The following is a 72,089-nucleotide window of genomic DNA, read 5'->3' as shown; positions in this document are numbered from 1 at the left end:
TATCCTAACTGTTGCAACATTAGGATAGGCGGGAAATAGTTAGTAATAATTATAGTAAATAGAATTATATCTTAGGGAAATATTGAGTATAAGATAATTATAGTAAATAGAGCTATATCTTAGGAAAATATTCAGTATAAGATAATTATAGTAAATAGAGCTATATTCTAGTGAAATAATTAGTATAAATAAAGGTAGATGCTACTGTTATGGTTATGCTTTTGATTATTAAGTTTGTTGACAGTCCTGTGAGGGAGGTTATGCTCCCAGTTATCTTTGTTTACTTTTGTTTATTCAAAGAGTTCTATCACCATTAATAAAAGAAATTCATTCGTTCATTGTTCTGTTGCATGTGTGGGTGTGTGAGAGGTTGTCTGAGTAGGTTTTGTACTCAGGTACGTAACATTGTACCTATGAGTATTTTTGCTGTGAGGATGAATTTGTCGATATTATGGTTCACAAATAATATTTCATGGTTAACTTCAAATTTTGTTATATTTAACCAATTTTTTCTCCGTATGGATTTTTGTGATTTTAGGAAACATTAGTTTGACGTTTGAGCAGTTTATGGTTTATTATGCAAATGTCTTCATGTGTGTTATGTAAAAGTTGAATTTTGATGCAATGCTAGTCAAATGTATTAATTTCCTTTCCTTCTTGTAGGACATTGAAAAAGAAGTCAGAAAAGAAGTCGACGAAGCCATTGCTAAAGCAAAGGTGAAAAACATAACTTTTTCTATTTTCTCTTGGCTGAAAATTTGTTTCGTTATCTTTCCACATTCTGTAATGTCCATATATCGTTTACAATCTGGGTTTTGTGTTCATTTCTATTTCCAGGAGAGTCCAATGCCAGACCCATCCGAATTATTTAGCCATGTCTACGTTAAAGGTTTAGGAGTTGAGGTATGGATTTCATTCAAACTATTACCGCTTAAGAATTTATAGAATGGATACATATAATTGAATAATTTGATTTAGCGTTTATACAGTTAAAATATGAATTTCAGGGAAATGACAGCCTCCTTGGTTTATAAGATTACATTTAAAAGATGCAACTGCACTCACGTTGAAACAATTAATTCATAGCATTAGTGAATAACATTATGATTGGTGGTGCTATGTATTGCAGGCATTCGGTGTTGATAGGAAAATAATGAGAGCTACTTTACCATAATTAAGAAGTTTGTCCTCTGAATATCTTACCACCATCTGGTAGCAGAGTCATGGAAATAATGAAGAATAAAAAGGTTCTACAGCAGGTCCTGTCTCCCCCTATTTGTTGAGTTTTTTACCCTCGTATATAGTGGATTTGTTATGCTTGGGTAGCAACTGGGCGGAATTATTATTTTTTTGCCATGTAATTTTTTTGGAGGAAACTAACAGCGAAAGCATCATTGTGATTGATGCAACTGGGGTGTTCTGAGGATTTCCGGAATGCACTGTGCATTATTTGCAAATATATAGTTCAGAATAATTTAGACACATCTCAATCATATTCCAAACTTCAAAATCAATTCTATATAGCTCTAGCCCAAACAGTTAACTTAATTTCCGTTCTATTCAACACTAACATGCAAAATGCAACATTTTTGCTATTTTGTCGCATACACTAGACATAAAGTTGTTATTCTTTTTTAATAAAAGATTTATGCTAGACATAATTATAAACATGACACCCCAGATTTCAGGCAATTTTTGTTATTTTTCACAATATTTCTTCACTCATTTACTTGTATGTTTTCAGTCAGTAGTCTACTTTGTCTTGTACTTCATTCTCATTTCATCTTTCATCTTAATCATAAATTAATATCGTAAAATTGTTGTGTGGGGATAGACTTTGTAGACTGTTGTGAATTATTCATTAGACGACTGATAAGAAAAAAAAGTGCTATGCATTAATCTATAATGCAAACATTTCTTTTTTAAAAAGTGTCAATTTGATTTGTCATTCGATTAGAGACCGTAAATGTGTTAAGTTCTTCAATAGTTTAAATTTATATTAAATAATTTTTTTTAATGTTTACCTTGATTATTCTAGTGTATAGTCCGTGTAACATCCCAAAATATAGTAATTACCATAGATTAGAATTAATTACAATTAACAGTTAAAATCACGCAGTTTTAAAACTAAGCACAAGATTCCAAAACTGAACGTTCACACGTACGAACGAAAATACCATACAGCAGTATTCCAGAGTCAAAAGTCGAATGGTTTATACAAACTTTAACCGAACGTCCAAAAGCTAACATAAAACTAAAGCTACAACTAACGAGCGCCCTAGGGCTCGGCTTTAACCTCTACTTCAACAAGGTTGGCGTCTTCTAAATTTTCCTCTTCCAGCATTGCTTCAAGTGGCGCCTCACCATCTGCTCACACCCACACGGATGATCATTGCATTGACAAGACGGACGTACATGGACGAACGACAACACAAGGAAACGACACAGGGTAAGCTTATTGAATTTAATTCACCAATAATTCATACACATAACATTCATAAAGATATCACAACACATAATATCAGTTCAAACTCTCATAAGACAGACCGTCCGGACTGTATGAATCCATGTAACCACAGGCGTTCGTGCACTCGGGTGGTGTGGTAACTGTATTACACTCGACAGCTACCACCCGAGGTTAACCCTATCAGTCCAAAGTACTCAATAGGACTAGAGTCTCCTGCCATTCCCACGCATGACCTACTCCCCTCTACATGAGGACGAGCACTCACGGAATATCAGGATGAACAGCAATCAGCGATTTTACCATGGTCATACTACACACTTCTCATATACAAATCATAGGGTCGTTCCTCCACGGAACGCTCGCCCAAATCCCACAACCATAGTTTCACCTCATATAATGTTCGACATTTATAATCTTTCACTTTTATTTTCATTTTTATCTTTCAATCCAAGTACATAAGATCACAAACGTTCAGCCCCCTTTATAATGAGGACAACCGTGGAGAACAAGACCGAAGAATTTACTCCGTTCCAAAAACAGAATAGAACCGATTTCCAAATAGATGGACGACATGTATTAATCAAGGTACTCGACACTGTCGGTCGACACAGATGAATGATCTGTAGTCACAAGGGTGATCGACACGATAGGTCGACACAGATGAATGATCTGTAGTCACAAGGGTGATCGACACGATAGGTCGACACAGATGGATGATTGGTAGTCACAAGGGTGATCGACACGATAGGTCGACACAGATGAATGATCTGTAGTCACAAGGGTGATCGACACGATAGGTCGACACAGATGGATGATTGGTAGTCACAAGGGTGATCGACACGATAGGTCGACACAGATGAATGATCTGTAGTCACAAGGGTGATCGACACGATAGGTCGACACAGATGGATGATTGGTAGTCACAAGGGTGATCGACACGATAGGTCGACACAGATGAATGATCTGTATTATCAAGGACTCTCGACACTGTTGGTCGACACAGATGAAGGATCTGTATTATCAAGGACTCTCGACACAGCTCATTATGAGCGCTAAGTAAAAGACCTACATAGCTCATGCACGACCAGAATCCTTCCCAAATGAAAGTATTCCAATTCAAAGAAGTTTACTGGAACATCAAACGATCGAGAACCGTTTAATGTCGGACACACGTTATCATAGGGGAGTTGATATTCAAGTTCCACTTATGTTCACTACTTCTAAGTATGCATATTTCATATTCACATGTATCACCCATATCATACATTTCAACCCAACATATATCATGTTCATGCAGTACAGCAACGTTCGATCATGCATACTCAACCAATATACACCTCATACTTATGATCATATACCAACAATCAGATACACAGTTCATACTTCATGCGACACACGTAATGTTCATACAGTACACGACAAACATACGAATTAAATTTAATAAGCTTCCCTTACCTGGATAGCAGTGTACGCCCTAAAAGTATGACTTTCACACGTTCGACTACAACTCTTTTCTATACTCAACAGCCACTTAAGTTTCTTCCACTAAATCTAGCCAAAGGAATGTAGAAAAATATCAACTTCTACCCTTGCATGCAACAGAATCTGGGTTCGCAGGAATATCCAGAAACGATACCTAAGTTGGAAGACTTACCGTTTTCAGAACTAGGATTGGTTCGGTCCAAAATGAAGATCACAGCAGGACGAACACTCCTACGGTGCTGCAAACGTGATCGGAGAAGAAGGTGATGAGTTACAGTAGAGAGAAGGTGAAGGTTTCTAGAGAGAAGGTGGAGAAAAATGGAGAGTTGAGTTCCGAGGAAGAAGAAGAAGAGTGCGTGCAGGTGAGAGAGTGTTTTCTAAAAATCCAGTTTTGGTTAAACTCACGTTCGTTTGAACGAACGTCTCTCAAGCCGACACCTGCACACCAAACTCTGAATTGGAAGTTTCCCCCGTGATACGTGGCGTGCGTGCATGCAAAGATTGGTGCGTTTTTAATGTTTCAGAGTAATGATGTGGCTCGTTTTTTTTTTGTGCACAGCAGAGGGATTTATCAGATTTGGGAGTGGGTTTTAATGGCTGAGAAATGATGTGGCGTGCATAAGTGGTGAGGTGTCAGGATTATCTTTGCTAATTATCCAGGGTCTCACAATCAGTAAAATTTAAAACAACAAATATGTTAATGATAAACGAGATTGAGAGAAATAGAACTAAAAGAGATTATTCTCATTATTATTAAAGATGATTTTGGAATAATCTATAATGCAAACATTTCTTTTTTTAAAAATAAGTTACAACTGTGATGTTTTAAGGCTATTTCTTTCTGCATCTCTATATATTTTTCCTTCACTCATATTTTTGAAAATCTAAAAAATTCCCGTTTCAAAGTTACACCGTATTATATTGTGATATTCCTTGTTGTGAGTTCATCTTGTAGAGGTGATGGTGGTGCCTCTTGTGATTATTGAACCAAATATGAACTAATTTCACGTTTAAGAAAACAAATCTGAACTAAAATACATTACTAGTTGTATAATCCGTTTGGATTAGAAACACATTACAGATTGTCAGATCTGTAACATAATTTAAGTTATTTAGCATACCAGATTTTACAATCTGGAATGAGATTTGGATCGAAAAGTATTCTCGTAGAATCCGGCATTTACAAATATATATTGGATTTTACAATTTGGAATTCTTATGGATTTGAAATCTTGTTGTGGACTGTAGAGTTCAATTTGTTATCTAAACTTACCAGTGTTACGTATTTTAAAATCCAGAATGAATTTTGAATCTGAAAATAAAAGTCTCATGACAGAAATCTTGTTGTGGACGATAGAGTTTCGACCAATGCAGATGCATGTCCTTGTAGCCTTCCGACAATGGATGTCTGCCTTTTGACAATGTTTGTATTTGTTGCTATGTAAATTAAAAAGACATAATAAACCATTTTACAAATATTTTATTAAAGTAAAAATATTTAATTTTTATTTTTAAAAGACAAACATACACAACACTTAGAAAAGGAACAATTTAGTTAGTTATTGGTAACACGTGGAGTGGTCCTCTTATAAGTACAACCATCTAAATTAAATGTGTGTACGTACAATATTATTTTTTTTAACCGAGGGTGAAAGTTAAATAAAAAATGAAAAAAATTGAAAATAAGATAGTTTGCATTGAGGAAACAAAAGTGAAAAATAAAAGACAATAAGTAAAAAATTTGTAGTTAATTTGATTAATGTGATAGAAAAAGAAAATAACATCAATTAAGTAATATTATGAATTATAAGAATACCTTTATTTTAATTTTAATAAAATTGAGTAAGAGTTAAAGTTAAAAGACGATTAATTGTGAAGTTAGTATTTTATAAAACTGAAAATAATATTTAAAATAATTAATTTTCAAACTTAAATATATTTAAATAATTAGTTGTGTACATTTTTTTATATATCAATTTTTAAAACAATTAAAATATAATAAAATCATTTCAAATGAAAAATAAAATAAAATACTGAATTATATTATGGATCCCGATATATTAACAACTCTTTTTTATCAACTTTTTTACAACGTCACGTGTCAGCACAAGATTGGTCCGTTTGAAGAAAAAAAATTAATGCAAAAATGTGACGTGGAGAGGGGTTTAGGGTTCTTGTTGATTCCAAAATTACCCCCAGGCCTTCATCATCTCTCTCCATTCTCTCATTCCCCATTTTTCGTTGTTTGTCTTCATTTTCGTTCTCCTTCTATTTTCGTCCTTTCTCCAAGCTTTGTTCAACCTCCTCAATTTCGTGGGACAGACCAAAAGCTCTCGTTTATGGTATTGTGCGCAATGACATCCTCCGATGACACTGGTGGTTCGAGAAAGGTAAATGGGTTTTTCCATTTTCTTAAATGCGTTATGGCTTTGACTTTAGATTTTCGTTTTGGGTTTTCGGTTTTGGTTTTGTGTTTTGTTTAATTGGGGTTTTATTTCTTGATTTTGGGGTTTTGTTTAATTGTGTTTTTATTACTTTGGAGGCAGAGTTGGCCGAAGAGAAGAATAAATAGAGGAATAAAGATGATGGTGAACACAGTACGACTCGTCAAGAATCCCACATGAACACTCCCTTTGTAAGCTTGGGAGGCATTTACACCAACCAACCCACTGCAGAGAGGTTTGTGAGGGTCGGATCACGAAAGCGATACAAGAGTAGAGCCCTTAGGACTCCGTACACTGGAAATAGGACGAAACATGAGTGATTTGTGTATTTAGTTATTATAGAAAGTAATAGGTCATTGTACATAGATGAAGAAAATAATGTATTGTAACATTTTTTTAACATTAATGAAAATGGATCTTGATTTGCATTCATTATTGTGAATGTTATTTGAAGTGTTATTCCTTTCCCTATTGGAATTTTCAAGTGAGTTATTGTTTCAAATGTTAAAAACAAAGTGTCCAATGTGATTGAGTATCATCCATTAATAATGAGGAATTGACAAAATTTTATTGGATTTCAAGCATTTGTAGGGTATTCTGTCACTTGTAATCGATTACAAGGACCCTGTAAACGATTACACGAAAAAAAATATGGTTTTGTACAAAAACTTGTACTATAGGAGCCAGTTGTGGGCACATAAGTAGCCAAAGACATTTTACGTAATTTTTTCATACTTCTTGAATGGATGAGACTTCTTTTTAGTGTTTAAGTGTGAGTAGAGTCTGAAAACTGAGGTTTTGGCAACCCATGGTGGAGGAAAGACCCAATGTTGGTGTGATGATCAAGTTAGCTAAGTCTTGAACCCAGTCATGAGAACGTCACTCCCCAAAGGCAATTTGAGTGAGATAACATGTTGTCAACTTTGATCTTTGATGACTATTTTAATCATAACTTTTTCCACAGACCTCCAAATGATGTGATTCTTTTTTTATTAGAAAATAAACTCAAAACTCTTTCCAATGACTACTAATTTGTGATTTTTGGACATCTAAGTAGGTGCAGTTAATTCCTTAAAGTTAACGTTTTATACATTCTTGCCACCGTTGACCTTTGCTCGTTGTTTTGCTCATAACTTTCTTCACCGAACTCCAAATGAGTTGATTCTTGTTTTGTTGGAAACTAGACTCAAAGACCTTTCAAATAATGCCTTGTTAATCAAGTTCATACCTTTTTGACCATTTTAATCGATTACAAAGACCCTGTACACGATTACACGAAAAAAAAATCTGGTTTTGTACAAAAACTTATGTTGCAGAAGCCAGCTGTGGGCACATAAGTAGCCAAAGACATTTTACATAATTTCTTCATATTTCTTGAATGGATGAGACTTCTTTTTAGTGTTTAAGTGTGAGTAGAGCCTAAAAACTGAGGTTTGGCCAACCCATTGTGGAGGAAAGACCCAATGTTGGTGTGATGATCATATTAGCTAAGTCCTGAACCCAACCGTGAGAACGTCACTCCCCAAAGGCAATTTGAGTGAGATAACATACTATCAACTTTGACCTTTGATGACTATTTTAATCATAACTTTTTCCACACACCTCCAAATGATGTCATTATTTTTTTATTAGAAAATAGACTCAAAACTCTTTCCAATGACTACTAATTTATGATTTTTGGACATCTGAGTAGGTGCAGTTAATTCCTTAAAGTTAATGTTTTATACATTCTTGCCACCTTTGCTTGTTGTTTTGCTCATAACTTTTTTGCACCGAACTCCAAATGAGTTAATTCTTGTTTTGTTGGAAACTAGACTCAAAGACCTCTCAAATTATGCCTTGGTAATCAAGTGTAGACCTTTTTTACCATTTTAATCGATTACAAAGACCCTGTAAACGATTACATGAAAAAGAATCTGGTTTTGTACAAAAATTTGTGCTGCAGGAGCCGGCTGTGGGCACATAAGTAGCCAAAGACGTTTTACATATTTTTTTTCATATTTCTTGAATGAATGAGACTTCTTTTTAGTGTTTAAGTGTCAGTAAAGCCTAAAAACTGAGGTTTGGGCAACCCATTGTGGAGGAAAGACCCAGTGTTGGTGTGATGATCATATTAGCTAGGTCCTGAACCCAACCGTTAGCACGTCACTCCCCAAAGGCAATTTGAGTGAGATAACATGCTATCAACTTTGACATTTGATGACTATTTTAATCATAACTTTTTCCACATACCTCCAAATGATGTAATTATTTTTTTTATTAGAAAATAGACTCAAAACTCTTTCCAATGACTACTAATTTGTGATTTTTGGACATCTGAGTAGGTGCAGTTAATTCCTTAAAGTTAACGTTTTATACATTCTTGCCACCTTTGCTCGTTCTTTTGCTCATAACTTTTTGCACCGAACTCCAAATGAGTTGATTCTTGTTTTGTTGGAAACTAGAATCAAAGACCTCTCAAATTATGCCTTGGTAATCAAGTTTAGACCTTTTTGACCATTGTAATCGATTACAAAGACCCTGTAAACGTTTACATGAAAAAAAATCTGGTTTTGTACAAAAATTTGTGTTGCAGGAGCCGGCTGTGGGCACATAAGTAGCCAAAGACATTTTACATAATTTTTTCATATTTCTTTAATGGATGAGACTTTTTTTTAGTGTTTAAGTGTGAGTAGAGCCTAAAAATTGAGGTTTGGGAAACCCATTGTGGAGGAAAGGCCCAATGTTGGTGTGATGATCATATTAGCTAAGTCCTGAACCCAACCGTGAGAACGTCACTCCCCAAAGGCAATTTGAGTGAGATAACATGCTATCAACTTTGACCTTTGATGACTATTTTAATCATAATTTTTTCCACAAACCTCCAAATGATGTAATTATTTTATTATTAGAAAATAGACTCAAAACTCTTTCCAATGACTACTAATTTGCGATTTGTGATGTAACCAACTTTCTTTTTTTTTAATCTATTTTGAAATACTACGATGGTTCCGTTGTTTTTTATATCATTTTGGTATTCAACAATCCAAAAGTTTCTTTTTTTTTTATATGTTATGTTTTCTTCTGATTCAAATAAAAATTATTACAAGCTTTCTGGTATGAAAAAAAAAAAAGTATGCGACACTAAAATGAAACTACGTTCCTTATAGATCAGATAAATTTGGAAATACCCTCTTTTTCATACTACTCTTTCTATATATAATTAAATGATTCAAAAAAATTGCATATGGAATTCAAAATACCATGCTATTATTACTTTGGTTTTTATGGCGAAGGTATAGTATATATAGATAGATAGATAGATACCTATTCTAGATATTCTAAAAAAAAAGAATCATTGGCGCCAAGCGTGAGGAAATGCAAGACGTTTGGTAATTGTGCCTCCTGCCAAAAGAAAGGATCCCATTGAAGCAGCTAATCCCAGACATACTGTTTGTACATCTGGTTGTACAAATTGCATAGTATCATAAATAGCTATTCCAGGTATTACCCACCCCCGGAGATTTTATAAATAGAGACAATTCTTTATTCTCTTTCTCTATGCTCAGATAGATCATAAGACTAATAAGTTGATTCGATATTTCACTATCAACATCTTGACCTAAAAAAAGTAATCTTTCTCGATAAAGTCGATTGATTAGGATTCCATTTTTTCCTTAAAAGCCGTACATGCACCTTTTGATGCATACAGTTCATCAAAAATTCTATAAGCAAAAATGGAATCAATGTGTCGATTTGAATCTTTCTCTTTTTCGAATGGATTTCTTCGAACTAAAAAAGAAGAAGAATATACTTAATTTAGTGAACTATCTTCTCATTGATGTATTGCTTTCATCGAGATCGAAGCCGAATCACAATGTAATTTTCTTGTTTCTGAATGGACTTTTTCAATTCTTTTAGGTTTCTTTTCTACTCTGAGTAAAGATCTGCCCGATTTAGATTTGCACATTAAAGTTAACGTTTTATACATTCTTGCTCCCTTTGCTCGTTGTTTTGCTCATAACTTTTTGCACCGAACTCCAAATGAGTTGATTCTTTTTTTGTTTGAAACTAGACTCAAAGACCTTTCATATTATGCCTTGGTAATCAAGTGCAGACCTTTTTTACCATTGTAATCGATTACAAAGACCCTGTAAACGATTGCATGAAAAAAAATCTGGTTTTGTACAACAATTTGTGTTGCAGGAGCCGGTTGTGGGTACATAAGTAGCCAAAGACATTTTACATATTTTTTCATATTTCTTGAATGGATAAGACTTCTTTTTAGTGTTTAAGTGTGAGTAGAGCCTAAAAACTGAGGTTTAGGCAACCCATTGTGGAGGAAAGACCCAATGTTGATGTGATGATCATATTAGTTAAGTCTTGAACCCAACCGTGAGAACGTCACTCTCCAAAGGCAATTTGAGTTAGATAACATGCTATCAACTTTGACCTTTGATGACTATTTTAATCATAACTTTTTCCACAGACCTCCAAATGATGTAAATGTTTTTTTTATTAGAAAATAGACTCAAAACTCTTTACAATGACTACTAATTTGTGATATTTGGACATCTGAGTAGGTGCAGTTAATTCCTTAAAGTTAATGTTTTATACATTCTTGCCACCTTTGCTCGTTGTTTTGCTCATAACTTTTTGCACCGAACTCCAAATGAGTTGATTCTTGTTTTGTTGGAAACTAGACTCAAAGACCTCTCAAATTATGCCTTGGTAATCAAGTGTAAGCCTTTTTTGTCATTGTAATCAATTACAAGGATCCTATGAACTATTACATGAAAAAAAAAATGGTTTTGTACAAAAACTTGTGCTGCAGGAGCCAACCGTAGGCACATAAGTAGCCAAAGACATTTTACGTAATTTTTTCATATTTCTTGAATGGATGACATTTTTTCTAGTGTTTAAGTGTGAGTAGAGCCTGAAAACTGAGGTTTGGGCAAACCATGGAGGAGGAAAGACCCAATGTTGGTGTGATGATCATGTTAGCTAAGTCCTAAACCCAATTATGAGAACGTCACTTCGCAAAGGCAATTTGAGTGAGATAACATGCTGTCAACTTTGACCTTTGATAACTATTTTAATCATAACTTTTTTCACAGACCTCTAAATGATGTGATTCTTTTTTTATTAGAAAATAGACTCAAAACTCTTTCCAATGACTACTAATTTGTGATTTTTGGACATCTGATTAGCTGCAGTTAATTCCTTAAAGTTAACGTTTTATACATTCCTACCACCTCTGACCTTTGTTGTTTTTTTTTCTCATAACTTTCTTCACCGAACTCCAAATGAGTTGATTCTTGTTTTGTTGGAATCTAGACTCAAAGACCTTTCAAATTATGCCTTGGTAATCAAGTGTAGACCTTTTTGGCCATTGTAATCAATTACAAGGACCCTATAAACGATTACACGAAAAAGAATCTAGTTTTCTACAGAAACTTGTACTGTAGGAGGCAGCTGTTGTAACCTGACTCACCATAGTTAATATTTTTAATTTTTTGACATTTATCCAATGGTTGACACTTGTTTTTAGTGTTTAAGTGTGAGTAAAGGCTTGGAAGTCATGTTTGGGCATTCCATGATGGAGGAAAGAAACAATGTTTGTGAGATTACCAACTTAGGTGAAGTCCTGAAACTTGTGCAGGCAAAAAACATACTAGTAATCGATTACAACTACCTCGTAAACGATTACGCGAATAAAAATTAGGTTTTGTACAGAAAGTTTGGCTGTAGGAGCCAGTTGGGGTAACCTTACTAACCATAGTCAATATTTTTAATTTTTATACATTTATCCAATAAACGAATTTGTACGTAACTTAGTCATCAAAACACAATCATCCACTTAACACAATCATCCACCAAAAAGGTTACGTTGCACGTAACTTAGTCATTAAAACACACACAATGTAAATGAAATCACATTGGACATTAATTAATCATAAAAGCTAACATTATATTGCAATAAGAATTTGTACATAAATATCATTGTTTCTTACAAAGACAAAAATTCATCCTTGTCTACACACAAAGAAAAACTCTACAAATGAAACCAATCCTATAACAATCCAAATTCCTGTAGTGCTTCCATTCTTCTAATGTTGTCGTTGTCGAGCCAGTCACATACATATTTCTTTACTCGGTCAATGTCAAAGCCACAACCTTCGAAACCTTTACTCGGTCATGAAGTGCGGGAAAGACTGTGTGGAAAGACAAAAAGCCCAAACTTTTAAAAAGCCTCAACCTTCGAAAAGCCCCAACCTTACAAAAGCATCAACCTTCGACGAGCAACAACGGTGGATGCCAAAGAGATGAACAAGAAAAGGGAAGATGAGAGAGACATAAAATAGAGTTCAAGGAAAAGCGCCAATGCAAAAGTTCAAGAAAAACCGCAAAAAACAATTGAGTTTTCTCTCTCTCCCTTCCCCTTCTAAAAATACCCCAAGGTTACATTCTCAACCCTAAATTTCAAATTGAAAAACACCAATAAACAATCGCCACGTGACGTTGTCAAATAAACGTTTTCCTTATATTATACGTGAACAACATAAAATACAATCGTTGGATCTTTCTTCGGTTGGCGAAGACTTGCTTTGAGCTTTTTAACTTTCGTGGTGGTTTGCATAAACATGTGCTGATGTACGCAAACCAAACATTTTCGTTAAGGCTAAGTTTGGATCAAGTGATTTACAGTTATTTACATATTTACATAAACAGACTTGAGGATCAGCTTCTGAAGAGAATAGGACAAAGTCCGAGAGCCTAATGGTAAAGCTTTTTAACAAATTACTGACATTTTAATTTATATTAACTTAAAACAACTACATTTTAATTTAAAATAATTTCACCCATTCAAATTACTACTTAAATATATTTTAAATAATCACCAATATTTTATTTTAATTTAATTTATATAAAACCCATTTTAATTTAATATAGTTTATCGACTTTAACTTTCTAACATTTTATATAATAATTCACATTTCATAATAATAATAATAATAACAATATTTTTATTTAAACTAATTATTCTCACTTATCATTTATTTTAACTTAATCTCTACCAATCTCATTTTATTTCAATATAATTTTATCATTTTACTTTTTATTTAAATAATAATACACATCTCATTTTAACATAATTTACATTTATTATATTTTTTTAATTTATTTTTATGTTCTAGGGTAAAATAATAATATTTTAATTTTAACAATTAAAACATCCTTTTCAATCTATCAAGCTTATCACCTCACAAACTTTATTAATTTTTTTTTCAAATTCCTTCATTTCTTACCATTTTCTCCTTAATTAAAAACATATGACAATACATACACAATCACACTAAGGAAAATCATTTAACAAAGATATAAGTCATCCCTTCATACAAGATAAAGGCCATAACTAAAATCACATTACTGCATCAAAGTCATTCAATTATACAAAGTCATTCAATTATACAATTCATATAAATCATACTCATTTCATAAATTTTCTATTATAACAACTTTTCTAACATTTGTTCTTACAAATCTCATAACACCAACAATAACAACCACAACTCAATTTATCTCTTCCAGCAATTTCACATACTCTTAAAAATTAAAAAGAACAAACTAAATTCTCTTCCTATTACAACCGCCTTAACTTTCTCGACACAAGAAAATCATCATGTAGATATCATACATTATAATTTCCTTTCTCTTAAAGAATTTCACAAGCTTTAGCAACATTCCTACACAATAATCAAATCTCTGTTTTATACTGTAACATCCCAAAATATAGTATAAACTATAACAGAGAGTCATCACATACATGATAAGGTAAAACAATCATCCATCTAAAATATAAAGTATTAACTTTACAGTTATCCAAAAACAACTATAAATTTAAAGCTTTATATACATACGATAGGATACTCAAAACTATATACAAGATTCTACTAAACTAACTACTCCACAACATCACCTCCATCCAATATCTGCTCCATCGACACCTCTTCTTCCGCTGCTCACACCCAAAAGATGATCATTGCAGAAGAAATAACACCAATACATACAAAACACAAGTACACAACAAGGTAAGCTAGTTTAAACAAAGACTAATCATAAATTCATTTACTAAGTTTCATACAATCATACTTATTTATTCACATCACATAAACTCTTCACACATGACACCACACTGACTTTGACTGTCCGGACTTAGAATGATTGCCGAGCTATGGCGGGTTGTGCACTCGTGTTGGTTTCTACTGCTTTGCAAAGTCATTGCCAATGGGTTTCACCCTACCACACTCACGAGGTTAGTTTGTACCATGCTTTGGAGCATACTGGAAGCCCCTAAGACTAAGACCTCCTACTACTCCTCACAACATGGATCAATCCTCTCTACTTAAGAATGAAAGACCATTGGAGTTTCAGGATAACCCCAATACTGAGCTCCTGCATTCATTCTAAACATACTTGAATCTTAACAAGAGAGTTCTCTTTGAATCACAATATAGGACACCACCATGTAACCTCTCCTTGAGGTTCATGGAATTACGTCCATCAACCATACTTTGAACTTACAACTTTGAAAACACCAACTTTCACTTTGAAACACAACTTACAACAATAACCAATGATATAACATCATACAAATCAAACATACTTCTTAAGACACTCAATAAATCATTTAAAACAACATAAGACCAAAAGAAAAGAGTGAACTAAAACTGAACCATTCGCACAGCGCACACATTCGCAGAGCAAAACCAGAGGCTTCTCGCACAACGACCCAACGTTATGCGAATCCTCAGACAGAGACTCACCCCTCAAAACCATTAGCATAACGGTTAAACTCACTATGCGAATAAACTCCGAATTGTATCAGACCCCAAACCCCTCGCATAACGTCCCATCTCGCTATGCGAAAGCCTCAGACAGTGGCTCAGACTCCCTAAACACTCGCAGAGCGCACCCATTCGCTATTCGAATAAAATTAACAATAGTCTCAGACCCCAACCAGTCACATAGCGACCTGATTCGCCATGCGGATCATCAAAGAGAAAGCAACCCTCTCAATCCATTCGCACAGGGCACCCATTCGCTGTGCAAATGCCTTGGCAAAGAGTATCTCGCCAAGGTGACTCGCTATGCGAATCCATTCTAATCATTTTTCCCAACTTCTAACACCCCTAGATTGTTGTATATACTTAATTATACTTGACTAAGTGATTCTAAACCTTCCTAACATCAATCTAAGTTGATTATGAACCAAATTCGATTTCAAAACTACAAATCTCTCAACCTAGAGACCCAAATCCAATTCTACCACTTTTCACAGTTTCTTGAACCACTTAGGAACTCAAATAGGTTCCAAATGATTTGTCTAAGCTATCCCAACTGACCAATACAACTTCCAACTCCTAATTCACAAATTCACTACTCCACTTCCTCAAAATTGACCTTCTACAAGCATAATTCATTTCAATTTCATATTAAACCTTCACATAATCAATTTTCACCATTTCACACATCGAATTACAGTTTAAAACATCAACCAAACAGATTCAATTACTCAGATTATCAAATTACACAGTACTACAATCATATTCACATAACATACGTCTAAAAATCAAAGCCAGTTTGCTAAACTAAATATTCTCAGCTCAATGATTACAATTCATCATGCATATAATACTTAATTCTAGTTCAAAGCAGATCTAGTTTCCCTTACCTTAGAGATAAACAGCCCAACTCATAGAGTTACTCCGACAATACCTTGCACCGCAAGGAAACTCGACAGAATCCTACAAACCACCAATTGGTGATAAAGAATAGCTCTTAGAACCTAATTTGAGCTGAGAATTGAAGGATAAAACTACAAGACACATGCAACCAGCAGAAATTGCATGACCCAGGTTTAAGAGCATGCGGAGAAAGAGGACAAACAACTTACCCGCTAGAATCACGAAACTGATGGGTCAGTTGTGTAGCCCTCTACGCCGTGGACGTCTGGGCACCTCCTGATCGTCAATCAAACAACTCAGTTGAGATAAATTCTAGAAAGATATCAGATAACTCTGAGGAATAGTGTTATAGAGAGATGAAGTGTTCTTAGAATAATGAGACGTATTTATAAAAATTCTATTTATATTATAAGATTAGTAAAATAATTGGTCTTATTATTTTAATACACCTATATGTTCTAATACTCTATTTTTTAGGTTCTTACACGTACTTCAACAATAAAATATTAAATTTGCAAAGAATTTAGCTTTCCTTATTTTAGAAAAGATTTACATCACTCTTATCGCCTCACATGATTTTATGACTACAGCTAGATGAAAGTTCATTTAGATAACAAAAAAACTACGATAGGGGAAAATTGCATTCCCTAGACAATTAAATTTACTGTTCTAAGAGAAGCAGATTTTGAAGTTATCAAAAGATGAAATTGGTCGGAATAACTCTTTTACAGCGTTGGGTCTTGAAGAAAACGAAAAAAAAATAAAAAAAAATAGATCAAAGTTTTGAGAGGAAAAAGAAGATTGAAAAAACTTAAATTTTTGGAAGTGAGAGGTTTTTGTAATTAGTTTCTTCCTTCATAAAACCCATATAAATTGTCTTATGAGAATAAGATACATATAAAAAAATATCATAATATTATAATATATATTTTTATATTCAAATATTGTAAAATCTATCTCCATATTCTCATAATAATAATAATAATAATAATAATTGTAATAATAATAATAATTATTATAATTATTATTTATATTATTATATTATATTATATTGATTAACTATTAATATATATATAGAAATTTGAGAATAGATTATTTATATGTATAAGGAAATCGATAATAGATCATTTATACATATATATAAAGAATTAGATAATCAATTATTTATATTAGAGAATCGATTTTCTCATCTCATATAATCGATTTCAAAGCTGTTTTTCTTTCCTTTGAATTTAGTGATGTTTCTCTTCGGCTGCTAACCCACAAACTGGCGCCTTCATTTCGATGCAAATTGTTGGATACAAACACGCTCCACACTTCCTTTTCTGTCTTCGTAAATCGTATTTCAATAGTTCCAAACATATACTAAATGATATAAGACTGTTCGTATACCCAAACGAATTTTTTTATTTATTCTGTGAGAATAGAATGATGAGTTCTATTAATTTTTAAGAATAATTTAGAAGGTGAAATTTTAGCCAATTTTTAATATTTTGATTTAATTAATTATTATTATTTTAATTCTAGAAAATAATTAAAGGGTGCTTTGATAGAGTTGGTATATGACTCTCGAACAATTTGTTACTTACTATCAAAACACATATAATTCATAAAATTCATTTTTAAAATACAAAGTATTAGATAATGATAATAATTACACAATGAAGCACTTTGTGGTTATTTAATTATAAATATTAAAAAGCGGATTCATTTGTTTGTGACTTAGCAAAATCACTTGAATAATTTGTCATTTCGTTTTAATAGTTGTTACTTAATTTTGAGAGCTGAATTTTTTATATGAAATAAATAATTCATTCACGAAGATAAACAATCTAGCTAGTTAATTTTAACTCAAATTATGTCGTGATTTTAATTTTATTGCACTATCATTTATTTGATTAAATAATCGAAGTATTTATTTACTTTAATGACATTACTATAATACTAAATTTAAGAGATGATTTAGTTATTAATTCCGGTGATTTATATTATCAAAGGAACAACAAATAGAATAATAAAACGACTAATCATCTTCTTAATAGACTTCAAGCTAAATCAAAGGTTAAAAATAACTATGGATTAATATATCCAATATATATATATATATATATATATATATATATATATATATATATATATATATATATATATATATATATATATATATATATATATAAGAAAAGTGCATTTATTCCTTAAAAAAATGATTTATTTTATTTTATTTTTTAAACGTACATTTACGTTAAATATTTCGAACACAAACGTTATTTTATATAACTATCTAATAAAAAACCATTTAAATAAAATTATATCTTAAACTCAACTTTATTACGGTATATAAAATTATATTTTGATATATTTAAAGAGTTGTTAGAAATAACAGTAGTGGTAACATTAAAAATGGGATTATTCTGACTCAGTAAGCTGAAATGATAATGAAAAAAAAATTACTTGATTAAATTATTGACCATGATCTCATTCCCCCATTTATTTAATGACTACAATTTAATAATAAATTCAGTAATTATCAATTAAAATTGTTACTCGTTACCAACACTTTGGAATAAAGTGAAGTACACAACTGCTCATGTTGTTTTCTCCTTTGATTTTTCCCTCCTTTTCTAGCCTTCATCACTTTTAAAGTATGAAACTCCATTGTTATACCATAGTTTCCACCCACTTCCATTACTCTAAGCAATGTACATTCTTTCCTTATTCACCAATTTTTAAAATTTAATCATTGCGTCACTTTTTGTGTTAGGTTATTTGAAGGGAATAAAAAATCGTAAATAAATTTATAAAACAGAAAATTGCTTTATGAAATTTCTAATAGTTTGAACATTTAAATGTTTAGAAACGATATATTAACATGAGACATATATTGAAAAAAATTTATACTTTTGATGTATAAATTTAGAGAAAAATATGTTTTTGTTTCTAAAATATTATATTAAATTAAAAATAGTCTCTAGTCGAAATTTTGACATTATTTAAGCTGTGTTCTATTAAAAATATTGGTTTTAGTTCTTACTTTTAACATCGTTAAAGTTTATAATACGTGATTAACGATGTTTTAGTTTATTTTTTTAAATCTTGACACATGTGCTAGCACATATGTGATATGTGTTTTTTTTAAATTAAAAATTTATTTGTTGAAACCATCACCCCACAAAATACTACATTTAAGTTATTGGATTTTTAAGGCTTTTTTACCTTTTTGAAAAACGTTGTGAAAGTGCAAAGACCAGGATGGTAAAAAAAATTCGTGTTAATACTCGTGGATATTTACTACTTGTGGATTATCGGATGTTTTAATATCCGCTTACAAACGAGTCGGATACGAGTATTATACTACTGACCCACGGATACTCATTATCCGCAAAAAATAAAAATAAAAATAATAATTTAATTTATATTTCATTTTATTTTATTTAAAATAAAATTAATTTATATTTTTTAAATTTAGTTTAATTAAAATTAAATTTTAGTTTATATTTTATTTCATTTATATTAAATTATATATTTTTTTTGTAATTTTATTTTAAAAATGTATAAAATATATTTTTTTAATATTTGCGGCTATATGCGGATACCCGCATATTTTAAAATATTCGGATTTCTTGAAACGGATATCTATATAGATAAGGAACGGATTACGAGTGGAGTTTTCATTTTCAGGTAGAGTTGAGGATAGACACTATTCGTATCCGACCCAACCCGTTGCCTTTGAGGTGACATCCATCTACACTTATGAAGGGTCTACATTAACGTGAGACATACATTGAAAAAAAAAATTATACTTTTGATGTATAAATTTATGAAAAAATAGGTTTTTGTCCTTAAAATATTATGTTAAATTGAAAACAGTGTCTAATAAAAATTTTGACATTATTTAATATGTGTTCTATTAAAAATATTGGTTTTAGTTCTTATTTTTTAACATCGTTAAAGTTTATCCTACGTTACTCACAATGTTTTAGTTTATTTTTCTAAATCTTGATACATGTGCTAGCATATATGTGACATGTGTTTTCTTGAATTAAAAATTTAATTTTTGAAACTATGAAATAGTAGAGAAGATTAGGAGAAATCTCCCTTATGTGTTTAGCATACACATAGGGTAGTTTATTTATAATGTAAGATAAGGGTTAAACCCTAAATACATAATAGGCTGAGCCCAATTAACATAAACACACAACTTAACATCTAATACTCCCCCTCAAGCTGGAGCATATAAATCATATGTTCCAAGTTTGTTACAAAGATAGTCAATTCTAGGTCCTCGTAAGGACTTGGTGAATATGTCTGCCAACTGGTTGCTTGAGTTAACGAACTCAGTCTTGATATCTCCGGATATGATTTTTTCTCTAATAAAATGACAATCAACTTCAATGTGCTTGGTTCTCTCATGGAAGACAAGGTTAGAGCTAATATGAAGAGCAGCTTGATTATCACATATAAGTGTCATGTGAGTGACATCTCCAAATTTCAATTCACTAAGTAATTGTTTAAGCCACACAAGCTCGCAAGTAGCAGATGCCATAGCTCTATATTCTGCTTCTACGCTGGACCTTGTGTCGCAACCGGAATCGCGACGGGACGACGATCCGAAAAAATAACGAAACGCGTTTTTGAAAAAGAGATTTTGGAGTCGCCACCATATTTTATTCTGGAAAACTACGGAAAAAACCATAAAATGATAAAGCATGGTCTGCGAAAATGAGATTCTCGGTTCGGGAGTCGGTTACGCGTAGGGAAGGTATTAGCACCCTACAACGCCTGCCTGAAGGCAGTACCTTTAATTAAACGTGCAAAGTCGATGTGGTTTTCAAAATGATTATTATTCCCCGAATATAAGATTACAAGACGATGCAAAGAAAAATATATTTTTTATTTTTTAGGAAGCCCGACAAGGATTGACCTTGCTCCTACATATTCTCATGTGAGAAATCAGGGGTACGTAGTTCTTTTAGAAACTGGAAAGCTTGTTTGAGAAATTGTTTAGAAAATTTGTTTGGAAAATGATTATGGATAAATTTTGATTTTTGGGAAAGTGAACCTGACAAGGACTAGCCTTGCTCCTACGTATCTCCACTTTTGATGGAGAATCAAGGATCACGTAGTTCTGACTAGGAAAATTGTTTGTTGTTTAAAAGTGTTGATGTTTTTGGTTTTTTGAAGATTTTATATTTTTTTTGGTATTTTTACAAAATAAACAGAAAATGTTTTCAGCACAAGGACGATACGTGCGATCACACATGTGCTTAATATTTTTGGTATTTTTATAAACAGAAGAGGTTTTTAGCACAAGGACGATGCGTGCGATCACATATGTGCTCTACCTTTAAAATATTTTTGGTATTTTTTTATAAAAAAAGAAAAGGTATTTAGCACAAGGACGATGCGAGCGATCACACGTGTGTCTAACCTTTAAAATATTTTTTTTGGTTTTTATTATTTTTTATGAAAGAAAGAAAAGGTTTCTAGCACAAGGACGATGCGTGCGATCACACATGTGCTTAACCCTTTAAAACATATTTTTGTAATTTTTAATTTTTTAATTTTGTATTTTTCTTTTTATCTTTAATTTTTATATTTTAGTTTTCTTTTTATTAAGAAGAGAGGTGAGTTGAAATATCTATGACATAAAATTGTGAAAAAAGCATAGGATAAAATTGTGGTAGAAAATAGGATAAATTTATAAACTAAAAAAAAAGGATCAAAATGCATATAGATAGAATGAAAAGAAAAGGTGTACCTTGTTGAAGATTTAAAAGATGAAGCAAAACTTTGCTTGTAATAAGTTGTAAGGAGAGATAGGTTGATGGTGAAGAAGATGAATTTATAGTAGAAATGTGGTATGGGATTTACTATGTATAGAGGGATTAGGAAATAGTAAAAATGTGAGAGAAAAATGAAGTAGAGTTTTGGGATGGAATGAAGAGGTTTTGAGAGAGAAGAGATGGATATTATGTAATTGTGTGTGTGTGTGAAGAAAATGTGGGTATTTATAGAGTTAAGGATGAAGAAAGTTGCTGAATAAAAATAATATAATAAGTTGGTGGAAAATTTAGATGAAATAAAATATAATTAAAAAAAGATGAATAGAAAAAGTTAATGTGGAAAATAAGTGAAAGAAATAATATAAAAAGTTGGTGGAGAAATTAGGTGAAATAAAATATAGTGAATAGTAAAAGTTAATGTGGAAAATAAGTGAAAGAAATAATATAAAAAGTTGATGGAAAATTTAGATGAAATAAAATATAATAAAAAAAGATTAATAGAAAAAGTTAATGTGGAAAATAAGTGAAAGAAATAATATAAAAAGTTTGTGAGAAATTAGGTGTGGAAATTAAGTGAAAGAAACAATATAAAAAGTTGGTGGAGAAATTAGGTGAAATAAAATATAGTGAATAGTAAAAGTTAATGTGGAAAATAAGTGAAAGAAATAATATAAAAAGTTGATGGAAAATTTAGATGAAATAAAATATAATAAAAAAAGATTAATAGAAAAAGTTAATGTGGAAAATAAGTGAAAGAAATAATATAAAAATTTTGTGAGAAATTAGGTGTGGAAATTAAGTGAAAGAAATAATATAAAAAGTTGGTGGAGAAATTAGGTGAAATAAAATATAGTGAATAGTAAAAGTTAATGTGGAAAATAAGTGAAAGAAATAATATAAAAAGTTGGTGGAGAAATTAGGTGTGGAAATTAAGTGAAAGAAATAATATAAAAAGTTGGTGGAGAAATTAGGTGAAATAAAATATAGTGAATAGTAAAAGTTAATGTGGAAAATAAGTGAAAAAAAATAATATAAAAAGTTGGTGGAAAAATAAGGTGGAGAAAAAATGGATAATAAAAAATGTTGATGGAGAAGATATAATTAAAAATGTAAGTGGAATAATTAGAAAAGTTGATATATAAAATTAATATGGAAATGATGTGGAAAAAGTAAATGAAAAAGGTAGACGATGTGGAATGAGATGTGGAGGGTGATGTGGAGAGTGGGGTGTGATAAGAGAAAAGGGGTAGTGAGGAAGTAAAAAAGTAAGAGAATATTTTGGGCCATTGGATTAAGTATTTAAAAGAAAATTTGGGGGTGCAAAAAGTAAAATAAATAGCATTTTTCATTTTGGTTTTTTATGTTTTTTATTTATTTATTTTTGTGATGAATTTTATTTACCCGGACGAAATTGGTTATTGACAGCTGCCCCTCTTTACTTAGATTTTACTAGATAATATAACAAACAATGTTTTTATATTATCAGAGTAAAAGATAAGTAAAGATAGAAATACTAATTTCGTCCGTATTTCAAAATGACCAAGGAACAAACACGGAATTTTAAAAAATGAACAAGGCTGAGAGAATTGAGGTGTAATAACCTCGTGGAGGGTGTAACAACCCTATGGATGAAGTGTATGAGGTGTAACAACCTCGTGGAAGGTGTAATAACCCTATGGATGGTGAATGAGGTGTAATAACCTCGTGGAGGGTGTAACAACCCTATGGATGAAGTTAATGTGTGTAACAACCTCGTGGAAAGTGTAATAACCCTATGGAAGTGAATGAGGTGTAATAACCTCGTGGAGGGTGTAACAACCCTATGGATGAAGTTGATGAGGTGTAACAACCTCGTGGAGGGTGTAATAACCCCATGGAAGTGAATGAGGTGTAATAACCTCGTGGAGGGTGTAACAACCCTATGGATGAAGTTAATGAGGTGTAACAACCTCGTGGAGGGTGTAATAACCCTATGGAAGTGAATGAGGTGTAATAACCTCGTGGAGGGTGTAACAACCCTATGGATGAAGTTAATGAGGTGTAACAACCTCGTGGAGGGTGTAATAACCCTATGGAAGTGAATGAGGTGTAATAACCTCGTGGAGGGTGTAACAACCCTATGGATGAAGTTGATGAGGTGTAACAACCTCGTGGAGGGTGTAATAACCCCATGGAAGTGAATGAGGTGTAATAACCTCGTGGAGGGTGTAACAATCCTATGGATGAAGTTAATGAGGTGTAACAACCTCGTGGAGGGTGTAATAACCCTATGGAAGTGAATGAGGTGTAATAACCTCGTGGAGGGTGTAACAACCCTATGGATGAAGTTGATGAGGTGTAACAACCTCGTGGAGGGTGTAATAACCCCATGGAAGTGAATGAGGTGTAATAACCTCGTGGAGGGTGTAACAACCCTATGGATGAAGTTAATGAGGTGTAACAACCTCGTGGAGGGTGTAATAACCCTATGGAAGTGAATGAGGTGTAATAACGTCGTGGAGGGTGTAACAACCCTATGGATGAAGTTGATGAGGTGTAACAACCTCGTGGAGGGTGTAATAACCCCATGGAAGTGAATGAGGTGTAATAACCTCGTGGAGGGTGTAACAACCCTATGGATGAAGTTAATGAGGTGTAACAACCTCGTGGAGGGTGTAATAACCCTATGGAAGTGAATGAGGTGTAATAACCTCGTGGAGGGTGTAACAACCCTATGGATGAAGTTGATGAGGTGTAACAACCTCGTGGAGGGTGTAATAACCCTATGGATAATGAATGATTTGATTTTTATTATTGGGTTCGACCATTGTCTTACAGAGGGCCGAAATACCAATTGAAGAAAAATTGGGTCCGACCATTGTCTTACAGAGGGCCGAAATACCAATGACAGAAAGTTAAATGTTTGATTGTTTTGAATTGAATTTTTTTTTTTAAGTTTTGAAATTTTGAGATATTGAAATTTTTTTTGGATTTTTTTTTTTGAGATAGAAAATGAGTATCCATTTTTTATGAAATGAGAAAACAAGGTTTTAAAAATTTTGCATAATGTTCAAATCAATAAACAAGGTGTTGCATTTTTGTACAAGGCTTAGGATTTTGAAGCCTCGATATGCAAAAGAAACATGGTTGATTTAAATTTTGAAATTGGACGAGAAAACTTTGATGTTGATTTTTTTTTGTCTTTTTGAAGGAAGAAGATTTGACAAACATTCATGAAAACAAATTCAAAGTTTATGAAAATATGTACATGATGTTGACTTGTGATTTTTTTTTTGCTCTATAATGGAAAATTATGAAACTATGACACTCTTTTTTTGAGTCAATTTGTTTTCTTTGAAATCATCAAATTTTTGAAGATTTAGACCTTTATTTTCTTTTTTTCAATGGATGTCAAGTTCTAAAATCAAATGTTCAAAATTAAGCTTGTGTGCTAGACATTTTCTGATGAAATACTAGTGTATACATGCTTGATATCAGATGTTGGTTAGAATGGTAGGAAAGATTTTTTTTGAAGGGTTTAGAGGAGGCTGAGATGGCCTTTTGGGCACATCATTCCTCATATAATCATCAATGAAGATGTAATATGTGAATGTCAATGTGAAATATGATATACCCAAAGGTTACCCCAGTTTGGTGTTTGGGAAAAGGAATGTGAGGGGATAAGTTATGAATGAGGGAGTGAGAATATCATGTGAGATTTATAAAAATTTGCCCCAATTTTGGAGGTAATAGATTTATGAAATTCAGGGCGAACCAAGATCATGCGAGGCCCAACAAGGGATGCCCTAGTCTTGGTATGAGTATACAGAAAAAAAAAATTGTGAGATTAACAAAGTTGCCAAATATTTTGAATGAGCCAAAACACATGAAACTCACAAAGTTGCCCCTAGTTTTGGAGAACGGGCGAAGAGGTTATGTAAAACCTACAAAGTTGCCCCTAGTTTGGGAATCGGGGGAAGAGTTTGAATGGGATATGAATTTGTTCAAAACTTTGTGATGGATATGGAAATGATTGGCTTAAAAGGATTGCCCCAATTGGCTTGATTTATAATCTTAATCAATAGGGAGTTCCCTTCTTCTGAGGACATTTTTATTTTTTCATCATTTTTTTACAACTGCATTGTTAGTCATTTTGTCTTGTCTCAAAATTAAGCTTTATGAAAATTTAAGCAATCATTATTCAATCTGTGTGGACTTTTATTGGGCTTGTAATGTGGCTTGGGTTAAAGGGTACTGAAAGAAAGGATATAAAGGCCCAAATAAATGTTTGTGGTTTTTTTTTTTTTTTAACAAGAGTTACCATCTACACCTCGTATCAGCTATTCGTCAAATGTGTTTTTGGCTATTTTGCTATTTCTCAAATTTCATTATTTTTTGTCATCACTTTGTGATTCTTTCTATATTTTTTTTTTGCTTTGCTTTTGATGAATTCTCTTCATTTGATCACTAAGTGTGTTTTTTTGCAATTTGAGTTGACTTCTACTGTGATGGTAACCCTTGTTTGGGTAAATTTTTGAAAAGAAATTTCTTATTGGCTCAAATTTGGTATCAATGGATATATCTTTTTTTTATTTTTGGATGAAGAAAGATGGCCACACATCTTTTCAAATTTTGATTGTTTTATTCTCACAAGATTAATTAGGAGACAAAACTAAATGATCTCAACAAGAATCAGTTTTCTTTTATTTTTGTTTTTTTTATTATTATATTTTTTTTAACGGATTCAAGGATCTCCCAAATGAAAGCCAATGAAGGTAATCTTGACATGGAGAATCTTTTCCAGTGTACAACTTTTGTGTTTATTATTTGGGCTCAAGAACATGATTGGGGTCAATCTTTGGTTTAGTGAAAGCTGAAGGATGATGTTTTCAAGCAATGCACACACCAATATTTCTTAAGAATATGTGATTTAATCATTTGACTATAGGAGATTATGACATCCATTACATTTTTTTATGAAATGTTATAAAGTTGATGATTTGCATAGAAAATAATTGACTCAACAATTGATGTGATATGCATATTTTCCTCTTCTTCTTTTTTCATGAATGAAGAAATGTAATATGAAATGAAAATGACGTACGTTACTCAAGGAAATCTATGTTTTTTTTTTTGCATTTTTTTTATGATTGAAGTCATGTAGGAAAGATGATGCAACTAATTAGAAGAGATTTTTTTTTGTATCATTATGAAAAAATGTAATGTGAAGTAAAATAATGATACTAGCTAGAAGAAAGATTTTTTTTTTTACTGAAGAAAGTTGGGTTTAAGGGCTAGACAAAAATTAAGCTTAAGGGCCAGTCGAGCTTGGCTTTGTGGGCCAGTATGAAACTGGGCTTTGCGGGCCAGTATGGAAACTGGGCTTTGCGGGCCAGTGTGGAAACTGGGCTTTGCAGGCCAGTGTAGAAACTGGGCTTTGCGGGCCAGTATGGAACTGGGCTTTGCGGGCCAGTGTAGAAACTAGGCTTTGCAGGCCAGTGTAGAAACTGGGCTTTGCAAGCCAGTGTAAGAACTGGGCTTTGCAGGCCAGTGTAGGAACTGGGCTTTGCGGGCCAGTGTAGAAACTGGGCTTTGCGAGCCAGTGTAGAAACTGGGCTTTGCAAGCCAGTGTAAGAACTGGGCTTTGCAGGCCAGTGTAGAAACTGGGCTTTGTAGGCCAGTGTAGAAATTGGGCTTTCTGGGCCATTGTGGAAATTGGGCTTTCTGGGCCATTGTGGAAATTGGACCTTGTGGGCCAGACGGGCTGGGCTTTATGGGCCAGGCAAGCTGGGCTTGGGGGCCAAAAAAAAAAAACTGATATGAGAAAGTTTGATTTTTTTTTTTAAAATGTTTGAAAAACAAAATGTTTTTTTTTATGGCACCATTTTCTAATTTATAAATAAAATGTGAAAAATATTAAACATATTAAGAGAAAAACTTTTTTTGTATTTTCATTTTTTTTAGAAATAGAATTTAATGAAAATTATGTACAGGGCCCAAATGGGCTCAAAAATTGTTTGAACATTTCTTTCATTTTGATTTTTTTTTATTTATTTATTATTATTTTTTATGTTTTTATTAAAAAAAAATTGTTTATTTTTTTTTTGAAAAAGGATGACCGGCACCGTGGCATCAGACGGTGGCAACGACCGGAACTATTATTACAGTGGAAAATTTTTGGCTCTAAATGGGCTACTCTTCGGCGTCCGAGCGACATTTCGCGATCTGCCCACTCTCTCTACCCTTCTCTTTCTCTCTCCCTCTCTCTCCCTTGAGCGTCTGTCGAGAGCGTCGGGTTCCTGCGACGAGGTTCTGCCTGTGTGTGCCTTCGAGAGCGTCTGACTCCTGTGACGAGCTTCTGCAAGCCCTTCTCCCCCGGGTAAGTCCTCTTTCCTTCTTTCTTTCATGTTTTTTTTTCTTTTCGGTTTTTTTTCTTTTATGCTTTCCTATTTTTTTTTAGCTTTCGTTTTTTTTTTTGCTTTCCTTTTCGTTTCCCTTTACGTTTTCCCCTTATTTGTCCTCCTTTCTCTCTGTTTTTTTATACACACTAAAACTAATAATAAGGTATATAAATTTGATAACTGTCGTTAATCCCTAAAAATGAAATATGGACAAAAACGGGTTGGACTTAGACCTAATAGGATCCTTTGCGAGGACAATATGATAAATCTAAACTGGACCTAAAGATGGACTATGAACAAATCTGATTTAAAAGAGAATCTAATTGTATGAGCGCTAATCCTTTACTCTCTTTTTTTTCTAGAAAAATGAACCAAAATTTAACAAATTTGGAAGTTCAGGACAAAATAGGGTATAAACGATGGGCTCCAACTAGAGAACAGGTGGCCTTATTAGAGGCCATTTTCGCATTTGGAATAAGAAACCCAGAACAAATACATGAAATCGCGACTAGGCTTAAAGTTTATGGAGAGATTGGTGAATATAGTGTCTACTGTTGGTTCCAAAACTATGGATATCGTGAAAAACAGCGATGCCTGAAACGAAACACCACCACCATTTCTTACTCTCCAATACCCCTCCTGCCGCCTTTTATGGATGGTAAGAAAAAATGTATATTTTTTTAGTTATTTGTTTTTTCTTATTTTTTTTTTCTTTTTTAACATTTCTAATTTTTTTTGTTTTTTTTTTTGAGATCTTTCACGCACAACGCCATCGGTTCCAGATCGGGTGACGCTGGATCTTTTCCCGATTCCTCCCGTTCCTGAAAGACAAGTGATCCCTCCCTCCTTTCGGTTCCAGGTGAACGCCCCTTCAGTTGAACTTTCTCTAAGACTGCCTTCGGCCGACGAGTAGTCTCCTTGAGGAGACTACAATTATGTAATTTTTTATCTCCTTTTTTTTGTTTTTTTTTATTTGGACTGTAATCTTAACGATCGTTATCGATCGACCTCTGCACATCTTTTATTTTTATGTTTTATGTTTTTTTGGACTGTAACCTTAACGATCATTATTGATCGACTCTGGAACATCAATATTTTTTTTTATTCACTTGCATCTTGATTATCAGATCTGTGAGTTCATTTTTATGTAGAAGTATTAGTTTGTTTATTTTTTATTTCTTTTTTTTTTATTTTTACCAGTGTAAGATAGACTCTTCGATGTATCTGGTTTTTCAGTAACTGTATTTAGATTAGTATTTCTTTCTCTGTAATTCTATATCTGTTCAGTCTTCTTTTCTCTGTATATTATTGTAAATCTTTTGCTCTAATGAATGAAATGAATTAAATCTTATGTCTTTCTTTGATTTATTCAGTTTAAGCATGATGAACAAAATTTCCAAACGATAATTTGTATGAAACAATAAAGAAATGGGCTCAAGAGAAAATAATTTATATTTAAAAATTAAGGAAAATTGACTTCGAATAAAAAAAATGAGATCTGAAGTGAAAATGATAAACAAAAGTTTCAATGAATTATTTGTATGAAACAACGAAAAAAAATGGGCTCAAGGTAAGCCTCTAATGGAAATGAGGACCAATAAAATCATAAACTATGAAAAATAATATCGAACAAGATGAATTCTAATTTTCGATGACCTTTTTTTTAAAAATCGGACTTAAACAAAAGCATGCATGAACCCAATAATTATTCTCAAAGCTTAAAAAAAATATGGTTTCATTAATTTTTTTTTTGAGTTAATTTTTTTATTATTATTTTTTTAAATTACGAAAAATAAATATATGTACATATGAGAACAATTAAATTTTAATTGAAAGGAAAGATAGTGCACGCTTAAAAATATTTTATCAAAATATTTTTTTTTTTGAAGCATAACAATTCGCATTTTATTTGTATGAAAAATGATGTTCAGAAACGATGATTTATATTGCCCCAAAATATTTACAATTTTCATTTTTTTTTTGTTCTTGCGATTCGTTCTTGGTACAATTGCTCCTGGCACAGTGCCGTTAACCCTCTTTTTTTTCTTCTTTTTTTTATTTTTATTTTTATTTTTCTTTTAAAATGAAATCGAGTTAGTTTATTCGGGCTTGAACCCACTCTGCTTCTTCTAATTGAACCTCAAATGGAAGTACGGCTTTCATCCCATACACAAGCGAGAAAGGTGCTGCCCCAAAAAAATTATTTTTAAGAAAGTCTAAATTTTTTTCGTTTCTTTTTTTTTCCGAATGATTCCGAGAATTATGAATTCAAATTTCATTTATTCCTTTCCATATTTTTTTAAATTTTTTTTAAGAAATATGACACATTTATTGTAAAATAGAAAGAAAAAGAACGACAGACAGACTTAAACAAAAAATCTCCCTTTTGTGCCTCATCAAAGGTTGAATGACTAAAGTTCTAAGGCTAAATATATGCACTCACAAGGATAGTTCCCTAATGCTTAAATCAGGCCACTAGAGCTATGGCTCTTTTCACTGTATCTCCACAACAGTCAGAGTAATCAACTAGGTGTGGAGACACAAATGAAGAGAACAGACTCTAGCTGGAGTTCTCACGATAGCCAAACAGGAAGTACATCCCAGAGTGACACCGCTACACAACCCCTCTATTTCTAAGTTGCGCTCAGACCCGGGTATAGGGCCCCACTCATGATATGCATAATGTGTGTGGAGGGAGATTATAATGCAAAACAACACTTGCAAAATAAACACAAATAAGTATATATATAACATGTCATCTATTCTAGAATTCAATATCCAATAATCATTTCAAACATAAAGAACAAGTAAAAGAAACTCACATGCAATTATTCCATATATCAAACATAGATAAGGAAAAAGGGAAGAAAAACACAAAGAAAAACCACATCGAATTTGCGCATCTAATTAAATGGCCTGACTCTCTGACGTCCCCAGTGGAGTCGCCATCTGTCGCAACCGGAATCGCGACGGGACGACGATCCGAAAAAATAACGAAACGCGTTTTTGAAAAAGAGATTTTGGAGTCGCCACCATAGTTTATTCTGGAAAACTACGAAAAAAACCATAAAATGATAAAGCATGGTCTGCGAAAATGAGATTCTCGGTTCGGGAGTCGGTTACGCGTAGGGAAGGTATTAGCACCCTACAACGCCTGCCTGAAGGCAGTACCTTTAATTAAACGTGCAAAGTCGATGTGGTTTTCAAAATGATTATTATTCCCCGAATATAAGATTACAAGACGATGCAAAGAAAAATATATTTTTTATTTTTTAGGAAGCCCGACAAGGATTGACCTTGCTCCTACGTATTCTCATGTGAGAAATCAGGGGTACGTAGTTCTTTTAGAAACTAGAAAGCTTGTTTGAGAAATTGTTTAGAAAATTTGTTTGGAAAATGATTATGGATAAATTTGGATTTTTGGGAAAGTGAACCTGACAAGGACTAGCCTTGCTCCTACGTATCTCCACTTTTGATGGAGAATCAAGGATCACGTAGTTCTGACTAGGAAGATTGTTTGTTGTTTAAAAGTGTTGATGTTTTTGGTTTTTTGAAGATTTTATATTTTTTTGGTATTTTTACAAAATAAACAGAAAATGTTTTCAGCACAAGGACGATGCGTGCGATCACACATGTGCTTAATATTTTTGGTATTTTTATAAACAGAAGAGGTTTTTAGCACAAGGACGATGCGTGCGATCACACATGTGCTTGACCTTTAAAATATTTTTGGTATTTTTTTATAAAAAAAGAAAAGGTATTTAGCACAAGGACGATGCGAGCGATCACACGTGTGTCTAACCTTTAAAATATTTGTTTTGGTTTTTATTATTTTTTATGAAAGAAAGAAAAGGTTTCTAGTACAAGGACGATGCGTGCGATCACACATGTGCTTAACCCTTTAAAACATATTTTTGTAATTTTTAATTTTTTAATTTTGTATTTTTCTTTTTATCTTTAATTTTTATATTTTAGTTTTCTTTTTATTAAGAAGAGAGGTGAGTTGAAATATCTATGACATAAAATTGTGAAAAAAGCATAGGATAAAATTGTGGTAGAAAATAGGATAAATTTATAAACTAAAAAAAAATAATCAAAATGCATATAAATAGAATGAAAAGAAAAGGTGTACCTTTTTGAAGATTTAAAAGATGAAGCAAAACTTTGCTTGTAATAAGTTGTAAGGAGAGATAAGTTGATGGTGAAGAAGATGAATTTATAGTAGAAATGTGGTATGGGATTTACTATGTATAGAGGGATTAGGAAATAGTAAAAATGTGAGAGAAAAATGAAGTAGAGTTTTGGGATGGAATGAAGAGGTTTTGAGAGAGAAGAGATGGATATTATGTAATTGTGTGTGTGTGTGAAGAAAATGTGGGTATTTATAGAGTTAAGGATGAAGAAAGTTGATGAATAAAAATAATATAATAAGTTGGTGGAAAATTTAGATGAAATAAAATATAATTAAAAAAAGATGAATAGAAAAAGTTAATGTGGAAAATAAGTGAAAGAAATAATATAAAAAGTTGGTGGAGAAATTAGGTGAAATAAAATATAGTGAATAGTAAAAGTTAATGTGGAAAATAAGTGAAAGAAATAATATAAAAAGTTGATGGAAAATTTAGATGAAATAAAATATAATAAAAAAAGATTAATAGAAAAAGTTAATGTGGAAAATAAGTGAAAGAAATAATATAAAAAGTTTGTGAGAAATTAGGTGTGGAAATTAAGTGAAAGAAATAATATAAAAAGTTGGTGGAGAAATTAGGTGAAATAAAATATAGTGAATAGTAAAAGTTAATGTGAAAAATAAGCGAAAAAAAAATAATATAAAAAGTTGGTGGAAAAATAAGGTGGAGAAAAAATGGATAATAAAAAATGTTGATGGAGAAGATATAATTAAAAATGTAAGTGGAATAATTAGAAAAGTTGATATATAAAATTAATATGGAAATGATGTGGAAAAAGTAAATGAAAAAGGTAGATGATGTGGAATGAGATGTGGAGGGTGATGTGGAGAGTGGGGTGTGATAAGAGAAAAGGGGTGGTGAGGAAATAAAAAAGTAAGAGAATATTTTGGGCCATTAGATTAAGTATTTAAAAGAAAATTTGGGGGTGCAAAAAGTAAAATAAATAGTATTTTTCATTTTGGTTTTTTATGTTTTTTATTTATTTATTTTTGTGATGAATTTTATTTACCCGGACGAAATTGGTTATTGACACCTTGCCACAACACTTTGCTTCTTACTTTTTCAAGATATCAGGTTGCCACCAATAGAGACACAATATCCAGAAGTACACCTCCTATCAGAAGGGGAACCAGCCCAATCAACATCTGAATAGCAAACGATTTTTGTATCGTTGTTAGGACCATATAGCAAACCTTTTCCAGGTGATCCTTTAATATACTTTAGTATGCGAACAACTGCATCCCAATGGTCTTCACATGGGGAGTTTAGAAATTGACTCACCACACTAACTGCGAAGGAAATGTCAGGACGTGTAACAGTAAGATAGTTTAATTTACCAACTAATCTTCTGTACCGTTCAGGATCTGAGAAAGGCTCCCCTGATTTGGTAGGAGTTTGATGTTAGGGTCCATAGGTGTCTCAACAGATTTACAGTTCATTAACCATGTTTCCTCCAAGATGTCTAACGCATACTTCCTTTGAGATACGACAATACCAGCATTGGATTATGCTACTTCAATACCCAAAAAATACCGGAGTTTGCCAAGATCTTTGGTTTGAAAATGATGACAAAGGTGTTGTTTCATCTGAGAGATGCCAAGATAGTCGCTTCCTGTGAGAACAATATCATCGACATACACTATTAAGTAGATACATCCATCACTTGAGTGGCGATAGAACACTGAATGATCCGCTTCACTACGAGACATACCAAATTGTTGAACAACACAACTGTTTTAGGCCATATAAGGATTTGCGAAGACGACATACCAATCCAGATGACTCCCCCTGAGCAACAAAGCCAGGCGGTTGCTCCATATAAATTTCTTCATGCAAATCACCATTAAGGAAAGCATTTTTGACATCAAGTTGGTAAAGAGGCCATTGTCGAAGAGCAGCCATGGCAATGAATAGGCGAACAGAGGTCATTTTTGTCACTAGAGAAAAAGTATCACCATAATCCAAACCAAAAATCTGTGTGTAGCCTTTGGCAACCAGTCGAGCTTTCAGACGATCAATTGTGCCATCAAGGCCAACCTTGATAGCATACACCCACCTGCAACCAACAACAGACTTTCCAGATGGTAATTGGACAAGCTCCCAAGTTCCACTTTTCTATAAAGCACTTAATTCATCCAGCATAGCTTGACGCCAGCCAGGATGAGTTAAGGCATCACCCACAGACTTGGGAATTGACACAGAAGAAATGGATGAGAGACAAGTGTAAAAAGATGGAGATAATTTGTGGTAACTAAGAACAGTATAATGGGGGGAAGGGTTACTGGTAGAGCGTATACCTTTACGGAGGGTAATAGGCAGGTCAGACTCATTTGCTGGAGCCAGAGGAGACACAGGAGGCAGCACTAGAAGTGAGTCATGAGGGAGACAATTGCGGCGACTATAAACCTGAAGGGGTTGTGGTGAAGGACGATCATGTGGTGAATGAGAGTCTAAAGAAGGAGGAGACAAAATGGGTGGAGCATCACCAGGAGGATCACAGATAATAGGAATATCAACAGTAGCAGGTAGAGGTACAGAACTAGAAGATAGATGTGAAAAGTAAAAAGAAGATTCATCAAAAGTGACATCAGCAAAGATAAAATGACGATTGAGGGAAGGAGAAAAACACTTATAGCCCTTTTGTGACCGTGGAAATCCTAAGAAGACACATTTGTGAGACCTAGGAGATAACTTATCAAGACCAGGACTAAAATCATGAACAAAACATGTAGACCCAAAAACTCTAAGAGGTAATGGATGCAGAGGGTCTTGAGGAAATAAGATAGAATGAGGGATTTTGTTATCTAGGACGGAAGATGGCATGCAGTTGATAAGATAACATGCCGTGAGAACTGCATCACCGCAAAAACGTGAGGGTACTTGACCACGAATTAGAAGTGTACGAGTTGTTTCAATAAGGTGTCTATTCTTGCGCTCAGCCACCCCATTTTTTTGAGGGGTATAAGCACATGAGGTTTGGTGAAGAATGCCATGAGAAGCCATAAAATGTTTAAACGGTTGAGAAAGGTATTCACGACCATTATCACTGCGTAAAGTGCGAATAGAAACCCCAAACTGAGTTTTTATTTCATTGAAAAATGATTGGAAAATAGAAAACAACTCAGAACGATTCTTCATGAGAAACAACCAAGTACATCTGGAATAGTCATCAATAAAGGTAACAAAATACTGAAATCCTAAAGTGGACTTAACACGACTAGGTCCCCAAATATCAGAATGAACCAATGAAAAGGGGGATGACGCTCATTGTGAAACACTACGATGAAAGGAACTACGAGTATGTTTACCTAACTGACAAGACTCACACGACAAACTTGATAATTTCGACAAACTCGGAACAAGTTGCTGCAGTTTGGCAAGACTGGGATGACCTAACTGAGCATGAAGAAGGGATGGTGACTCCATGATTACGCCAGCATGTGGAGAAGGGCGGAGATGATATAGGCCATGAGACTCACATCCTGTGCCAATCAGGTGTTTCAAAATCCGGTCCTGCAACCAAACAGAATCTTTGGTAAATGAAATAACACAATTAAGGGAACGAGTTAGACGACTTACGGACAATAAGTTAAAAGGAGACCCAGGGACATAAAGTACATTATCAATGGATATGGACGGAAAAATATGAACAGTACCAATACCATGAGATGAGACTCTAGACCCATCAGCCATTGTTACCGAGGGTAAATCATTCGGACATGACAAGGAAGAAAACAAGGACTTGTTACCAGTCATATGATCGGTGGCACCTGAGTCAAGGACCCAAGATCCGAGAGAGTGAGTCAGACCAACAAAAGGAGTACCTGTGCGTATAACAGAAGCAGATGTAGTGGAACTAGAGTGCTGACGGTCCTCATACCATTTGAGAAATTCTTGAAAGAGTGCAGGGTTGTTTATGGTATTTGATGAAGTAGGATAGTCTGCACACGGTGATCGGGGAGGTGGATCAGAATTAGCCATTGCTATAGGTCGAGGAGGACGTCCATGAAGCGCATAACATCTATCAATTTTGTGGCCTAGCTTGCCACAGTGGTCACATTTTGGACGTCCTTTACCTGGCTGGCGAGACCGACTCCGATCATCACGTTGGGCAGCCATGGAGAGGGAGAAACCCTAAAAATCCAAAGTTCTCTGATTGACGCAACGACAACAGATCTAGAAAGAGGACGAGGAGGCGATCACGACGGTCCTGGTCGGCGGCGGATCTCGCCGGCGACGCGCGGCGGGAAGCGGCGGATCTGGTGACTATTGCGGTGGCGCGTGGAGGCGCGTGGATGGTTTGTTCGCCGCGATCTTTGCACCACGGTGGTCGCTCGGCCGAGAAGATCCGGATGGTATGGTCGTCGGTCGATTCTGGAACTTCGACGGCGACGACTACGGCGATGGGTACCGGAGACTGTGGAACTGGCTGGAACAAAACCTAAGCTCTAGATACCATATGAAATAGTATAGAAAATTAGGGAAAATCTCCCTTATGTGTTTAGCATACACATAGGGTAGTTTATTTATAATGTAAGATAAATGTTAAACCCTAAATACAGAATGGGTTGAGCCCAATTAACATAAACACACAACTTAACATCTAATAGAAACCATCAATACACAAAACACTACGTTGAAGTTATTGGGTTTTTAAGGCTTTTTACTTTGTTGAAAAACCTTGTGAAAGTGCAAAGACCACGTAGGATAGAGAAAAGAAATCATAAAGAAAAAATTTGTGTGGATAGCAGATATTAAAATATCTGTTTATAAATGGATTGGATCGAATATTATATTATCCATCTTAGGTAAAAAATAAAAATAATAATTTAATTTATATTTTATTTTATTTAATTTTTATTTTTAGAATAATTTAATTAAATTAAATTTTAGTTTATATTTTATTTGGTTTATATTAAATTTTATATATTTTTTTATTTTATTTGAATATAAAACCAAAATTAAGATTTAAAAAAAAAGACTGTGAATATTTCGACCGGACTTTGACGAATATTTCATGGATAAAAACATATTTTTTTTCCTTTTATGCTTAATTTGCATATGAAATCACATGCGAGGAGGCGACAAATGATGAAACCCGTTTATTTTCACGGGTGAGTGGTAGCCGTCAGATGCATTTTATTATCAGTGATTGATGATTGCTGTACATCGCATAAGAATCTTTTGATTATTTTAAAGGTGGGTCCCGCTCGCGCAGTGACATGGACCAACGTTGAAGAAAAGAAAAACACGTTCTATGACTATGATGTCTTTGCTTATGTTGTTTGCCACATGGCAGAATCTTACGTGAAACTGGCATGACGACAAAACCACCGTAGATGAGTCTGGACGCACCATTAACTATGTGTACCAATGCTCAGAGTATCCAATGCACGCGCTAAATTATTTACCAGTACACGCATTCACACAAAGTACTTTCTCTTCATCCTTTATTTAACTCCATAAAAATAAATAAACTGTCATATATATAGAAAATTATTTACATAAAATTAAATACCTCAAAACGATCATAAATTTTAACATTTTTTTTAGGAAATACGAATCTTCCAAATTTTAAAATTTCGATATTATTATAAATTTTAATATTTGATTATGTATTAAAAAATCCTCGTAATCTGGCACTTAAAAATGTGAATTGTGTTATATGTTATATTATTACCTGGCATCACAATACACGCCACACGTGCAGAAAAATTTGGCCACAGTTTTCAAACCTTTGGTTTATGCAACAAAATGCTAAAATATAATTTTGTATGCAGAGTGGGTGAGAGGCACTTTGTTATGTGTTTGGTGATGAGGCAATCGTTGAAGCAAGAGAATCCACCTTACCTTACTTCATAAGGTACAATTCAGTGATTGCCAAACAAGGCACTAAAACAATAAACTTATCTCAATTAATAATCATTAGTCACAGTTTTTTACTTCAACTTGTTTCAGCACAGATCTCAAATCCCACCCGATCTATATTCTATAAGCTTTCTTTTTCCACTCTCTAACACAACATTTTCAAAACATTAAAAATAATTATAATTGTACTTTCAGTTTTTCCTATTTTTAACAATAATTCTGCGTTGAAACTTGAATCTGTCACCGGCCAGATGAATGTTTGCGACCATCTTTGTTGATTTTGTTAAAATGTTAGAAACGATTATTTCTTTTTTAATCCCTAAAATAATAGTTTGCACGTTAAACTAAAAAAATAATATATATTTTTGGAAATTGTTTAAGTTTGTGAAATTAATTACTTTTTATTATTTTTTTCCAATTATTTTGGTGATCTCATCCTAACGATTGGATGTTAAAAACGGCATAAAGACGTTGCAGAAAGAATGGAGAAAAGTAGAAAACGCAAATCCTTACCGGAAAAGCACGTCTATGAATTGTGATTCTCACTCAACTTAGTCTACGAATTTTGATACCCACTCAACGTATGAGGTAAGTATAGTGAAGAAGAATTTCTCTTCAAATACTTTGCGGTGGTGCTAAAGAGACCTTAATCATTGGTAAACCTTCACATAGACCTTAATTAGATTCTACATTTTCCTTATTCTATTTTTTTTTTCATTTTAAATAGAGTTCTCTATTTTTTTAGGAAATTCCTAATTTTAATTTAATATTCTCTTACATTTTAATTAATTAAATATGATCGAGGATATACAATTAATATATTAGATTTATTAAACATATTTGTTTAATATATTTTATTTAAATGATTTTTTAAATATATTTTACATAAAGATAAACTTATTAATTAGTTTTAGAAGGTTAAAATATTGATAATATTTAGTATTTTATTGTATTTTTTCTTAATATATACGTTACATGAATAAAATAAAATGATTAACTTTTTTAAATTTTAATAGTGGTGTATAAAGAGTCATTAACCCTAACTTTGATAAGAAAGTTCCGGTTACAAATGATGAGAAGTATGATACATTTAAGAAATATTTAAATAAATTGTTTAGTATTGTTAACAAAATAAAATTAGCAGATAATGAATTTTCTGTTTCCATACTAGTTGATTTTTTTTTTTTTGGATAATGCTGTCAGAGATAATGAAATGCTTATATATTGTTGGAAAATATAATAGATTTGTCTATAATTATTTTGTGTGAATGAAGTTTTTGTCGAATATAAGTAAAAGACAATTAATCTAACAATACCCCAGTTTTACCCAATTCAATTTTTTCTCAATTTTAGTTAAGTGGTTGATGTTTCAGCCAAAACCAAATATAGATAAAAGAAACATATATATTTATGCATTAAAGAATATCCAATTTTTTATATCCAATTATTTATTTATTTTACACACCTTACAAACATATTTTCATATTTAATCATTATATAAACAAACGTATAAGAGCTCATTTTTTTTCCATAGATCAAAACATTCTCATTCACAAAGATTCAAAATATAATTAAGCCTTTAGCGTTATATCAAGTTTAATTTAATTAATAAAAGCATATGAAGGAGTATTTACAATTTGGTTTTGTAGTCAACTTTACACTGCAGCAGTTTCAGTTAATCTCTACTTTGAATTACTATTTTTATATTATACAATTCTATTATTAATCATACAATATGGTAAAATATTTCTAATTAAACATAAAATAAAAATAAAGAGTAAATAAACACCATATTTATACTGTGCTGATTTATGTACCTTAAATTATTATAGAACCTATTTTACTTGAAAGTGATAAAAACCACCAATAGGTATTATAAAGATCATAAAAATAAATATAAAACTGAAAAAAGTAGCACTTTAAAAAAATACAACCTAAAGTATTCTCATAAAGAAAACTACATAAATCACCAACAACAGAAACTTATTATCAAATGAGATTAAAAAAAAATAATTACCTGGTAAATCTTATCAAACATGATATAGTATAATTGTGTTATATAAGGGCTGATTAATTTTTTATGGAACTAGGGCAAGAAGTAGAATAAGATAGAGAAAATTAAAAGAAATAATTAATGTTTTATATGTAAAAGGAACCGTATATACGTGTGTGTATATATATATATATATATATATATATATATATATATATATATATATATATATATATATATATATATATATATATATATATGCTATTGAATTCAATGATTACTCAATGTTTGGTGTCACGTTGTCACCCAACAAATAAAAAAAGACGTATTTTGCATGTGAAGCACGTATACACTACAACACCACTCACCATTTTTCATATTTTATGTATTTTTATGTTTAACTTGTCGAGTAATATGAATTATTAATTCATTGACGAAGAAAATTTCAAAGTCTTCAAGATTAAGAAATCTAAATAAATGACCTCGAAACAATTGCTAATGTAATGACGTTGAATTATTGATAAATTATTTCCAAAATAAATAAATTGTAGATAATTGATGGACAATAATGGTTTTTATTCAATGATGTAAACTAGTTGGTGTTGTTAAACATCGAAAATTCAATTTATAATTGTGAAAGATTTGTTTTGAAAGCAATAATGGAAAGACCCGTTTTTGGGTATATGAAAATTTAGAAAATTGAAAACTCAGCTTTTGTCTAGAAACTAAATATCTCAAGTTTAGTTAAAGTGAAACACGTAACACGTAACCGCAGGGAAAGGGACCGATAGAGAGAAAAAAAAAACTTAATTAGATGAAACGAAAACGAAGGCAAATACATGAGAAAATATTTCATTCCTATAATTCAAAATGATTTCTTCTTGTATAGGTTGAGATTTCGTTAAAGACTTTTTCTTTTTTCTCAAAAACATGTCCTTTTCCGTTCGCACATAGAATATTAATATGAAGATACTTTTATACTTTTAATTAGACACGGGATAAATATAAAATAATTGAAATTTCTAGTTTGATATTATCATTTATTTATATTATTTTAATAATTTTTTTCTTGAAAATGTATTTACATTGATTTTAATTATAAATTAATTGGTTAATTATCTTATTAACCATCTCATTATTCGTCAAATTATATATATTGATAATGGATAAGATACCATTAAAAAAAAACTTAATTCAACTGTTTCACGAAACACTTAAAAACTATACACCCAAATAAAGAGAAAATTCATTTATATAACGTATGTTAACCCTCTTAACCTCTAAAAAACAAATACAAGAGATAATAACTATAAACAATATTAGAATCATTAATCAACATACTAAATAATACTACAATGTATAAAGTAAAAAAAAGTATACAACATAATATCAACATATATTTTTGTCATAACACAACTTATATGAAAGTAGTTCTTACTCCAATACCTAACATTATCTCTCCCAAACTAACTAAAGCAAAAGTATATATATGGAACTAGCCTATAGAAAACAACATGTTTGCGAATCCTTCCTCTAAAGCTTGTTCTACGGTCATCTCATCACCCTCTGCTCATACCCGACCCACCGGATGATCATAGCAAAAAAAGAAACGCAGGAACATACGGACAATGCACAAACAAAAAAAGTAAGCTAAAAATGTAAAGACATTAACATTTCAAACAAGAAACATAATTCACATATAACACTCTAAACATCCTAAATATGTCAAGACCTAGGCTGGACAGTCCGAATTTAGTATGAATGTCGAACTATAATGAGTTATGCACTTGTGCCTCTATATTAGAAATTTATCAGATAAAAATTTATATTTCTTCGCCGTGATCTTTCATAAACTTTTTTATTTTCAAATAAATGATCGAGAAATTAGATATATTAGAGAGAAGTGAAAAAAACTTTAATACTTTATTTTTTAGATTCTTATACCTTCTCTCTTATTAGAACAATTTTAAATTTTAAAAATGATAAAAAAATGATAAAAAATCTATTTCATAAGAAAGATAAATAATTCTTGTGAGAAAAAGTTTAAATAGTTTTTTTTACTTACAAACTTTATATGTATTTAAAAATTTAAAAATAACATTTTTTAAAATTAAAACTCGTCATTCAAGAGGATTAAGCATGATTATGAATTTACGTGAATACGATAAGCAAGTCCAGCTTACTCTATTTTCCATTGGGCACGTAGTTCAAATTAATTAACTGTTATAAATAATAAAAAATATTGAAAGTGAAAAAATATTTAATATTTATTAATAATTTGAGAAAAAAAAATTAGAAGCATATATAGAACATAGGTGAAAGTGAACATGGGTGAAAGTGAAGGATAGAAAGTGGAGAGACATGTGATGAGTGGGTTTTGGCCAATTGGATGCAGCAGAGGTGTTTTAGACAGTGGGGTCGTGCCAGCCAAGCAATGTCCCATTTTAACTCTTTATTAACATATCATCACCTTTTTATACAACAATCATTCTAAATAATTTTACTATTTCCAAAATGTATTTTTATGTTCACCATTTTCACAAAAATTTTGTACAAATTTAAAATTAATATTTAATTTTTATAAGAAAATATTTAAAAATTAATTAGTTTATGATTAACTTTATTTTAATTTCCTTTTAACTACTTTCACTCTTCATAATTTTTTATACGAGATGTTAGTTATCTTGGAATTGTTGATACAATTTTTTAAGAATAATTTCATCCTTTGTATTTTACGAAATTATTTTTTATTGTAAATGTCAGGTTAACTATATTTTTCTGTCTAGAAACTATAATAAGGAATTACATTTTGTTTTAAAAATAAATTATACGATGTTCCTGCTGAAAATAATGCAAAACATATATGATAAGGTTATTTTTCAGGTGACTTAAAAGTTTTACATGTATTCTACCCTCTACACTCATATCAAAGTGTAAGATGAAATGTTTATAATTTAGTTTAGAAACAAAAATATATATTTTTGTAATAATTAAAACTGAAAAATATAAAATGTTTATGTTTCAATATTTTATTTGTCTCTTTTACGTTATATTTTTATTTCCAATATTTAAATATTTAGATAGAACTGAATATTGAAAAATTTAAGTTGGGAAAACATTCATTTTTCAAAATAAAAAAATACTAAAAGAAAAAAAAACAGTCTATACATTTATAACAGAGATTTTGTTTACAACATTGGATTTTATTAATTAATATGTATGGTGTCAGAACCATTTAAAATGCACCCAAAAATCTTCTGAACGGACGCCAGGTGTCAAGCGAAGAGGATCCGGAAATCAGATAGTGGAAGACAGGTATTGGCAGATGAGCGGACGTTCGTTTTGACGTGGGAAGGAAAACTTGATTTTCAGAAATTCACGCCACACTCTCTGCATGCACCCTTCTTCCCAGATTCTGAAAAATCTCATTTTCTCCTCCTTCTCATTACATCTCCTTCATCTTCTCTCTAAGAAATCTCACCCTTTCTCTTCTCCGATCTCTGTTCAGACACCGTAAAAGCACTTCCGGCGTCAAGAGCTTCCAGATAAACCGTTCGGTTTGTGAAGCTGAGCTGGTAAGTCCTTCTCTTTACCCAGTCGTTCGTTCTCTTAGACATGCAAACCCAGTTCTGGTTTCATGTGTTGATCACCATTCTCAAAATGAGTGATTCTAATAGTGTTGGGTTGTCACTTGGCGTAGTTGGAAAATTGTCGAGCGTTGAGGGTAGAAGAATTGGTAGTGGGAACTGTATTCTGCCTCTGTGAACGTCCGGTCACGCTCATAAATAAGGGAAACTTATCTAATTTAATTTGTATGTTGCTATATTGCATGAACGTTCGTTGATTTGATGATTTAAAGTAAAATATGATTGTGCTATGTTCTGATGTATGAAATATATGAAATTTCTATGATATGGATGTATGAACTTATGTAGATAAATGTTGAGAAATTGAATTGAGATAAATGATTTCTAAGTATGAAATTCCCCTATGAAAGTGTACGTTCGTCACTGAACCGTCCTTGATCGTTCGGTTTTTCTAGTGAACTTGGTTGGAATTGGATTCTTTCATTTGGGAAGAATCCTAGTTGAGGACGAGCGTCTTCGTTTCAAAATACTGTGCATGAGCGTTCGGTCAAGCATAGTTGTTTCTTGGTATTTGGTTATAAACTTAAGTGTATATATATATATATATATATATATATATATATATATATATATTTGTATATTTTCATTTATTCTTAAACACTACTCCAAATGGTATCTTATTATATTTATCAAGCCTTATACTATAAGTTTAGTAGTTATCGGTCTTACACCAAGCGCTCGTACTGAGTAATGCTCGGTCTTACACCAAGCGCTCATTCTCTTTCCTATAATCTATCTTGATGAAAATAGCGTTCATCCAACTTCAATAGAGTTCTCTCTCTACCGTGCTCGGTCATTGACTGACATTCGGTTTTCTTGATGCTAAACTCAAATAAGTTAAGTATTTATAAGCGTTCGGTTTCTTCATGTGAATTCTTCTAAGTATTATTCTTTGAATGTCTTGAAGTGTCTGTATCCATTGGTTCCGGCCTAGAGTCTTAGTACTTGGCATGGTCTTTTCAGTGTTCGGTTGGAGCTCTCAAGAGTCAGTTCATCTAATTGACTCACTTTGTAAGTAACGTTCGTTCTAGTCGTTCTTGGGATATATGAGTGTACTCGGTTTCTTTCTCAACCCGATAGTAACCCTCTTGGTCTTAATCTGTTCTGGAACTGGAGCCCTCTCGGTCTCGCTCCAAGTGTTCGGTCTCGTTCTGAGTTAGGGTGAACGTTCGGTATTTGGTATCCTTAGTGATCTTTGTATGAAGGGTTTAATTGAGATGATTAATAATGAAAGATGAAGAGAATATGATATGGATGAAATGTTTTGGATTATGGACGAGCGTTCCGGGGAGGAATGACTCATGAATGTATATTGGAATTGGTAAAGTATGAATGTGGGCATGTTAAGCTGGCGGTTCATCCTGATGTTCCGTGATTACTCGTCCTCACGTAGAGGAGGGTAAGTCATGTGTGGGAGCGACATGAGATCCTAGTCCTTATGGTTAATTTGGACAAATAGGACTAACCTCGGGTGGCAGCTGTTGAGGGTATCCCAGTTACTACATCACCCGGGTGCACGAACGTCGTAGCTACACAGATTTGATACAGTCTGGACAGTCAGTCTAGTATTAGGCTTTGCATGAACGAATGATGAATTATCTTGTTTGGTTGATTGTGTGAAATGTATGTTTATACATGAATTAAATTATATAAGCTTACCATGTGTTTCCTGTCTTGTCTGTTTTGTAGGTTCGGTTGTCCTTCTGTTGCAATGATCATCCATGTGGATGTGAGCAGAAGGAGACGAGTCGTTGGAAGAGGTACGTTCGGTCGTTCGATCACCTTTTCCCTTTTGCTTTTGTATGACCGTTCGGTATGGGCTTTTGTAAACCGTTCGGTCAGAATTGCACACTGTACAACTTTAATTTTTTTTTTGTCCTTCTTTGTAAGGCCGTTCGGCCACAAACATACGTTCTCTTTTAATATAAGACTGATCTGTAATATTATTTAATGTGATTATTCTATTATATAGTTTTAGAATATATTTTTGGAATGTTACATATGGTAAGCTGACTTTTGCATTAACTTTTTCAAATTAAACCTACAAAAATACTTTTGATTGGTTAATATGATTTTTTTTTCACTGATTTGAAACTCCAAAGGAAATGAGTATCTGATTAAAATTTTAACTTGTATTAGAAATATGAAATGAGAATTATTGTTGCTGTGATTGGTTACACGAAACATTACTGATGTTAATAATTAAAATGCATGTACCTATATATGTTAGTACTGTGTTTGGATATGAGAAATTATTGTATAAGGTATCTCTGAGTGGTGGTGGTGGTGGAAGCCACTCCACAGAAAATGCAGTATACAAAAAAGTGCTTCTGAGCCATCAATCATCATTATCATTATCATGCAAATTCAATAATATCATTCATCTCTCTTCTTTAGTGCTCTGTGGTTGTTGTCTTCTTTCTTTTTCCTTTTAATCTACAACATCATACTCTTATGTTTCCTCACTTGTTTTTCTTACAAACCTTCTTTTTTCATGTCTTTTATTATATTTAAAAGAATGGAAATGTGGTTAATAGCTTAAAATATTAGTTACATTTTTCGGTAATTACTATGTAAAATGTTATTTTAAAGGGTGCTATATAATACAAGATAAAAGAAAACTAAGAAAGAAAAGATACTATGAGAAAATTTCAAAAGATTCCTTTCCAAATAATGTCTGGGCAAGCTTTACCAGCTGTATATCGACTTTTGACTTAAATTTTAAACCAATGCAGAGTTCTTGACAATAAATTTCTTAGAAGATTTTTTCTTTGTATTCTTAATTTTTTAAGAAATGGTTTTAATTAAACTCTAGAAATGCTAATGTAATAAATAAATATTTTACTTCTTCTTACATGTTTTTTTTTTACAAATTATATTTTAAAATAAAATTATGAATGATTGCTATTATAAGTATTTCATTTTTTGATACGACTCTTCAATTCCCTATACTTATTCGTTACTTCAAAATTCCAATAATATTAGTTCTTATTTTTAATTGTGAATTTGTTCATTCCAATGTTATAATTAAAAAGAAGTTAACAATTAGTTTGGCTTAGGCAACTATATTTAAAAGGAAAAAAAAAGGTAGACATTATGAATCTCTGAATAGGTAGACATGAAAAAACTCCCAAAGAAAAAGTTCTGCTACTTTTTAATTCCGTTTTATGAAATTTTTTAAAAACTAACTAAAGAGTATATATATGTATATATCTAGTAATATACACCTATTTAATATGACATAAAAGGTAAGATATTAACAATAGAACTTAAAAGTATTTATTTTTTAATTTGGAATTTTTTCAATCAAGATAAATCTATATACTACCATAATTTCAAATTATCTATGGAATAGGAAAAATATTCATATTTTCAAATATTTGTGGATTAAATTTAGTATTAATATAAGTGAATATTTTAAACGAGTATTCATTAATAATTTAATACATGTTTATAGATGGATAAAGTATAAATATTATATTAACCATATTTGTTAATATTCATTATCTATACAAAGTAAAATTAAAATATAATTTATATTTTATTAAGTTAAATTTAATTAAAATTAAAATATAATTTATATTTTATTAGTTTAAATTTAATTAAATTAAAAATATGTAATTTAATTTACATTATATTTTATATATTTTTAAATTTTATTTAAATTTAACTTTATAAATCTATAATTGTTTAAAAAAATATTCATAACTATCTATGAAATATTTTATAAACAAATATTTAACAAATAATAAGGAAGATTTTCTATTATGTATCGATACAAATAATATATCATCCATATCCGATCCAACCATAATCCTCGTTTTAGTCTTTCTAATTTTTCCAAAAAAATAAGCAATGTTAGTTTATAATGCACTATTAACTATTATTATTTCTCAATTTTCTTTTCATAAATTAAATTATTAAGTGATCAATCACCGTAATTATCTATATATTGAGAATGTGAAACTATTTTAGTAAAATTGTGTAATTAATATATATATATATATATATTAATATTTTTCTTAATTTACATATAAATCTAAATCGGTAAATAAATTAAAGAGGAGGTAATATATTACCAACATAATAGCCTCTAATCAAAATAGGAAAATAATATACACTAGTAACATGAGCCTATTCCCGTTTCATCACTAGTTAGAAAACTACATTTACAACATGTAATTCATTAAAAATTCTATAATAGGAGTAATAAGTTTAAGAAATATAAAAAATGAATCAATTTTACTGATTTCATAGTATTTACATTAACAGAACTCATGATAATATTTATCTGTTTGATTTTTAAATCTAAAAAGACTAAAAATATATATCAAAACAACATGTGAGAGGTGTTTTTGATAAACAGAGGAAAATACTTGAGAGTGCATGAATGCATATTTGATGGTTGATAGAAAGCATAATGATGAGATAGTAGAATTGAAGGGAACAGTTTTTTCCATTATGAATGAAAAGACGTGTTAAATAGTGTGGCGAGTAAGTGAAATGAAACACAGAAATGCATTAGTTTATGCTTTCTTCTGCATCGAAATGGTCAAACATCATTTATGTTCATAAATAGACAAGGCAACCCCTCCAACCACAGAGACGCAGTTTACAGTATTGCACTCTCAATTTAAAATGTCCCGACTCTGCATGCTCATAGCTAGCTGTCACACTGCTGAATGCACCACTAAATGCTCTAATAAATACTCTCTTTCTTCAAAACAACAAGCCATAAAACATTTATTCAATCTACAAACAAACTATTTCTTTTACACAATCTATTACTATTTTTTTTCCAACAAACTATATGCATATCAATCCTAACGCCTAATAAATATGTCACAAATCATAACAAACATAATTAATATAAAATGTTTGTATTTTCATTGAGTCGTAACAAACAACACTATTACAAGAATTATTTCAAATTAAAAACAATCTTTGAAAATTATACGAATTTGGATACAATCGAATGTCGGAAAGTGGTGTATAAGCAGAACAAGAGAAAGAGCAAAATTAACTTTCTAATTCAAATAGAAGAATACGAAAAAATCATTTACGTCTGTCTCGTTTAACTGCTGAATTTGAAAATTCCAGCTTATGACAGCAAAAATTTATTTGGCACGTAGCTACTCACTGAATTTCCACCTGTTCTTGTGGTTGTAGTGTATCTCGTGGATACGAAATTTTAGTGCTTCATCGTTATCGATACAAATACGAATACACATAAATAAGTGTATTTAATTTTTTCTAATAATACAATTCTTTTCCAAAATCAAATCATTTTCAGATGGAAGTTTTTTTTTGTAATAATAGTTAAAAGTTTAACTGGGAGCGCGTAAGAGCGTTTGGACGCGTGAATTGTATTTTGTATCTTTAAATAGGACACGCATTGGAGGAGTATTTTGTAAAATTGTGAAAAATGACAGATAATGAAAGAAAAAGTATGAAAAATAAAGAAATAAAAGAAAAAAGAAATTCCTTGCTTAACAGCAGCTGCCAATGTGTTAAAACCAGACACGTCCTCTTCCCTTTTTTTTGTCAGATGGAAAAAGAGAAAAAAAGAAGAAACAGAGAGAGAAATGGAGACAGAGACAGTGATGAATGAATGAAAAATGAATCTGGTATAAGTAAGTCATAGATTTATTTTTCTCAGAACTCCACCTCTTTCTCTCTCTCTCTGGAACTTCACTCCATCAAGTTCCAGAGAAAACCGCGTACTCTTTAAAACGCACCGACGGAGAGAAAGAAAGAAAGAAAAACGCAGAACTCAAGAACATCCCAAGAAAATCCAACAATGCCGTTTTTTCTTTAACACCCTTTCATTTTCTTCCATCAAGAACCCGTTTTGCCACCGACCCATTACTCCAATGCTTCCCCTTCGCCTCAGAGCCGTCGTTTCCTCTCTCATTCTCTGCTTCCTTTTTTCCCCGTTCTTCTGCCTCGGAATCCGCTCTTTTCCGACCACCGAAGACGACGGCTCGTTCTTCCACTACGCGGAGGCACCGGGGTACCGAAATGGGGCGGGCTGCCCCGTTTCCTCCACCCACACCGCTATCCCCTCGTGCGACCCGTCTCTGGTCCACATCGCCATGACCCTCGACTCCGGCTACCTCCGCGGCTCCATCGCCGCCGTGCACTCCGTTCTCCGCCACTCCTCGTGCCCGGAAAGCGTGTTCTTCCACTTCGTTGCGGCGGAGTTCGACCCGGCAAGCCCTCGGGTCCTGACCCGCCTCGTTCGGTCCATCTTCCCCTCTCTGAACTTCAAAGTCTACATCTTTAGAGAAGACACGGTGATTAACCTAATCTCGTCTTCAATCCGACTGGCCTTGGAAAACCCGTTGAACTACGCGCGCAACTACCTCGGCGACATGCTGGACGCGTGCGTCGACCGCGTGATCTACCTGGACTCCGACGTGGTGGTGGTCGACGACGTGAGGAAGCTGTGGCGCGTGCCACTCACGGGCGCGCGCGTGATCGGTGCGCCGGAGTATTGCCACGCGAACTTCACGAAGTACTTCACCGAGGAGTTCTGGAACGACCCTTTACTCTCTCGCGTGTTCTCTTCTCGAAAGCCTTGTTATTTCAACACTGGAGTGATGGTGATGGATTTGGTGCGGTGGAGGGAGGGGAACTACAGGAAGAGGATTGAGAACTGGATGGAACTGCAGAGGAAAAAGAGGATTTATGATTTGGGTTCTCTGCCTCCTTTTTTGCTTGTTTTTGCAGGGAATGTTGAAGCCATTGATCATAGATGGAACCAGCATGGGCTTGGTGGGGACAACGTTAATGGGGTGTGCAGGTCTCTGCATCCTGGTCCTGTTAGTTTGTTACATTGGAGCGGAAAGGGGAAGCCTTGGGTGAGGCTTGATGAGAAGAAACCTTGTCCTTTGGATCGTCTTTGGGAGCCTTACGATTTGTATAAATCCAAACAAACGAGGGATAGGGTGAGAGATCAGAGCTGGGGGTTCTCTTCTTCTATTTTGGTTGGCTATGCCCATGATTTGTTGTGACCAAGATGATGATGAAGATGAAGAAGATGATGATGATGATGGTGATTCTTTGGTACATTTGTTGTTCAGAGATTCTTTGTTAGCAGTGTACAGAACAGATTGAGTAGAAGAGATTGATTGGGGTTCTTCATTCTTTCTGTAGAATTTCTCTCCTTTTTTTAAGACGTTTTTTAAAATTCTTGTGCTTTACAAAATATGAAATTTCGATTCTTTTCTCTGCTGGTGGAGGGTTCCATTGGAACGATTTTGGTGGGTGGGTTCAGTTCCTTCTATGGGACCATTGATTGTATGTGCCAAACGAAGTGCAGAATAACAGACAGTTGTTCATTGTTTTATTTGGATTCAGTTTCTATCACCCTTTTGTTTCCTTTCCTACCTGTGACAATTACACATTCAACGGTGCGGTGAGGTCACCATGAGAGATTGAACGATGAGGGGAAGTTTTAATCTGGTCTTGAACGTGTATCAAACAATGTAAAATATGAAAAATTGTTGAATTATCTTGTGTATAAAGCAAAATTCCAAATTAGGATACATATAGGTAGAGTGAATAAATGAAAAGACAAAGCGGAAGGCACATTGGCACTTGTCATGTTATGATTGAGAATTGATCACGGAATGACTATGAATTAAGGCTAATAAAGGGTGAAATAAAGTGCACATGAAAGGGGTTTGTTTGAAGTGGTGGTTGGTTTCCTCACGGTTGTTTCCTTTGCCATGAGGAAACTGAAATGATGCCTAACAGCGATCGTAGTTTTCACTTATCAACAACTTTAGACCCCACCAAACAGCTAATGTTATTTGGAAAGTTCTTCGCGTAAGGATAAATCATTGCAGCTTCATCTTGACTCGCAATTTTCGTCACAGGCGTCATGTCACCGAGTCTTCTCAAGACATCCATGAGAATCCAAGGAACGCATTCGTAGGAATTGGTATAAGAATAACACTAATAATGCTAAATTATTGGTTTATACTTTATACTATTATGCTTCTTTTTTTATTTTTCTTTAATTTCCATTGTATTTGCCATTTGTCCAACATGAAGTCATGTCTTGTTGTTATGCTTTACCAAAGTTGACCACATGAGGTGTACCGTTACAATGTCTGTTTCAAATGAAATTAAGAAATTTCGCGTTTGCTTACTGAATTAAACTATTGCGAAAATAGGGTTATTATTAATATTCTTAGTGCTAATTGTCAATTGCATTATTTGCAACATGTCATCTAACAAAAAAGAGTTCCATAAAAAATATCGAGGAACAAAAAGTTAAACAGTTGTTGCAGAGGTATAAACAGGAAAAAGAATTGCTTGAGAGAAATGGAGTTTACCAGAGCTCTGTATTTCCTCATTCAAAATCTTGATGTCAAACTATGATTTTTTTTTCTATTTTATTCGGAGATAAAAATAAGAAAAATGTCATATTGAAAGCACTATTAGCCTAATGTGTACCAGAACATCATGCGTTGGAGGAATAAACATTAAAATTGAGAGTACAAAACATGTTGGCAACTGCCAATTGCATTGTTTGCGTCATGTCTGCAGAAAAAAAATGACATCAAAGGTCTATGATTGAGGAACAGAAAAGTAAAGCAGATACTGTAGTAGTTAGTATAAACAGGAGTAACTTTTGCTATGGAAACATTCATATCATAAGGGGTTTGAATTTATAGACACTCCCTTTCTCATCAACCTTACAAAAAAGGTGCCAGCTATATGAACTGTGTCAACAAATTAAAAAAAGGACAAGAATACTTTTCACTCCATAATAATATTCAATACATGACTCAGATCAGCCATCTGATTTTAATTTGATTATTAAACATGTAATGTTCTAACATGACGGTTTGGATGTCTCTTTCTGTTCATTTTAAATACGCAATCTGACATTTTAAATATGTGAATCTAACACCATGTTCCCACCTAGAATCCCAAGCAAAATGCAATAACAAATTAAGCATATTGGTGACAGTAATTGGATGACCTCGATTACCAGCATAATCTATTTAATCATCCTCCAAGGTTTCTACGAATTGTTTCCACTTCTCTGCCAGTAATTTGGAAACCCTTCTTGAGAATTTCATCATAAATAGCAGGTTTGCTAGCAAATGTTGCAAGTGATGCAATTTGAGTACCTGGGTTCTGGCTATTTAGACCAGAAAGGGCCAGTGCCGGTTCCCTTAACTCATTATTGGACAAGAAATGTATCAGGCCCTTTGGGAACACAAAAGACTCACCGGGCTTCAGGTTCTGGGTAAAAACACGGTTATTTGTGTCAATAAAGCCCACAAGAAGCTGGCCCTTGAGGCAAGTGGTCACTTCGGAGGCCCGTGGATGCGAGTGAGGTGGCACGATCCCATTCGCCGCTATATCAACCCGGGCCAATACCAGGCCCAATGTGTTAAGCCCAGGAAGATTAACAGTGTTGGTGGCTGTGACACTGAAGCCAAATTGGTTACTAGTGTTACCATTCTTAGACAATGCAGATGTCAGAAAATGTGAGGCTGTAACTTTATCTGGGTTGATACAGGGCACCCCATTAAGGAAAAATTCACCTTTGTTATCAGCAACACAGTAATCTTGAAGTGGGTCAGGGTCGGGTCTGGATTGGCCCAATAGAAGGGATAGGGTGAAGAAAAGTAGGAGAAAATAGTTTCTCATTTTTGGTACAATTGAGGAAACAAGTGAGGAGAATTATATTTTATGTGGTAGAATTGCATGAGCCAAATTGTATATAAATAGTTGTAGAAGAGAAAGAGAGAGAAGGTGGTGGATGTTGATATTGATTTAACTTCCATGTGTGTTGTGGGGTGTGGTGATTGAGTAGCTTAAGAGCATAGGATGAGAGAAACAAAGGCAAAACTTAAAGTAAGTGTGATCAATTCATATTAAGCCACACACAAGGGCTGATGTGTACCTTCTATTTGACTGAAAATGATTTTTCATTTTGATTAACCAACATGCTTTATGCTATGCTTACCATTCCCAGGCCGAGTCCATTGCTGCTAATTTCATTCTTTATTTGGGCTTGGGCCCATTTTAGATCACCACTCTGCAAATCTAACGCTGTCGTTTGAGGTAGTAGGGACTGATACGGCATCGTTTTTTGTTCTTATTTGAGTGTGTAGGGGCTAGGACCTTATACTTTAGTTCAGCCGATTCTATCATGGTCCACATGTAGCCCAAATGCTACGTATATTATAATAAATTTTTGAGACTCGTCACATGCAAACTTTCCACACGCGGCGCGAGAGTTTTAGGTTGGGGCGATGTGGGCCTTCCTTCCCTGCCTTACAATGCTGCTTGATCTCATCCATGTATCTAACCATCACTGCATTGGGGTTAATGGGTCTCTTTCTTTGAACCATCTAGTATAGAGATATTCGTTAGTTTAGTGGGAGCAAAGGAAAAATTAAGTGTGGTTGTGACTTGACTTGTGATCTCCTTCTTTTATTATTCAGTGCATGGTCACTTGTTTTGTTGAACATATATAATTTCTGTAATTATTTGCTAAAAAGGGTATAGTTTCTTTTTGTTCTTTTTTTTTTTTACTTTGTACAAGGTTTTGGTTTCATCATTCTATGTCCTTTCGTTGTGCTGTGTTGTGATCCCTGAAGTCTAATCCAACACACTGATTCAACCTTGGCCCTCACTGGAAAGCAGTGGTACTTATTGCGTTAAAAGTTACCAAGTTGTGATTTAGAAATATCAAGTAACTTTGCACTTTGCTCTAAATTTTTCTTTTGGGAATGGATTTTTTTTATGATTGGTTTTTGGGTCTTGGGAGTTTCCTGAAGTGCCACAAGCAGACAAAGGCTGTTGTTACTGTAGACAAGTGAAGTCGAATTTGATGTGAAGGAAAAAAAAAGAGTATTCTCTCACTCCAAATCCACATGCACATGTCCCTGCTATTCATTCCCCTTTCTCATCATTTGCTGCAAATTATTTTAGACTCTCTTATTTTTTTGTCCCATTGGGAGGACTCTTACTCCTGGTCTTTTCAGTGAGATATCCAGGAATGGTTATTCCCCAATTGCTTGTTTACAGGCCGTATAGTGCATAGCTTCTGCGGCGAAGTAGTTATTTATTTCCATTGGTGAATTTCTTGTGGATGCAACAGTGTTTGAATATAAGGTAAACTTGTTTGTCATTAAGGTTCCTTCATATTAGAAGTTGATTATTTTTTATTATTGATGCAAATTTGTCTTGCTCTCTGCTTGGATCACATCCAAATTTATGATTGTTGAAATCCTGTGCTCTTTTTGGTGTTGTTTGTGAGTTGTCTTTGTGTTGGTTGTCTGCAATTATGCACAAAAGTTTTTGTTTTTTCCTTGTTATTGAAGCAGATGGGAGAAAGTGCCGCTTCCAATCCTTCTTTGCAAGTGTCTGTTTCATTTGGGAGATTTGAGAACGATTCCTTGTCTTGGGAGAGATGGTCCTCTTTCTCTCCTAACAAGTACTTAGAAGAAGTTGAGAAGTGTGCCACACCTGGATCAGTGGCTCAGAAAAAAGCCTACTTTGAAGCCCATTACAAGAAGATTGCTGCCCGGAAAGCCGAATTGCTGGCTCAGGAGAAGCAGAAGGAGAAAGATTCTTTCAGATCAGAAGATCAAGATGAAATAGATCTGGGTGGCAACGCTGATGCAGAACTTGATAAATCCGACACTCAAGGTTTCGATGAAGGAGTTACACAAGAAACCAGTTCTGTTGGTGAGATCCATAGGACCCATGTTAATGATTCTGAGGAGGAAGTTGCAGTTTCAAGAGATTACGAAAGTTCGCTGGTTGAGATGGAGAACAAGGAAGTGGAAAGTAGATCAAATAGTTCCTTCCAGATGGATGAACCTGAAGATGTATGCGTGAAACATGAAGAAAGTCCTAACATTGAAGCTGAAGATGTGAAGGAAATTTCCCACGTTGTGTACAAGGACACAGCAAAGGCTTCAGAAGTTGAAGCAAAACATGTGAAATTGGTTCAACCAAAGGAATCTAAGGTTTGATTCAATTCATATATCTATCAGATTCATGTTCTTTCTGAAGGGTTGACAATCTGGTTACCCTGGTTTTAATTTCTCTCCCTCTTATTTGGACAGGTTACCTCTGTGAACAAGGGCAGCAATGCAGCCAAGACAAAGAAGAAACCAATGCTACCTACTTCTAAGGCATCCCAGATTTCCACACCAAAAAGTTCAAAGCCTGCATCAACTCCTGCCAAAACAGTAACACCTGCTTCTTCAACTAAGAAGGGAAGTTCGTCATCTTTGTCTAGAAGGCAAATTACTTCTAGTGGGGAGAGCAGAAAATTTGCTAACAAACCTTTGCACATGTCTCTGAGCTTGGCTCCAAGTAATCCTGAGCGAGCTCCTCAAGCTACCATGAGGAGATCTTTAATCATGGAGAAAATGGGAGATAAGGACATAGTCAAGCGAGCATTTAAGACATTCCAGAACAGCTTCAACCAGCCAAAAGCTTCTGATGAAGACAAATCTTCGATAAAGAAGCAGGTAATTGGAAATCTTTATGCACTACTATTCATCATTGACAAAAAAAAATTATATACAGTGCAATCAGTACTGCCCAACTGTAGAAAATGTTGATTTAAAAATGTTTCTCTTTATTTCCTGTGCAGGTTCCTTCAAGAGGGACCGTGTCAAAGGTTCCAACATCTACGGCTTTGAGGAAAGAAAATGGACGGTAAAATTTTTAAACTGCACTGAAAATGAGTTTTCATTGCACAAGTTTCTTTTTCTTTTGTATATTTCATGGTCATTTTCTATTTGTCTCTTTCATCCTACTGGTGCGCTCAAGATTTCCATTTGATGAGGTCATGTTTTTTTTGGTAGCTTTCTTTGGGCGAATTTTAAGCAAGGAAACTACCGAAATTGTAGAATAGAGGAGGAAACGTAGCGAGTTATTGTTATGCAAATTTATTAAAATATATTTTATAACTTGTGATTTTGTCCAACACATCTATTGTAATTTTAATTGAAATTTCTCCTTAAGTTGAAAATTTCTGTATATGACCCTCTCGAAATTATTTTTTAATAGGCCAACTAAGGTTGAGAGTGCGGATAAAAGTGGAAATGCTGTACGAAGTACTTTTGGCCCAAAAAGTGCCATCAGAGCAGAGAAAGGAAAAGAGGTAGGACTAGCTCTTGGTTTTTTTCCTATTACATTTCAGTGCCTATGACATGGAATATTCATAAGGTTATGAGAATTCAACCACCCAACTTATGCCTTTTCACTTTCTATTTCTTAATCAGTCTTCAAGAAAAATAGAGGAAAAATCTAATGCAAAAGAAGTAGAAAGAACGCGTCTTCAATCAAAAGTAAAGGTAAACGCCCTCTTTCATGTTCCAAAATGTTTTTTCTAGAAATGACTAGCATTTCCTACATTCCATCTTGCCTATGGTTTCACTTTAGTGTGTCTGCATATATCTAATGTACTAGGAAAAATGCTTGAAACACCCTCTTTGAATATATTTCCTTCTGTTAACTGCTGTTAACCTTATGAGTGCTACTTATTAAATAAACTTCACTTATGTTACGAGTTAATAGTTTTTAAGAAAATTTAACCAATAATAAGTATGTGTTACACAGTTTATTCCAACATTCATGATACTTAGGTACTAATATGTAGAATAGGTGACATGGAGTTATTAAAAAAAATGGACATTTATATTTTCATCCATAAATGGCTTGTCTGAACTCTGTATGCATAAAACGCAGGAGGACAAAAAAGAGGAGGAGATGAAAAGGTTAAAACATAATGTCAAAGGCACATCCACACCAGCTTTTTACCGTGGTCAAAAAGTAGTAAAAAGTCGTCCAGAAAAGGTACAAGTTGTACATTTTATCCGAGATATGTACCCTACATAAATTGTAGTTTATGTTTGTCCGCTGAATGTTTCTTGAATTCTTACCATCATTTTCTCTTTTGGGGGTAATAACTGATTATTTCTTTTCTTTATGTTTAATAATGTAAAGCAATTTGTAAAACAGCTACTGTTGATTGCATTCTGTTTCTGGAGACACAACTGTAAATTACTAAATAAAGCTCAACTTTGTAGTGAAGTAAGCTGAAACTTGTGTTCCTCAATTTTTAACTGGAGTCTGGTGATTGTTGACAAGAAAGGGAGATCTATGTGACCTAGTTGTTTTGATTTGCTGTAAGAATGAACCTGTTTCTTGCCAAATGAGCGATCTGGTTGATGGAGATGATAATAGAAGTTCTTGTTTACATTATACATTCTAACAGCATTTCTAGGATTACAGAAAGATATTTACTGACTGCGGATTATGTTAAACTAAATGAGTTTTGAGGCATGGTTTGTATTTTACTTTAGAATTTTTTTGCAGTGATGTTATGTAGTAGCGCGCCTTACTTTTGAGAGCTCTATTAATAATACGAACGTGCTATATCAATTATTTATACACATCATTATGTACCAAGGAAAAAAAGAGGGTGGGGGAATGCCAAAGACGAGATTAAAGAAAGGCTTATTCCATTAACTGTTATTTCTAATTTCAGGGTGATGCTAAAAGTAAAAGTTAGAATCCTTGGTGACCCCACAAGTGATAAAGGTGAAGAAGAAGGAGAAAAGAGGTTAAATACACCAGTGTATCAGGTAGACCTGTATGTTCAGAGGAAATGTTTGTGGAAACAGCTCAATGCTGTGATATCCATGTTTGGTAAGCAACAGTGGAGCAACATCCTAGTTAAATAGGAGCTTATGAACATTATGAGGAGTAGGAGGAAGGAGTAGGCATCATTTATTGATGATAATTTTCTTCCTTGCATCCCTCGTAGGCATTGTGTTGATTAGGAAATAATATTGATGTATGTAATGTAAGAAATGCAAATATCTGTTGTCATTGGTTGCATTATTATTCTGCTTCTCTACCCGTCCTATGTGGGTGATTGATATGGTTTTTAACGTGTTGTAGACCATGTATCTCTAAGAAGCTAAGGTGATATAAAAGTTGTCTAAAGTTCAACTCGCCTATCTCCCCCCATTCACATGCAATGATACAAGACTTTGTTACATTGGGAAACATGATTGAAGAATTTTCAGAACCAAGGAACAAGACTAATTAAGTGGGTTTCACAAAGCAGATTAATTTCAGTATCAAGTTTGACATATGTTCTCTCCAATATACACTAATCAGAAATAAATATTGCTGGATGTGCTACCTATACGAGGAAGATTCTTATGCTATCAACTTGAAATTTTGAACTTGTACAATAGCCTCTCTCTCTCTCTCTCTCTCTCTCTATATATATATATATATATATATATATATATATATATATACACACTTTTTGTCTTTTGTTTTTTTATTATCCTTTCTTTTTCTCCCCTTTATTTTGTAGTTAAAGTATACAAGAAAAAACCTGTGTAACTGCGTACGGTTATGGAGTTGTAGGATAATACTTTTGTATGTACACAAATGCATACATAAACAGAAAGGTACAATTATCACTGAAAAATTAAAAAGCGCACCACATTTACAATACAGAGGAAACTTGCTAAAAGAAACTTGCAGAAATAATTGTATGTGGGAATTCAATTTATGAATGTTTTCTGACGCAAACAGAGAGCTATTCAGCTAAGATAGTAATGTCAAATTTGTCGTGTATTATGCAGAAGCATATCTGACTGTCTTGATGAATTATGGTAAAATAAAATCATTGATGACACGAATTCATTTTCTATCCTAACGTTGCTCTATTAGTTCATGCGCATGATCAGTTTACTTTTTGAGCAATGCTAAGTCAGCTTCTTTGGTGTCATACCTCATATAAATAAAATAAAAAAATAAAATCCATCAGTTGAACATTTAAATACAATAGAAAATGAGAAGAAACGCAGCACGATATCAAATTCTGGATAACAAAAGAATCCAAGATCTGTGTATATACATGAGACTTAAAATTCTCAAGAACAATAGTTCTCTGTACAAGTGACACGTACATTTAGAGGTTAAACTTTGAAAAATTGTTAACACTACAAGAATGGTTTTAGCTTCTGAATTTAACAGACAAACTGGCTCTAACAGTTCAAAAGCACACACTGCCGTCATAGTATTTCCAAACCTCCAATGGTTAGCATTTTGCCGCACAAGATTCTCCACCACAAACTGCGAACTATCTCATTCATATTATGAATGAAACAAAGCGAGTGATGTTGTCACTTTGAACTGAGTTTTAGCACTTCAGCTCCCTTATGTAAATGGTCCCAAAGCTCAGGTTGCATGTGTTCGCAAATCCTAGATTTCGATGACATGCAATGTTAAACCTCCAAAGTCCTTTGTGCTGGTTCCTCTGCAGACTATTACAGTGTTAGACTTAATTTACCTTAGGTGTCTTCCTCTTCTGCATGTTACGAGCAATCTCAATGCATGCTTGATCAACCATTCCCAGAAAATCCTTTACTATGACAAATAGATAAAGAGGGTGCTCTACAATATCTTTTGAAGCTCCTCCTTGATAATAATCTGTTGTTTTTTTCACAATTTGCATCACCCTTGTTTGCTCTTCCCTCACTAATCTCAATTCTTCCTCAGCATTTTCAAGAAAACGGTTCATTTCTTTCACAAAGTTCCCTCCCTTGTCATTTCCACACTGGGAAACAAGTTCTCTAATCTCAAGAATCTTGGCCGAGAGTGCTGAGATTGAACCAACAAAAGTGCTGTAATCTGTAATCGCAGCTTTCCTCACGTTGGAAAACTCAGAACTGATCCCTCCCACAACTGGCAATCCTAGTGTTATATATTCCTTTTGTCTTTGTTCATTTGAAGCAGAAGAATTTTGAGAGTCATCACTCTTGTTACTGTTCCTGCTGCTACTACGACTCAAACTGTGGTTGCGGTTGAGAACAGCACGTTTTCCTTCAGAACGAACAACTTCTTCAACCACAAAGTGAAGCAGTGTGGTTTTTCCATCAGTGCTCTTGACATCAGAGAGCTTTCTTAGAGAAGCCATGTTGAAAGCTTGAGCATTACCCCTCTGTGTGCCTGCATTCATGCGATTTCCAGCCTTAAGCACAGCTTCAAGAAGTTTGACAAAGATTCCTTGTTTTCGAAGCTCCTTGCACCCCATCTCAAGGGTCTGCAGAAACTCCTTGATTTCTAGAATCTCGGAGTCATAATTCAACCTGAATAGCAAGGCATTCAATCGCTTAAAAGCTGAAGGAACAGCTTTGAGGATGTGGCGTAGGAAAGTTTCGGCTTCAGCAAGTTTTGAAGGGTCTCCTTCATATGCAAGTACAAGTGATTGTTCTTCTTCTGTTGGGGCTACTCTACCAAGCTTTTCAATGGTTTCTATATTAAGGCCATGACCATCAATGAGTGCATCAATAATATCTTTACGAGAGACTGTCAAAGATTTCAAAACAATAGCAATGTTTTGTGATTTTCTTGGGTCAAGAAGGAAGGCATTTGATGATAGAGCCAAAGCATCCTTGCTAGAACTCGTTGAGTTATTTTCTTTGGGGGCATTATCATTTCGGTTGGTGGCGACTACCCTGAAGAGAGCTTCCATAAGATCATCATCAACCCTGTAGTTTAATAAATCATCAACCGATGCTAAAATGGAGGAATCAAAATTTAGATATTTTCAAAATCTAGTTTACTATGATTACCTGAAAGAACCACGGTCCATTTTGTCCCACACCATAGAATGATCAAGGTTTGTATTCACCTTATCCCAATGTAGTGGCTTTAGTTTCACCTCAGGTGAAGTGTCTCCTTGCTTACTTGTGGTACCTGCTGCTCTTTCAATTGGATTAGGTGGCGGTTTTGATGATGACTTCAAACCACTTGCCTTTGGTGGAGGAGGTGGTGGTGCTGGACTCTTTCTAGGAGGGATTGGAGGAGGAGGAGGAGGAGGAGGAGGAGAAGCTACTGCTGAGTTCATGATTTTTGGAATTGGAGGAGGAGGAGGAGGTGGTTGTGGTGACTTCTTTTCATCTATGATTGGTGGAGGAGGTGGTGGTGCTGATGCTGGTATCGGAGCTTCATTCTTTTTATCAGGTACTTTTGGAGGGGCCAATGGTGTTGCAGAATTTGTAATGTTTGGAATTGATGAGAAAGAAGTGGAGATTGGTTTTGGTGATGAAGGGGTAAAGGAAGGAGAAGATGAATGTGTAGGAGAGCTTCCAACCGATGAAGGAACAGTGGGAGGAGGAGCAGGAGGTGGAATTCTCATGATTGTGTAGGACTCTTCTGGAAGAAATATGTTCATGTGGGAAGTTGAAGATTTCTCTCTAAGAAGAGGAGTTTCTTGAATGAATTCAGTTATCTTCCCTGGATTTCCCTCATGATCACCTTCTTCATCTTTGGGACTATCCAACACCTCCCTTTGAAAATCCTTTTGTGGTATCTTTTTACCTTCAAGCTTTCTCCAATAAATCACATCCAAACCATCCTCATCAACGATCAGTCCCTTCACGTTTCCTTCCATTCTCTCAAACACCTCCACCTGAGGTGAAACATGCCTTTCGGCAGCAGAAGCGGTGTTCTTACTTGTCTCCTTTCTCTTCCTTGTTCTGGAGCACCTTCTAACAAAGAAGAAAACCAAACCAGAAACAACAAGAGTGCTTGCTGCAGTTGCAGCTACTGCTGTTCCTACCTTACTGTTTGATGAAGAGGCTTTTGTTGCAGCCACTGGTCCTGATGATGGTGGTGATGCCTGTGGCTGAAAAGGTTGGATTGGGAGGGGTGATTCCGAAGTTTGGATTGGATAAAATGTTTCAATATTCTGAGGAGTATTGATCTGGCAATAGCAGGTTGGTATTAGAAAGCCTTGCAAAACAACAAGGCTCACAAGAAGAAGAAACATCATGTGCAAAGACACGGATTCTGAGGAGCAAAGATTAAAAATACAAAGAGGTTTCCACAAAGTTAGCTATTGTAGTTTTTCTGCACGATCGCCATTGCAAGTTTTGTCCTTCATTGTCTTGCGCTGTTGGTTTTGCTAGCTGAAAATTTCAACACAAGTAAGCAAGTTAAATATATTATCAGCCTTCCAGATGCATTCCAATTTCACATTGCAAAGACGAACATGACCCTTACCCTTGAAATGAGAAAATGGTGCAGTTTAGGATGGTTTAGTCATTTAGCAGAGCATTAAAGATTTGGTCATGCTTTGAAATTCACAAGTGGAAACTGATTTCCAAAGTCAACCATTCGTATTATGGTACAGGTTTGAAGTGGCACAATCATGATTCAAAGGGCTTTTCAAAACGCCATAAATGTGTAGTACAGTAATCTTACACGTCTGACTTGGCTTTTTTGTACAAACGTGATTTTGAGATTGTAGCAGCCTTTCATAAACTATTGATTTAAAAGCTTAAAAATAAGAAGAAATACCAATTCCACTGTAAAGCCTTTGGCTGAAGGATTAGTTGACTCAAGAGCCTCACCAAATTTGGTTGACTTAAAGGTCTTGCTAAGGCCAACCCCGCGTTGAATACTCAGTATTTTAAGAGACTGACCTAACAATAAGGTGCAGTGGTTCAACAATGTAAATAAGGTGTGACAAGAGTTTAAGATCTCAAAGTAAACAATATCTTACTATAATATAATTGATCCAAACAAAATTAAATTGATAAATGTAATTAATTATAATAATTAATATGATACGAATAAAATTGGCTTCCTAAAAACATTAAATACTATTTTTATTAGTTATATTACGTAATCAAATTATCAAATATAAACTTAATTGATTGAATTTTATATCTGTAAATTTATTAAAAAATATTTGTATCAATTATATTAATATGTTAATTTTTTATTTTGAAGATATTAATATCAGCACCTTGGTTTGTCAGAAATTATAAAAATAATATGGGCTAAGATATGGTTACACAAGAGTAAAAGAATAGTGAAATTAAACTTTCAATATTTATTTTAGAAAACAAATTAATTCAAATCTAACAGATTAATTTTATCATATTCTCTTAATTATAATGTATATCAAATTTCACATAATTTCTTTCTTTCTATATGGATATGTTATCTAAAAATAAATATTTAAGTATTTTCAAATATCATTTTGTTGGTGAAAATTAAGTGATGTACTTATAGATAATTTTGAAACTCTATGAAACTTTATATGCATGATCTAATTAATAAGAATGTGAAACTCAAACGATGGATTACTTAAATTTGCATTCTAAAAAAACCAAAATTGAAGAGATAATTAAACTAGTTTTTACATATAATGTATACAAATTTGATACTAAAAGTATGGAACATATGATTTAGCTTTCAATTTTTAAAGGAGATGATTGTCTTTTCACTTTTCGAATTATTATTTCTAATTAGTTTTAAAATTTACTTATAGCTAGAATAAGAATTATAATGAAAACCATATATTTTATATTACACTATCATCAAATTAGAAATATTTTCTAAGGTTATTAAGTTAAAAGCCAATAAGCTTATCAATACATGGTAGTTTGTAATTGAATTACTAGGTGACTTAAAGTATATACACACTTATAATAGCTTTAGAGTTCCACACTTAAAACCAAAGTTCCTCTTTTTAAAGTAAAATGCTAAGTGTTACAATTTTTGTGTTTGAGAATGGTAGATCACAACAATTTGTATTATTTAGATTTACATAGGATAAACAACAACCCAATAACTAAAAATATCAAGTGTTATAAATAATTTGGTCAAGTTTGTTAGTCTATATGATAAGCAACAATAATAGAAAATAATAACGATAATTATAAAAAATATACTAATATTTTTAAATTTGAAAAATCCTTTCAAAATGAACAACAATATGACACAAGTCTATCAATTAAGCTTTATTAATATAAAATATGAGTATAAGAGAGTCAAATCAAAAATACAAACAAGTACCTACAATTAACTAATACATGCTCTAAAAATTGAAGAACAAAAAAAAAGAAACTTAAAATAGAACAACCGTGTGAGACTAATTTTTCTAACGACATCTTCCAATTGATAATCACAATGAAAAATCATATGTCAGGAACTTGTTCAAAAATTTCAACATGGTGACAATCACTGTTTTAATGAATGAGTCAATAAATATGTTAACAAATATTTCTTCTAAAAAATACGACTTTTACACATTTTCTTAACCTAAAAAACATTTTTCCACTTAAGTTAAATTAGACAAAATGAATTTGATTTGATTAGACCATTTTGATTTTAATATTTTTATTTTATTTAAGACAATATGAAATATTTCATTTTGGTTATAATCTTGAAATCTATATTTTATTTATTCAAATCTTAATAACCACAAATTTAAATAGGCGATTCCATGACAAAATCATAGTTTATCATTTCAATGCTACGTTGAATGAGAATAAAGGAATTTAACAATACATCATAATAATTGGATTAAATCTAAACACTAAGAAGAATGACTTTTTTATAAGTGGCAATGTGATTACTAAATAACTTATAACTTTTAATGTTAAACTTACATGTATGCCTAAATAATATAAATTATCTATTTTTTCTTTCTAGCGTCTAGGGTAATTATATAACTTTTAATTTTAAAGATTCAAAAATTTTAAATATATATATATTATGCAAATTGATGAATGTCATTTGCATTGCTCAAGAACTTTACAAAATATAAAAAAATATGGACAATTCACAATAATATCTCTAACATCTTGTTAGGTATTACTAATAAAAGTTGTTTGAAATTTCCTCAAAGAATCGCATTATTTTCTCTAAATGATTTATTTAAACTATTTAGATTTTTGGATGTTAGCATATTTTTCAAAATTCTATACAATGCTTCAAAACACTACCTATTTGACATTGGCGTGTCATTCCAAATTATTAACTTTTTGGTTTGTAAAAATTGAGTTATGTTACTTCCATGGTTTATATTATAACTTGAACATTCATTTATCCCCAATAAGATTAAAAACCAATACGATGTTCTTTGTCCCATAAAAACAAGTGAAACAATTCTACTTTAAATAATAATAACCTTCTAGTTTAAATAAATGCCTTTCATGTTCCTCCATACTCACAAGAAAAATAAATCATTATAATAACTCAATTCTTATCATAATCTCTTTGTCTACATTCAATTGCTTACATGTTAATTTTGACTAAATAATCTTGTAGATCATTCAATTAGTTGTGACTCAGCTCATCAGCCATAAACCTATTTCGTTATTAAGTTTCCTTCATGAGAGAATATGATAAACTTGAAATTTTTTCAAAACTCGACCTTTATAGCATTGAAGCACATTTTTAATTTCTATTGAACAAATATTTCTAATATCATGCAAAATAATAAAATATAATTTTTTTCTTACCATAATGACAAAAAGTAATTAAGATGTATTTTTAAAACACAATGATAACAAATTAAATATATTTTACATTTTAATAATCTTTTTCTCTTTTATGTTGAATTTTATTAGCTAACAACTTCCAAAATTTTCCTCAAACACTTCAAGTCTCATGATTGGATTCAACTTAAGATCAATAATGTAACACATAATTTGTATAATTGAAATTCAAATCTTAATTCACTAACTTCTACAATTTCATCAACAAATTCTTTCTCATCAATTAACAAATTAATACATAATGTTTTTATAGGTAGTCGTTGTAAGTTATTCTGTTCACTATTATAATTTGTACATCCCTTTAAACAAATAAAAGAAATTCTTAAGAACAGGTCTCTTGCTTAACATAATGAAGTATATCTATAACATTACTTTTATGACTTTGTTTTGTGATAAAAAATTCATTGGAACTTCAGAATGTTTAATGTCCCTTATGCTTACTTCCTCTACAAAGAAAATATTATATTATCACAAATTTAAAAGAAAACATAATTTAATAATAAATTTTAAAATTATAATTATAAACAAAAGTATTCACATATAATAGATTTATGGGTAAAATTTGTTAGTAATTTATAATTTTTATTATTGATAGATATATTTATTAGTATATTTCATCAATAAAATGGATGCTAAAATTTCCATTTTAGTTTTAACCATGTTCTGATAAATTATGTTGCTAAATATGTCGATAATTAAATTTTTTGAAATTTTTTTTATAGTTGAACTTCTGAAAATTTGTTAGTAAATCTATTGATACTTGTATTTTTTAAAATTTATCCTTAAATTCATTGGTAACATAAGCACGGGTGTTCCCATCAAATTTAATTAAATATTTGTTATAAATTAAAGTGTTAAGTATGTTTTTGATTCCTAAACTATTAAGTTATTTTTGTTTAAGTCATTCTTTCAAAGCTTGCTCTAGTTAGGTTCATATCCTTTCAAAATTCATAAAACTAGTCCTCAATGACTAATGATGTTAGTGGTGGTTTCCTTGACGTGACAAACAGTGTTTCACATCAGTTGCTCGTTTCGTGACATTATTTAATTTAAAAAATGAAATTAATTTTCTACTTTATTTTCTTCTTCTTTGTTAAGACACTCATTTAACTTTATAAGGTTCTCCATTTCAGCACTGTGATTCCTGTGTTGGAGGAAAAAAAAATGAAGAACAGATCGAGAGAGTGGCCAAGTCCCACCGCACTTTATCCATTGGTCAAAGATGATGTCGTCACCACGCATGAACCACCAGCTAGCATCTGCATGCCTGAGACATCATTCCTCTATTCACACCATTAAGCTGATCATCGTCAAAAAGATTATAGCACACACAAAAGAAAGAGTAAACTAAAGTACAAAAAAAGCATCCATACATTTTAAAAACAATAATATCCCTTTCATAATATAAATCAAACAATACATAAATAACCTCATCAACCTTAAACTCCAACCATCTAGATATATGTATTGATGTCAGACTCATGGGGGACATGTCCCGTGTGCGGTGAAACAACTTGTCCAAACCATAATACCAGACCATCAAACTTCCACACACCAAGGTTAATCCGTCAAACATCTATGGCCTAAACCAGTGACTATAGACTAGGACCTCCTGCTACTCTTGACGACATAACCACCCATCTCTACTTGAGATTGAGAGTTATTGAGAGTGTTAGAATCATCCCACAATCTCGGAGCCCCTACTTCAATACATTACACAACAGAACACCCAGAAGGATTTTCCATGGAATCCTTTTCACCTCAAACTTGAATCCATACAAAATGCTTATATCGTGTTTAGTATTCATCAAAAAATATTGTTGATAGGGAGAGTTATGTACAGCTGAACACATATCTCACATATGAGTTTTTTATGATGACAAAAGAAATGTTTATAGTTTCTTGCATAACAAAATGGAAAAACAATTGCTTGATTATATCTATGATTGTGCTTGAATTGTTTGGTACATGTATTCATTGATTGTAAATGAATCGTTAGTTGAAACACATAACACATTGCACATTGCATATCTGATAGAAATAATCGATTACATTGTTTTATAATCGGTTAAATTTCTTCAAATTTATGTTTATGCTTAACAAGGGCAAAACAACTATGTTTTAACCGATTACATTAAGTGTATAATCAATTAAAACATGTTACTATGCCAACATATGTTTGTTGAGTGCATTGAAGTGTTTTGATAAGAAAATGTTTTCAAATTTGCTTAAGTATGAAACTTAACCAATTACATTATTTCCATAATCGGTTAAAATGCATTTTAAGTGAAAACCATTTTCTTGAAAAGCCATAACTATCAATAACGGTCATATTTTGAATGTTGTGGCTTGTATGTGTTATATAATCGATTGCATGTAATTTTAATCTGTTAAATCTTATGTAGATGTAAAACTATTAAAGCAGAAGGAAAAACTGAACAGATTACATTAAATGCTTAATCAATTAAATTGCATCAGAGTTGAAAATATATAAATAGACGCATTGCTCTTTGCTCTCAATGATTTTGATGATCTAAAACTTTCCTAACTAACTTTGATATTTAATTGCAAAAGCTTCCTGATATTCTTGGAGAATCAAAATTGCTTGATTGGAAGGAAATCTATAAAGATTCTTGCAAGATTGAAGAGCTTTCATATTAGTGAACATTCTACACATTGTGGTGTACTCTATCAGATCAAATCAATGTTCATCTATAATATGGTTGATTGTGTTTCCCTGTTGCTGTGATGTCAAAACCTCCAATTTATACCAAAATCAGTCATACCTCTAACATTATACCACACCATGCTCCATCAATTCTAAAATACAATTTTCTAAGTTTTACAATTCAAGTTTTGTCACTACTAATAAATAGTTTTTATTTATTTTGTAATTAATTTTATAATTAAAAAATAGTTAAGTTTTAAAAAGTAATTAAATTGCAAAACTCAATTGAATTTAAAAAAAAACCGACCACTTAAAAATAAAACTGATAAAATAATTATTTGAATAAAAAACTATTATTTAAAAAATAAAATTAGAAAATAAACATAGACATCAAAAATAAAAATTCCAATTAACTAACCGGATACTATAATTCTGTATATACAGTTCAAAATTTTGAAACAGCGCATTTTTAACAGTTATATTTGTTTATTCTAGATGGTGACCTCCAAACGACCAAAAGAGAAAATTAAAAGGAATTATTATACTTTTTCCTAAACCGATTTTTTAGTTTTGCTTTGATTGGTTAATTTACAAGGAATCATTCATTTGCATATTTTTCTACACATTGAATCGTACGGTGAAAATGTCATACCATTTCAAATAGCGTATTGGGGTTTATTTTTTTTTCAAAGGTAATTTTATTCTAGAAGATGAAACAATTTCAATTAAAAAAAAAACAAGTTCCCTCAGTTTGCATGTCCATAGATTTCAGTTTTTCAACCTAATTTTTTTTTATGTTTGTTAAATTTGGGGGAAAATAAAATGAGTAAATAATTAACTTTGGGAGTTAACCTAAAAGTTTGGCAAAACAATGAAAAGTTTAATTAATCCTGCGATCAGAAAATGGGTTTGGTACTTTAACACTGAAAGGAGTTATTGTTCAATTTTCCTAGATTTTAGGTAATAATTTCAATTCTATAATCATAATCAAAGCTAAAAAGGAAGAAAGACCACGTGAAGTAGTACTTTTCTCATTAGTTTTTCTTCTAACATTAAATTCTATCGATGAAATATAAACATATTTAATGAAATTTAAACAAAACTAATGTAATAATAATAGATATTGTGTAGAAAACAATTCAACTAGGAATATGATGTAAGCATTAATACTTGCTCCATTCAGAAATTCTAATTATTTTTGACTTTTTTTCCTTTATTTTAAAATCATTGTCCAACAATTTTTTTTTTTCAGTTCTATCATAATTTGATTTATAGAGATTCTAATTTAAATTCTTTAATACATTAAATGATATTAAAATATGAAAACGAGATGCTTTAATTAAAGTAAAATAAAACAATACATTAGTAAATAATACATTGATTTTTGTACATTAATTAAAAAAAACATTTTTGAAATGGTAAGATTAATTGAGCATTAACTCATCTAAACTGAAAATTATGATAAAATGAAATCCCGATATTTGGTTGTACAAATTGCTGAGTGATGATGGCTTAGCTAATTTCAGTCACAACTTCAAATTTTCCTTCGTGAATTATGAATCTCACCGAATTAACACACTCACCAAAAAATATTATTAATGGATATCCCCACAAAAGAGAAAACTAGATTGACTTTAGGCTAAGGAATTCTCATTCAACTTTCTTTCAAAAATTAATGTTTAATTCAATTTCAAACATATTTAATTGGGTTCTGACTAGTAGAAACTAAACCTTGAATAATAATGGTTTGCTTTTGTGATCTATTTATTGGGTACTTAGTTTGTGTTGTGTCGCATCTTATGTTAGTATTAAGCTACTACAATTTATACTTAAATTAAATTGCATTTAATAAAAGTTTACCATTTTGCTAAAAGTTACATCTTATATGTTACCTCTCATTATCGTGGTTGAGTATGTTGAAAATCAGCTCATAGAAAATTTAAATAAAAGCATACAATAAACTTAATGTTATTGTTCTCTTAAAATCTATATTCACAAATATTCAATATGTAATTTTCTTGGTAAAAATGATAAACTTTCTCATATTGACAAAAAAAAATGTAAATTTCTCGTAACATGCAAGTACCCAACACCATTTTAAACTCTTTTTTTACATTATTTGAAAGTTTAGTAAATACTTACTAATATAGCATTACCATCTTATTAATCAACCTTCTTCCTAATAAAAACACTTTATATAAAAAAAATTATTAATTTCCAAGTTCTAGGATTGGATACTCATATTTATGTATAAGGAGCCTATCTAAACCAATTAAATTATATTTGTTTAGATTTTTCTTACTTATATTTGTTTGTAATTTTTCTATAAAGTCAAAGAAAAACCTATTCTTTGGTCAATGAGAAAGGATTTCTTTCATGGTTTATTATTGAGATCTAGTTGAGTTTAGAGGTGTCAACTTGACTCATGATTTATAAGTTAATCATAATCCATCATTAAATTTTTTTTTCTAATAACATATCTTCTCTAGGGAAGACAAAAGAAAAAAAACTTAATTCCTAAAGTACTAGCTTAAGTGGGTTAGGATGAGAGTTATGATGTGTTTAATCCCAATCACTAACATCATCCACTTCTAATTTCTAAGTATCTTTTAAAATGTTACTTTAAAATGTTACTTCTGCCTTTTCAAAACACATTTTCTCCCTTTTTGTCATTAATAATTTATTAATGACAATACATAAGGTCACTCCAAACTTTTATCTGCTTCCAAAGAATGAAGACTATTATTATTCTTTTTTTTTCTTTTAAGTCAATGATTTAGGTAAAAGACGTTGGTCGAATCTACATATTAATAATTTCTATTTTTTTATAAAAATATAATATTTACATGTTATTTATGTGATTTTTATTGATCAATGATAAAAAAAATTATATTATGATAATAAATTATGAATTAGTAGCAGTTTTAAAATAAAACAAGTGATTTAAGCTTAATAGATTTTCCAGATATACACTTTATTTCCTTCATGTTGTTAAACATTTACATTCCTGAAAGGAAAAAAACATAATTAGTTTGAAATGGAGTCAAATTGATGAAATAT

General features: G+C 32.5%; 6 protein-coding genes across 10 annotated transcripts in view; 4 read left to right on the top strand and 2 right to left on the bottom strand.

Annotated features, from left to right (window-relative positions):
• Positions 1-1,514, top strand: part of LOC108322350 (pyruvate dehydrogenase E1 component subunit alpha, mitochondrial) — a 6,613-nt gene extending 5,099 nt beyond the window's left edge. The window contains exons 6-8 of the mRNA XM_017554413.2: positions 664-717; positions 838-903; positions 1,130-1,514. Of these exons, the coding sequence (XP_017409902.1) occupies positions 664-717; positions 838-903; positions 1,130-1,174 (165 nt within the window). The 3' untranslated portion in view covers positions 1,175-1,514. The remainder of the gene's footprint in view (positions 1-663; positions 718-837; positions 904-1,129) is intronic.
• Positions 1,515-28,650: 27,136 nt separating this feature from the next.
• On the top strand, positions 28,651-29,197 carry LOC108322344 (WUSCHEL-related homeobox 7). The gene is made up of 2 exons (XM_017554408.1): positions 28,651-28,942; positions 29,037-29,197. The coding sequence occupies exons 1-2, from the start codon at positions 28,651-28,653 to the stop codon at positions 29,195-29,197; spliced, it is 453 nt and encodes a 150-aa protein (XP_017409897.1).
• Positions 29,198-49,507: 20,310 nt separating this feature from the next.
• On the top strand, positions 49,508-51,333 carry LOC108338558 (probable galacturonosyltransferase-like 9). The gene has a single exon (XM_017575507.2). The coding sequence runs from the start codon at positions 49,856-49,858 to the stop codon at positions 50,996-50,998; it is 1,143 nt and encodes a 380-aa protein (XP_017430996.1). The 5' UTR covers positions 49,508-49,855; the 3' UTR covers positions 50,999-51,333.
• A 1,397-nt stretch (positions 51,334-52,730) lies between these two features.
• LOC108337657 (germin-like protein subfamily 1 member 1) lies at positions 52,731-54,145 on the bottom strand. Its single transcript, XM_017574228.2, has one exon. The coding sequence runs from the start codon at positions 53,655-53,657 to the stop codon at positions 53,007-53,009; it is 651 nt and encodes a 216-aa protein (XP_017429717.1). The 5' UTR covers positions 53,658-54,145; the 3' UTR covers positions 52,731-53,006.
• A 105-nt stretch (positions 54,146-54,250) lies between these two features.
• LOC108338391 (protein WVD2-like 7) lies at positions 54,251-59,337 on the top strand. Of its 5 annotated transcripts, none has more exons than XR_008245812.1 (9): positions 54,251-54,313; positions 55,340-55,990; positions 56,090-56,500; positions 56,626-56,690; positions 57,045-57,138; positions 57,260-57,331; positions 57,726-57,833; positions 58,528-58,688; positions 58,944-59,337. XR_008245812.1 is itself a non-coding variant. In XM_017575234.2 (9 exons), exons 3-9 carry the CDS (start codon positions 55,343-55,345, stop codon positions 58,549-58,551), a joined length of 1,422 nt encoding a protein of 473 aa, XP_017430723.1. In that variant the 5' UTR covers positions 54,368-54,866; positions 55,044-55,130; the 3' UTR covers positions 58,552-58,886. The 5 variants fall into 5 exon arrangements, 4 of the variants coding, with proteins under 4 accessions (XP_052725879.1, XP_052725880.1, XP_017430724.1 ...); XM_017575234.2 differs by lacking the exons at positions 54,251-54,313; positions 58,944-59,337 and adding exons at positions 54,368-54,866; positions 55,044-55,130 and having other exon boundaries at positions 55,343-55,990; positions 58,528-58,886; XM_052869919.1 differs by lacking the exon at positions 58,944-59,337 and having other exon boundaries at positions 58,528-58,886.
• Positions 59,338-59,854: 517 nt separating this feature from the next.
• Positions 59,855-62,961, bottom strand: LOC108336721 (formin-like protein 8). Its single transcript, XM_017573187.2, has 2 exons — positions 61,640-62,961; positions 59,855-61,555 (listed from the first exon to the last, which is right to left on the bottom strand). Exons 1-2 carry the CDS (start codon positions 62,839-62,841, stop codon positions 60,346-60,348), a joined length of 2,412 nt encoding a protein of 803 aa, XP_017428676.2. The 5' UTR covers positions 62,842-62,961; the 3' UTR covers positions 59,855-60,345.
• Between the last annotated feature and the right edge of the window lie 9,128 nt (positions 62,962-72,089).

Source organism: Vigna angularis, chromosome 10, assembly GCF_016808095.1.
Source record: "Vigna angularis cultivar LongXiaoDou No.4 chromosome 10, ASM1680809v1, whole genome shotgun sequence".
Classification (NCBI taxonomy): domain Eukaryota; kingdom Viridiplantae; phylum Streptophyta; class Magnoliopsida; order Fabales; family Fabaceae; genus Vigna; species Vigna angularis.
This window is presented reverse-complemented; position numbering and strand designations above follow the sequence as displayed.

Excerpts from the sequence above, each read along its gene's own strand:
- LOC108322344 (XM_017554408.1), top strand. The coding sequence starts at position 28,651 with ATGAACCAAAATTTAACAAATTTGGAAGTTCAGGACAAAATAGGGTAT. Across the intron at positions 28,943-29,036 it reads CCTGCCGCCTTTTATGGATG|ATCTTTCACGCACAACGCCA; the intron begins GTAAGAAAAAAT and ends TTTTTTTTTGAG.
- LOC108338558 (XM_017575507.2), top strand. The coding sequence starts at position 49,856 with ATGCTTCCCCTTCGCCTCAGAGCCGTCGTTTCCTCTCTCATTCTCTGC.
- LOC108337657 (XM_017574228.2), bottom strand. The coding sequence starts at position 53,657 with ATGAGAAACTATTTTCTCCTACTTTTCTTCACCCTATCCCTTCTATTG.
- LOC108338391 (XM_052869919.1), top strand. The coding sequence starts at position 54,266 with ATGTGGGCCTTCCTTCCCTGCCTTACAATGCTGCTTGATCTCATCCAT. Across the intron at positions 54,314-55,339 it reads TGCTGCTTGATCTCATCCAT|CAGATGGGAGAAAGTGCCGC; the intron begins GTATCTAACCAT and ends TTGTTATTGAAG. Across the intron at positions 57,834-58,527 it reads TAAAAAGTCGTCCAGAAAAG|GGTGATGCTAAAAGTAAAAG; the intron begins GTACAAGTTGTA and ends TTCTAATTTCAG.
- LOC108336721 (XM_017573187.2), bottom strand. The coding sequence starts at position 62,841 with ATGATGTTTCTTCTTCTTGTGAGCCTTGTTGTTTTGCAAGGCTTTCTA. Across the intron at positions 61,556-61,639 it reads ATGGACCGTGGTTCTTTCAG|GGTTGATGATGATCTTATGG; the intron begins GTAATCATAGTA and ends ATTAAACTACAG.